This window comes from Notothenia rossii (genome assembly GCF_949606895.1).
Source record: "Notothenia rossii genome assembly, chromosome: 2".
Taxonomy (NCBI): domain Eukaryota; kingdom Metazoa; phylum Chordata; class Actinopteri; order Perciformes; family Nototheniidae; genus Notothenia; species Notothenia rossii.
The window spans coordinates 48,482,586-48,554,290 of NC_136904.1; the positions used below are offsets into that span (position 1 = coordinate 48,482,586).

Here is a 71,705-nt window from a genome sequence, read left to right on the forward strand (position 1 = left end):
TGGTTCTGTGTTTCTGTGTTTTTTAGTGTTTCAGTGTTTTTGTGGGTCTGTGTCTCCGTGTTTCTGTATTTCTGTGTTTTTCAGTGTTTCAGTGTTTTTGTGTTTCTGTGTTTCTGTGTTTCTGTGTTTCAGTGTTTCTGTGTTTTTCAGTGTTTCAGTGTTTTTGTGTTTCTGTGTTTCTGTGTTTCTGTGTTTTTGTGTTTCTGTGTTTCTGTGGTTCTGTGTCTCGGTGTGTCGGTGTTTCAGTGTTTTTGAGTTTTTGTGTTTTTGTGTTTTTCAGTGTTTCTGTGTTGTTTCAGTGTTTCAGTGTTTTTCTGTGTTTCTGTGTTTCAGTGTTTTTGTGTTTTTGTCTTTCTGTGTTTCTATGTTTTCTGTGTTTCTGTGTTTTTGTGTTTCTGTGTTTCTGTGGTTCTTTGTTTCTGTGTTTTTCAGTATTTCAGTGTTTTTGTGTTTCTGTGTTTCCGTGTTTCTGTATTTCTGTGTTTTTCAGTGTTTCAGTGTTTTTGTATTTCTGTGTTTCTGTGTTTCAGTGTTTCTGTGTTTTTCAGTGTTTCACTGTTTTTGTGTCTCTGTGTTTCTTTATTTCTGTGTTTCTGTGTTTCTGTGGTTCTGTGTATCTGTGTTTCTGTGTTTCTGTGTGTCTGTGATTCAATGTTTCTGTGTTTTTCAGTGTTTCTGTGTTCTTTCAGTGTTTCAGTGTTTTTCAGTGTTTCTGTGTTGTTTCAGTGTTTCAGTGTTTTTCAGTGTTTTTGTGTTTCCTGTGTTTCAGTGTTATTGTGTTTTTGTGTTTCTGTGTTTCTGTGTTTTCTGTGTTTCTTTGTTTTTGTGTTTCTGTGGTTCTGTGTCTCGGTGTTACGGTGTTTCTGTGTGTCGGTGTTTCAGTGTTTCTGTGTTTTTCAGTGTTTCTGTGTTGTTTCAGTGTTTTTCTGTGTTTTTGTGTTTCTGTGTTTCAGTGTTTCTGTGTTTTCTATGTTTCTGTGGTTCTGTGTCTCGGTGTGTCGGTGTTTCAGATTTTTTTCGTGTTTTTGTGTTTCTGTGTTTTCTGTGTTTCTGTGCTTTTGTGTTTCTATGGTTCTGTTTTTCAGTGTTTTTGTGTTTCTGTGTTTTCTGTGTTTTCTGTGTTTCTGTGTTTTTGTGTTTCTGTGGTTCTGTGTCTCGGTGTTTCTGTGTGTCGGTGTTTCAGTGTTTCTGTGTTTTTCAGTGTTTCTGTGTTGTTTCAGTGTTTTTCTGTGTTTTTGTGTTTCTGTGTTTCAGTGTTTCTGTGTTTTCTATGTTTCTGTGGTTCTGTGTCTCGGTGTGTCGGTGTTTCAGATTTTTTTCGTGTTTTTGTGTTTCTGTGTTTTCTGTGTTTCTGTGCTTTTGTGTTTCTATGGTTCTGTTTTTCAGTGTTTTTGTGTTTCTGTGTTTTCTGTGTTTTCTGTGTTTCTGTGTTGTTTCAGTGTTTCTGTGTTTTTGTGTTGCAGTGTTTTTGTGTTTTTGGATTTCTGTGTTTCTGTGTTTTCTGTGTTTTCTGTGTTTCTGTGTCTTTGTGTTTCTGTGGTTCTGTGTCTCGGTGTGTCGGTGTTTCAGTGTTTTTGAGTTTTTGTGTTTTTCAGTGTTTCTGTGTTGTTTCAGTGTTTCAGTGTTTTTCAGTGTTTCTGTGTTGTTTCAGTGTTTCTGTGTTTTTGTGTTGCAGTGTTTTTGTGTTTTTGGATTTCTGTGTTTCTGTGTTTCTTTGTTTTTGTGTTTCTGTGGTTCTGTGTCTCGGTGTGTCGGTGTTTCAGTGTTTTTGAGTTTTTGTGTTTTTGTGTTTTTCAGTGTTTCTGTGTTGTTTCAGTGTTTCAGTGTTTTTCAGTGTTACTGTGTTGTTTCAGTGTTTCAGTGTTTTTCAGTGTTTTTTCGTGTTTCTGTGTTTCACTGTTTTTGTGTTTTTGTGTTTCTGTGTTTTCTGTGTTTTCTGTGTTTCTGTGTCTTTGTGTTTCTGTGGTTCTGTGTCTCGGTGTTTCAGTATTTCTGTGTGTCGGTGTTTCAGTGTTTCTTTGTGTTTCAGTGTTTCTGTGTTGTTTCAGTGTTTCAGTGTTTTTCTGTGTTTTTGTGTTTCTGTGTTTCAGTGTTTTTGTGTTTTTGTGTTTCTGTGTTTTCTGTGTTTCTGTGTTTCTGTGTTTTTGTGTTTCTTTGTTTCTGTGGTTCTGTGTTTTTGTGTTTCTGTGTTTCTGTGGTTCTGTGTTTCAGTGTTTTTGTGTTTTTGTGTTTCTGTGTTTTCTGTGTTTTCTGTGTTTCTGTGTTTTTGTGTTTCTGTGGTTCTGTGTCTCTGTGTTTCTGTGTGTCGGTGTTTCAGTGTTTCTGTGTTTTTCAGTGTTTCTGTGTTGTTTTAGTGTTTCAGTGTTTTTCTGTGTTTCAGTGTTTTTGTGTTTCTGTGGTTCTGTATTTCTGTGGTTCTGTCTCTCGGTGTTTCGGTGTTTCTGTGTGTCGGTTTTTCAGTTTTTCTGTGTTTTTCAGTGTTTCTGTGTTGTTTCAGTGTTTCAGTGTTTTTCTGTGTTTTTGTGTTTCTGTGTTTCAGTGTTTCTGTGTTGTTTCAGTGTTTCAGTGTTTTTCTGTGTTTCAGTGTTCTTGTGTTTCTGTGTTTCTGTGTTTCTGTGTTTTTGTGTTTCTGTGTTTCTGTGGTTCTGTGTCTCGGTGTGTCGGTGTTTCAGTTTTTTGAGTTTTTGTGTTTCTGTGTTTCTGTGTTTCTGTGTTTTTGTGTTTCTATGGTTCTGTGTTTCAGTATTTCAATGTTTCTGTGTTTTTCAGTGTTTCTGTGTTGTTTCAGTGTTTCAGTGTTTTTCAGTGTTTCTGTGTTGTTTCAGTGTTTCAGTGTTTTTCAGTGTTTTTGTGTTTCTGTGTTTCAGTGTTTTTGTGTTTTTGTGTTTCTGTGTTTCTGTGTTTCTGTGTTGTTTCAGTGTTTCAGTGTTTTTTTGTGTTTGTGTTTCAGTGTTTTTGTGTTTTTGTGTTTCTGTGTTTCTGTGTTTCTGTGTTGTTTCAGTGTTTCAGTGTTTTTCTGTGTTTCTGTGTTTCAGTGTTTTTGTGTTTTTGTCTGTCTGTGTTTCTATATTTTCTGTGTTTCTGTGTTTCTGTGTTTTTGTGTTTCTGTGTTTCTGTGTGTTTGTGTTTCAGTGTTTCTGTGTTGTTTCAGTGTTTCAGTGTTTTTCTGTGTTTCAGTGTTTTTGTGTTTCTGTGTTTCTGTGTTTCTGTGTTTTTGTGTTTCTGTGTTTCTGTGGTTCTGTGTCTCGGTGTGTCGGTGTTTCAGTTTTTTGAGTTTTTGTGTTTCTGTGTTTCTGTGTTTTTGTGTTTCTATGGTTCTGTGTTTCAGTATTTCAATGTTTCTGTGTTTTTCAGTGTTTCTGTGTTGTTTCAGTGTTTCAGTGTTTTTCAGTGTTTCTGTGTTGTTTCAGTGTTTCAGTGTTTTTCAGTGTTTTTGTGTTTCTGTGTTTCATTGTTTTTGTGTTTTTGTGTGTCGGTGTTTCAGTGTTTTTGTGTTTCTATGTTTCTGTGTTTCAGTGTTTCTGTGTTTTTCAGTGTTTCAGTGTTTTTGTGTGTTTTTGTGTTTCTGTGTTTCCGTGTTTCTGTATTTCTGTGTTTCTGTGGTTCTGTGTCTTGGTGTTTCGGTGTTTCTGTGTTTCTGTGTTTCTGTGTTTCTGTGTTTGTGTTGTTTCAGTGTTTCAGTGTTTTTCTGTGTTTCTGTGTTTCAGTGTTTTTGTGTTTTTGTGTTTGTGTTTCTGTGTTTCTGTGTTTCTGTGTTGTTTCAGTGTTTCAGTGTTTTTCTGTGTTTCTGTGTTTCAGTGTTTTTGTGTTTTTGTCTGTCTGTGTTTCTATATTTTCTATGTTTCTGTGTTTCTGTGTTTTTGTGTTTCTGTGGTTCTGTTTCTCGGTGTGTCGGTGTTTCTGTGTGTCGGTGTTTCAGTTTTTCTGTGTTTTTCAGTGTTTCTGTGTTGTTTCAGTGTTTCAGTGTTTTTCTGTGTTTTTGTGTTTCTGTGTTTCAGTGTTTTTGTGTTTTTGGGTTTCTGTGTTTCTCTGTTTTTGTGTTTCTGTATTTCTGTGGTTCTGTCTCTCGGTGTTTCGGTGTTTCTGTGTGTCGGTGTTTCAGTTTTTCTGTGTTTTTCAGTGTTTTTGTGTTGTTTCAGTGTTTCAGTGTTTTTCTGTGTTTTTGTGTTTCTGTGTTTCAGTGTTTTTGTGTTTTTGTGTTTCTGTGTTTCCGTGTTTCTGTATTTCTGGGTTTCTGTGTTTCTGTGGTTCTGTGTCTCGGTGTTTCGGTGTTTCTGTGTGTTTGTGTTTCAGTGTTTCTGTGTTGTTTCAGTGTTTCAGTGTTTTTCTGTGTTTCAGTGTTTTTGTGTTTCTGTGTTTCTGTGTTTCTGTGTTTTTGTGTTTCTGTGTTTCTGTGTTTTTGTGTTTCTGTGTTTCTGTGGTTCTGTGTCTCGGTGTGTCGGTGTTTCAGTTTTTTTAGTTTTTGTGTTTCTGTGTTTCTGTGTTTTTGTGTTTCTATGGTTCTGTGTTTCAGTATTTCAATGTTTCTGTGTTTTTCAGTGTTTCTGTGTTGTTTCAGTGTTTCAGTGTTTTTCAGTGTTTCTGTGTTGTTTCAGTGTTTCAGTGTTTTTCAGTGTTTTTGTGTTTCTGTGTTTCAGTGTTTTTGTGTTTTTGTGTGTCGGTGTTTCAGTGTTTTTGTGTTTCTATGTTTCTGTGTTTCAGTGTTTCTGTGTTTTTCAGTGTTTCAGTGTTTTTGTGTGTTTTTGTGTTTCTGTGTTTCCGTGTTTCTGTATTTCTGTGTTTCTGTGTTTCTGTGGTTCTGTGTCTTGGTGTTTCGGTGTTTCTGTGTGTCTGTGTTTCAGTGTTTCTGTGTTTCTGTGTGTCTGTGTTTCAGTGTTTCTGTGTTTTTCAGTGTTTCTGTGTTGTTTCAGTGTTTCAGTGTTTTTCTGTGTTTCTATGTTTCAGTGTTTTTGTGTTTTTGTGTTTCTGTGTTTCTGTGTTTCTGTGTTGTTTCAGTGTTTCAGTGTTTTTCTGTGTTTCTGTGTTTCAGTGTTTTTGTGTTTTTGTCTGTCTGTGTTTCTATATTTTCTGTGTTTCTGTTTTTTTGTGTTTCCGTGTTTCTGTGGTTCTGTGTCTCGGTGTGTCGGTGTTTCATTGTTTTTGTGTTTCTATGTTTCTGTGTTTCATTGTTTATGTGTTTTTCAGTGTTTCAGTGTTTTGTGTGTTTTTGTGTTTCTGTGTTTCCGTGTTTCTGTATTTCTGTATTTCTGTGTTTCTGTGGTTCTGTGTCTCGGTGTTTCGGTGTTTCTGTGTGTCTGTGTTTCAGTGTTTCTGTGTTTTTCAGTGTTTCTGTGTTGTTTCAGTGTTTCAGCGTTGTTCAGTGTTTGTGTTGTTTCAGTGTTTCATTGTTTTTCAGTGTTTTTGTGTTTCTGTGTTTCAGTGTTTTTGTGTTTCTGTGTTTCTGTGTTTTCTGTGTTTCTGTGTTTTTGTGGTTCTGTGTCTCGGTGTTTCGGTGTTTCTGTGTGTCGGTGTTTCAGTGTTTCTGTGTTTTTCAGTGTTTCTGTGTTGTTTCAGTGTTTCAGTGTATTTCTGTGTTTTTATGTTTCTTTGTTTCAGTGTTTTTGTGTTTTTGTGTTTCTGTGTTTTCTGTGTTTCTGTGTTTTTGTGTTTCTGTGTTTCTGTGTTTTCTGTGTTTCTGTGTTTTCTGTGTTTCTGTGTTTTTGTGTTTCTGTGTTTCTGTTTTTCAGTGTTTCTGTGTTGTTTCAGTGTTTCAGTGTTTTTCTGTGTTTCTGTTTTTCAGTGTTTTTCAGTGTTTTTGTGTTTCTGTGTTTCTGTGTTTTTGTGTTTCTGTGTTTCTGTGGTTCTGTGTCTCGGTGTGTCGGTGTTTCAGTGTTTCTGTATTTTTCAGTGTTTCTGTGTTTCTGTGGTTCTTTGTTTCTGTGTTTTTTAGTGTTTCAGTGTTTCTGTGTTTTTCAGTGTTTCTTTGTTGTTTCAGTGTTTCAGTGTTTTTCTGTGTTTCTGTGTTTCAGTGTTTTTGTGTTTTTGTGTTTCTGTGTTTCTGTGTTTCTGTGTTGTTTCAGTGTTTCAGTGTTTTTCTGTGTTTCTGTGTTTCAGTGTTTTTGTGTTTTTGTCTGTCTGTGTTTCTATGTTTTCTGTGTTTCTGTTTTTTTGTGTTTCCGTGTTTCTGTGGTTCTGTGTTTCTGTGTTTTATCGTTTATGTGTTTTTCAGTGTTTCAGTGTTTTGTGTGTTTTTGTGTTTCTGTGTTTCCGTGTTTCTGTATTTCTGTATTTCTGTGTTTCTGTGGTTCTGTGTCTCGGTGTTTCGGTGTTTCTGTGTGTCTGTGTTTCAGTGTTTCTGTGTTTTTCAGTGTTTCTGTGTTGTTTCAGTGTTTCAGCGTTGTTCAGTGTTTCTGTGTTGTTTCAGTGTTTCATTGTTTTTCATTGTTTTTGTGTTTCTGTGTTTTAGTGTTTTTGTGTTTCTGTGTTTCTGTGTTTTCTGTGTTTCTGTGTTTTTGTGTTTCTGTGGTTCTGTGTCTCGGTGTTTCGGTGTTTCTGTGTGTCGGTGTTTCAGTGTTTCTGTGTTTTTCAGTGTTTCTGTGTTGTTTCAGTGTTTCAGTGTATTTCTGTGTTTTTGTGTTTCTTTGTTTCAGTGTTTTTTATGTTTTTGTTCTTCTGTGTTTTCTGTGTTTCTGTGTTTTTGTGTTTCTGTGTTTCTGTGTTTTCTGTGTTTCTGTGTTTTCTGTGTTTCTGTGTTTTTGTGTTTCTGTGTTTCTGTTTTTCAGTGTTTCTGTGTTGTTTCAGTGTTTCAGTGTTTTTCTGTGTTTCTGTGTTTCAGTGTTTTTGTGTTTTTGTGTTTTTGTGTTTCTGTGTTTTTGTGTTTCTGTGTTTCTGTGTTTCTGTTGTTCTGTGTCTCGGTGTCTCGGTGTTTCAGTGTTTCTATGTTTTTCAGTGTTTCTGTGGTTCTTTGTTTGTGTTTTTTAGTGTTTCAGTGTTTTTGTGTGTCTTTGTCTCCGTGTTTCTGTATTTCTGTGTTTCTGTGTTTCAGTGTTTCAGTGTTTCTGTGTGTCTGTGTTTCAGTGATTCAGTGTTTTTCAGTGTTTGTGTTGTTTCAGTGTTTCAGTGTATTTCTGTGTTTTTGTGTTTCTGTGTTTCAGTGTTTTTGTGTTTTTGTGTTTCTGTGTTTTCTGTGTTTCTGTGTTTTCTGTGTTGTTTCAGTGTTTTTCTGTGTTTTTGTGTTTCTGTGTTTCAGTGTTTCTGTGTTTTCTGTGTTTCTGTGGTTCTGTGTCTCGGTGTGTCGGTGTTTCAGTGTTTTTTCGTGTTTTTGTGTGTCTGTGTTTTCTGTGTTTCTGTGTTTTTGTGTTTCTGTGGTTCTGTGTTTCAGTGTTTTTGTGTTTCTGTGTTTTCTGTGTTTTCTGTGTTTCTGTGTTTTTGTGTGTCTGTGGTTCTGTGTCTCGGTGTTTCTGTGTGTCGGTGTTTCAGTGTTTCTGTGTTTTTCAGTGTTACTGTGTTGTTTCAGTGTTTCAGTGTTTTTCTGTGTTTCTGTGTTTCAGTGTTTTTGTGTTTTTGTGTTTCTGTGTGTTTGTGTTTCTGTGTTTCTGTGGTTCTGTGTCTCGGTGTGTCGGTGTTTCAGTGTTTTTGAGTTTTTGTGTTTTTGTGTTTTTCAGTGTTTCTGTGTTGTTTCAGTGTTTCAGTGTTTTTTCAGTGTTTCTGTGTTGTTTAAGTGTTTCAGTGTTTTTCAGTGTTTTTGTGTTTCTGTGTTTCAGTGTTTTTTTGTTTCTGTGTTTCTGTGTTTCCGTGTTTCTGTATTTCTGTGTTTCTGTGTTTCTGTGGTTCTGTGTCTCGGTGTTTCGGTGTTTCTGTGTGTTTGTGTTTCAGTGTTTCTGTGTTGTTTCAGTGTTTCAGTGTGTTTCAGTGTTTTTGTGTTTCTGTGTTTCTGTGTTTCTGTGTTTTTGTGTTTCTGTGTTTCTGTGGTTCTGTGTTTTTGTGTTTCTGTGTTTCCGTGTTTCTGTATTTCTGTGTTTTTGTGTTTCTGTGTTTCTGTGGTTCTGTGTCTCGGTGTGTTGGTGTTTCAGTTTTTCTGTGGTTCTGTCTCTCGGTGTTTTGGTGTTTCTGTGTGTCGGTGTTTCAGTTTTTCTGTGTTTTTCAGTGTTTCTGTGTTGTTTCAGTCTTTCAGTGTTTTTCTGTGTTTTTGTGTTTCAGTGTTTTTGTGTTTTTGTGTTTCTGTGTTTCCGTGTTTTTGTATTTCTGTGTTTCTGTGTTTCTGTGTTTCGGTGTTTCGGTGTTTCTGTGTGTTTGTGTTTCAGTGTTTCTGTGTTTTTCAGTGTTTCTGTGTTGTTTCAGTGTTTCAGTGTTTTTCATTGTTTCTGTGTTTCAGTGTTTTTCAGTGTTTCTGTGTTTCAGTGTTTTTGTGTTTCTGTGTTTCTGTGTTTTCTGTGTTTCTGTGTTTTTGTGTTTCTGTGGTTCTGTGTCTCGGTGTTTCTGTGTTTCTGTGTGTCGGTGTTTCAGTGTTTCTGTGTTTTTCAGTGTTTCTTTGTTGTTTCAGTGTTTCAGTGTTTTTCTGTGTTTTTGTGTTTCTGTGTTTCAGTGTTTTTGTGTTTTCGTGTTTCTGTGTTTTCTGTGTTTTTGTGTTTCTGTGTTTCTGTGGTTCTGTGTCTCGGTGTGTCGGTGTTTCAGTGTTTTTGTGTTTTTGTGTTTTCGTGTTTCTGTGTTTCTGTGTTTTCTGTGTTTTTGTGTTTCTGTGTTTCTGTGTTTCTGTGGTTCTGTGTCTCGGTGTGTCGGTGTTTCAGTGTTTTTGTGTTTTTGTGTTTTTATGTTTTTGTGTTTTCTGTGTTTCTGTGTTTTTGTGTTTCTGTTTTTCTGTGTCTCTGTGTTTCTGTGTTTCTCTGTTTCTGTGTTTCAGTGTTTCTGTACATTTTACCAAGTTAATGTCGTAGTGCATACAAGGTAATAGACTTAACGATTTGCACTGCTGCTTCTCTCCGCGTTTCATTTACAGTGATCGGTTTATCGTTCAATTCACATTGCCCAAGTAGATGTTTAGGGGTCTCTTGGAAGTAAACAAATGCATTTTTTGTATCAGACAAATGCATTAACATCATTTGCAAATTCTCTATCCTTTCACCCGCAACGATTATAATCTGCTTTGCTTCTTCTTCGGTTTCACCATTATTAGCTCTGAATGTAATCCTTTCTGGGGCTTCTTGTGCTTCTTGTGGTCTGTTGAATACCTGGCATATGATTTGTTTAGCTGTAAGGACAGGTACCATATCATTGTCTTCAAAGGCTTTGTCTATGTCGTCACACGTTTTGGCATATCCTTCGATGTAATGGCAACCGATACTAGAATAGAGATCCTCCAACAGTCTTTTAATACATGCTCTGGCACTGTCGCCAATTGGGGCAATTCCGTAGTATCGTGCTTTTTCTCTCATTATATTGAAGCAAAGCTCTGCCATTGCTTTTTGTATTTGTTCAACACATTCGCAGCAGTCGGTTAGTGGTAGATGATCTATAAGATTATTATGATCCGGTAATGGGTCTACAACACCATCCTCTATAGTTAGTTGACATTTCTTCACTTTGTTCCTTTTTCTTTTCACCTTCCTTCTTTTTGTCTTTTTCGTTTTCCGTCCTAGGGTCCCTTTTCTTTTCATTCGCATTCTGCGTTTGCTTTTCATTTTTCTTCTCCTTTTCATTTTGCTTTTTCTTTTTCTTCGGTTTTCTTTACTTTTGATTTTCTTATCTGCTAAATGTCGTTTGCGATCTTGGCGAGTGGTATGAGATATATTGTTTCTATAGAGGTTATATATAATACCATCTTTTAAAGAAAATATATTCTTCATATGTCATGTTATCATAGTCCTCTTTTGTCCTAAAGACCTTACATGGATATGATATAGAGGAGAGCTCTTCTTCGGGAACATCCTCTCCCCAACTTTGTAACATCCATTCATTAACCCCATATCCGTTATCCTGGTGATAATAAGGGTAGGTTAAATCAGACTTGTTTTTTCTCAGATCCATGGCTAGTTTTCAACGGTCGTCTTAGTGGGGTCCTTCGTTTTAGATGATTTGCTGAGTGGGGTGGGACTTATTGCGTTGAGTGGGGGGAGTCATCTGTAGAATTGAGAGTTTTTTCACCAGTATAATGTCCCTTTCTGTTTGACTCTTTTTAAAAAGTTATTTTTCATCTATCATTTTCAACCAAGCAGCAAGAGGTCAAATTTAAGAATAAGTAATCAGTGTTTCCCCTAGGATGGAGTCATAGCAGTGGTGCTAAGGCACGTGGGCCCAGCATAATGTGAGCGCGGAGCGCGTGGAATCTTTTAGTGTGTGCGTGTGCGAAGTGCGCCCCGCCAATTTGTTTCTATGTACGAGAAAGGCTCTTGAGGCCTAGCACCAGGGCCGGTTCTAGACAATTTGCTGCCCTAGGTGAGACTTTAGGCGAGATTTTATGTGTAAAGAATAAATGAAAAATCTTTACAAAAGACAAATACACTGCAAAAACAGAAACTTATTGACATAGGTAATAGACGTCAAAATGGCTTCAAATGTATTCAGTATTGTATGAACATGTTTGAATTGGGGGGTGGACGTCACATCCTCTAGGGGGGTCCGGGGGTATGCCCGTAAAATGCTTCAATCTGGTGCACTTTGAGCACACAATTACTAGAAACTTGTTCTAAAAAAAGATCGGTTTACATTTTACTAATCAAATAAGTATGTGAACGTAACCAATAATCTACCATAGCCAATAACAAATAAATGTAGCTTATTTTATTTGTGTTGTTCATTCATATCTTATTTTAGCTAGTTAACATTTATTTATTTATGCATATTTTTGTATCACTCCAACTTTAAACAATATCTTTGGTTAACTGTCCTACAGTATACATTGGAATGATTTCAAACCTGTTTTTATTTATCCTAATAATTATAAAGGAGTGCCTTTGAAATATGTGTTTACATAATTTGTGGTCAAAACGTTTGAGACCCACTGAGATAACTTAGACTAAAATTAATTATCTAAATACTCAGAGAGTCGTTAACCTCACTGAGCCTCTCAGTCTGACAGGAGAGCTCTCCTCCACCCTGGTTGTAGAAACATCTACTTCTTATATCCATTAGCGCAGCTAGCACCAGATTCTAATAACAACAGCGCCGGTACCGGTGCCCCCTCTCCCTTGCTCGCTCTCTCGCTACCACGCTCGCACTTTGGCTGTGAGCTGCGGGCGCCTGATAAGCCAACATCCCCCACTTTCATCACTTACAGCGCCCACCAAATTAAGGGCAAATTAAACGTGTAACCGGGGTGAAAATTGTGTTACATTTACTTAATTATGAATGTTGTTACATCAAGGCCGAACATTTGGATGAGCGCCAACGGTCAAAAATGTTTTTGCCCTCCCAGAGCTACCAGCACAGCGCCCCCCAGATCTGGTGCCCTAGGCGACCGCCTGTGTCGCCTATGCCAGTAACACAAATACTACAAATCCACGTAACAAACAATCAAAAATGAAAAAGGGTCGCCACTTATTATTTTAAGAAAAGAAAAAAAGTAAAGAAACTTCTTTTTTTTCTTTTTTTTTGGGTACCTGGCTGGCGCCCCCTAGCAGCGGCGCTCATATTTCAGCAGCGGCGGTGCGCCGCCACTATTTGTATATAGGGGAAACACTGAGTAATAGTTTGTCACGAATTTACGGGGAATAGTCAGAGCGCGATGTCACATCTTAAAGGCAGCTTGAACTTGTTTGTAAAACGGACAGCACGTCAGTTTCAAGAAAAGATGACACCGTGTTTATGCATGACATGCAAAATATATTGAAGCCCTACAACCACAACAAAAAAAAAAGGTACAAGTATATTGTGTTAAAAATATGGCAAAAAGTCGTAATATTGTATAATGTATTGTTTCATCGAAACAGTGTTAAAATCACAAACTTGCCATTTAGAGTCGCAGTCTTTTAAAAAAATTCTGTTTTGTTAAGAGCCACCAAAACATAGTAAACATTGCAATTATTCCCAAAACAAACTGGGAATGGGGACATCGATTACATATTTTAATGTTTAATTTTCTTCAGGGCCACCGTAGTGCACATTGATGAACACTTTAAAACAAAAATAATGCTTACAAGTGTAAATGAGTCGGATTTTAGCTTTGAGCTAATTTCCATCTGTAGTCCCGTCACATACAGCATATAAGAACATGACATTTATATATATTTAGACAGCAAAAATAAATACATGATATGCAGAAAGAGCATGAGCAGCATACAAGCATTTACCACATGGCAGTACAATGTAGCAGCTATGATATATAAAGTGCAAGATAAGATAAAAAGCGCTACATAAAAGTGCAAGAGGAGATACCCCTGTCTTAAAGTGCATTTATTCAGTCTGTTTGTTGCTCAACCATTCTTTAAGTTGACCTTTAAAACTATTGAGAGTCGGACAATCCCGTATCTCAGTTGGGGGGCTATTCCACAATGAGCTGCCTTTAATGGAGAGGACATTTTGTCCAAAGGTGGTCCGTCTGTGGTGGACTTCACAGTCTCCTCTGGTTTCTGACCTAGTGCTGCGTCCAGTGTGTTTTCTGTGGATAAATTCCCCCAAGGGGAGGGGGTCCAGCCCATGTAAATATTATAAAAAAAAAACACATACTTTTAAAAGACTTAAAATTGTCAAAAACTCAAGAAATTGTGATTTTCAAGGATGGTACAGTGGTGGTATGACTGTGGCTTTCTGTCAAACACCTGGATAGCTCTCTTGAACAGCTGTCCTATGGGTTTCAGGTGTGTGGCACAAGCAAACGACCAGTTTGTAAAAGAGTATTCAATGTGGGATAGAATCATACAGTGGAGGTATGACTTTGCAGCATTGACAGTTAAGAAAAGGTCTGTTTTTGTTTAAAATGTTGCAAGTTGAATTTAATGGTATTGTATACTTTCTGGATATGTTTCTTAAAAGTCAAGTGCGAGTCCAATATGACACTCCCTGTTCAAGATACTTGAACTGGGAGATAGTTCTATTTCTGCTCCATTTAAAAATACATTGGATCCTTCGATTTTGATTGATCGTTTACTGAACATCGTCGTTTGCATCAACATGCATACTGTTTTTGTTGTACTCATACTGTCAATATGCAGATTGTGTTATAAATAGCCAATTTAAATGCTAATGTCGTCTTTATTCTACATCCATTACAAATTTGTGCAATCAACTACTTCATTATGATAAGTTGTCTACAGCCACTTTAAATGCAATCAAATGTATATTTCTAAGTGCTTACAACTTAAAAAATCTTTACGTACAAATGACTTTATATTGAATATATTTCTGTACCCAGTGTTGAACAGGACCCAAACCTTTGAGAGATGAAAAAGGACAAATCTGCTTAATCAACTGCCAAGTAGTCAAGTCTGAATTTGTGTCTGTTCATTTGTAAAACGTAGAATTTGGTTTCTTTTTAATGGCCTAGGTGGATTTTGGCTTTTTTCTCTTGCCAAGATACTTTTAGACACACTTTGAGGTATGCAAAACCTTAAAACTAGAACACTGATGGCTGGCTTACGCTGCAAACTTCATCAGCTTTTAGCAAGAGAGTAAGTATATAAAACGTTATTTTGTATATTTTACACATCAGCAGAAACAGAGAGAGATGGCAGGAAGGGGGGGAGACAGTCTCCCCCACCTTTACAGACACTGTGTTTTAGAGAGAACAAATACAAGTGTAAGGTAAGTGTTTTTAAATTACATCCCCCCTCTGTCTAGTGATAAGATGGCAGGAAGGGGGAGGAGGGGGCAGGGCCAGGCTCACACAGTCATCCCGCTGTCTGTTGAAGAAGGAAAGTGGTAACATACATCAATACTATTTTTAATTATTATGTTTATGGTGGGCTTTTCTTTAGGGGCTAAAATAAGATTTGATGTAGCCCCGGTCCACAGCAGGAGTTAGGGAAGACCGTCACACACACACACACACACACACACACACACACACACACACACACACACACACACACACACACACACACACACACACACACACACACACACACACACACACACACACACAACACACACATACACACACACACACACACACACACACACACACACACACACACACACACTGTTGGGGCAGAACGTCTGCTCCGCGCCGTTCCTATATGAGCGGGTTCTCAAAAGAAGGAAAAATTCAAAGCAGCCAGGATAAGGGTTAAACAATAATCTGCTTTAATGGCGAAAACATACAATACATCACCCAATCACCTAATCACCTAATCACGAAGCACTCTGCAGAGTACTCCGGGCTCAGGTTCTACCACCGTGTGAGACACGTCTCAGGAACGGCCAGTCAAAAACAAGAGCGCAGAGCAACAAAATGATCACAACATTTATACACAGGTGGGGAGGAGTTTTGTCGCTTGATCTTCCCTAGCTATTTGTTATTGGCGAGTTCACTTCTGAGCGAGCTAGCCAGTGAGTTGGCAGTGTTCCATTCGTCGGTTTCCCTTCTGGGCGGGATTCCATCTGTTGCTTCTGTGCGCGTGTGTGTGTGTGTGTGTTTGTCCCTCTGCCCTTAGGAAGATCCCCCAATCAATGATTTGGAGTCATGACAGAGGACTCTTTGACAGGACACATACTCATTCCCCCTAAACATCTTCAACACACAAAAACATCCTATCATGTATCTTTAACAGAAGTTAATTGTTCTTGTCGCTTAATGGCTTCTGTGAACTTCCTTTCACCTTGAAGTCAACTTACTAGGAATGAATACATTTTATTGATAAGCTCAAAAGGACCTTTATCTCGTTTACTGCTGGGTGACCCAAGTCTCAAGGCCTCTTTTGGGGTCTTTAGGAGATAAATCATTAATTCTACAAGACTTTAACTACCTTATATCAGAAAATGTATCTGGGAATTCCCCTGTTAATTGCAAGGACTATTGATAATTAACAGAAAGACCCTAGGGGCCTCTTCTTGGTATCTGCTAGGCAGAAGTCACTCAATGCAGAAATCACAAATTTAACACACATTCTATATAAGGTGACATTAAAATGAATATACCAGATTGAACTTTCCTGCCATAACACGTTACTTTAATACTTCAAATAATTCAAATAATACTTCAATTCACACACACACACACACACACACACACACACACACACACACACACACACACACACACACACACACACACACACACACACACACACACACACACACACACACACACACACACACACAAACACACACACACACACACACACACACACACACACACACAAACACACACACACACACACACACACACACACACACACACACTTGGGGGTGGGCCCACCTGTCAGTTTTTATGCATACTAATGTGATTGAAACAGCATTTTTTATTTATTTTTTTATTATACACCATAAGGCGCAACAGTGGGGGCTTTTCACACCTGTGAATACACATCACCCCCCTCCTATCGACGGATCTCACACCTACTTGGGATATCACACCTACTTGAGATCTCACACCTCGATGAAAGGGGAGGCGGGACTTAGCTCATTTGCACAATTGGGGGAGGTGTGAACTGTCACTTTTTTATGCATACTAATGAGACGAAAGCGGGATGAATATAACTACTCACATGAAATGTGTTCTTTTGATGCGGCATGCCTTATCAGTCCTTTATCAGTCTGTAATGCGTGTTTCCAGTCACAAAGACCTTTGACAGTAAAAGCCACATCAGATGAAGACGTATTTACTTTAAACTGTCTACAGGGGAAACAAAAGGCTGCGTCTGCTTTTAACGAATATTCAAGCCATGGCCTGTTGTAGTACCATGCAGTGGCAAAAGTGCGCTTCTTTCCAGAAAACAATCTTCCTGGATAACGATCCAGTTTCACCTGGTTGGGTTTATTAACCCCAAGATCATCTGGGGCGGTTGGTCTTTGAGCGGTTGCTGAACCAAAAGTAGCCTACCTGTTGATGTGCTGCAAGGTAGCGTCTGTAGTGGAGCCACCGGCACGGAGGAGGAGGATGCTGGCGGGTGTGGTACAGGGTGTGTGGCAACGCAGGTGGTGATGGTAGGGGCACAAGGAGCTGTGCCTTGGAGGACAGCGTTGGTGGCGGGCGCATTGATGAGTCAAGGATTGGGCTCGCTAACTCAGCTCCGGGGTTTGCCGAGGTCAAGCTTGTGACATTAAGGCGTGCTGCTTCAACGGCAGGTGCAGGGTCGCCAGCAGCACCATCGGCTGCACTTCTTTCATCGCTATTTCTTTTAATAAATCCTTAGACCTTTTAAGACAATTTCTGATGTCCATTTTGTCATTCAAACAGAGATGGGAGTCTACAGAATGCACAATAAACAAATCCAGGATAGGCGGCAGAGTGTGACGCTGTGATTGGTCTAAATGTGGACGAATCACAAAACACAACACATTAATTTTTTTTAATTTTTTTTACTATCTGACATCACATACATCGTAGCATAAAAGTTCACCGTTTATTTATAATTAAAACAATTAAATAAATAAAAAATATAAATGTTATAAATAATATAAAACGTGTTTATTGGGGGAGGGCAGGAATGTCAAATGGGAGGGCCTTCCCTGGCCCTCCCACGGCGCCGGGCATGTGAGGGTGGAAAGTTGCATTGGGGTAACAGGGGAAAACCGGGATAGGGGCTGTGAGGTGAAGGGGGGGGGAGCCAGGAGGGGAGATGGGGAGTGCTGCTGAGGAGGTCAGGTTTCTATAAATGCTGTCGATTTTGGATTGAAAGAATGAGAGTAAAAAATTGCACTGTGCGGTTGTGAAGGATGGGGTGGTGTTGTCACAGGGTTTAAAGAGTGTGCTGATGGTGGAGAACAAAGCCTTGGGGTTGCTGGAGCCGGAGTGTATCAGTTGTGAGTAGTGGTTGGACCGGGCTGCTTTGAGTGCGTTATTGTACTGTTGTAGGTAGGCATGGTGATGAACTGTTACAGTGGTTTTCTTGTGAAGGCTTTCCAGTTGGCGTTTTTATTTTATTTTGCCGGAGTTCGGGGGTGTACCAGGGAGCTGAATGTGTGTTTTTTTGGGGGGCCAGTTCATTAAGACAGGAGGAGAGGGTGGTGTTGTAGTAGTCCACCAGTTGACACGGATTGTCAGGCGGGAGGGAAGGCAGACATCTTGCAGGTAATGCAGGCTGAGAGTGCTGAGGAAGACAGGGATTTGAGGTTTGTGAAGGTTATTGTGCGCTTGTGTTTTTGGATAGGGATGGGGATATTAATGTCCATGGTGATGGCCAGGTGATCGGAGATGTGAAGGTTGAGGCTGGATAGGTGATGGGTGGTGAGACGAGTAGACTAGGTCCAGGATGTGTCCACAGCTGTGTGTGGGGAAGTTGATGTGTTGTGTAAAGTTGAAGCATTGTAGAGTTTCCAGAAATTCAGTGGCATATTTACTGGTCGGGTCATCAATGTGGATATTGAAATCCCCTACGAGGATGTTACGTCCCAACTAGGGGAAGAGGAATGCAACAAACACCAGTATGTAATTGGTAATAATTATAAATGGCTTTATTACAGAACCGGGTAAAACAAAATGGAAGGCACACAGCCTGAACAAACAAAAGGGCCAAAAGGGCACAGGTTGATAACCAAACAAAAGGAGGACTCTAAAAAAGGAGTCTAATGGCATACAGGGAAAATAAATACTAATATAAAGAACGAAACAAAACCTCACTTTAAAAGTGGTACAACTAACCAAAGAATCTGTACAAAACACAGCTAAACTAAAGGCAACAGTCACACAATACTTACCACTCTAAACACTATCTAAACACAGACCACACAAGTTAACCACAGAACAAAGAGCAAGTAGCGAGAGGCGTCTGTTCACTCAACAGATCCTCCAGAGTGGTGATAGTCCGCGGCCCTTGTACTCCTCCCCAGCAGGTGTGTGCCGGCTGTGCGCTGCGATTGGATGACGTCAATCCAATCACCATCTTCAGAGGCGGACCAGAGGATGGGCAGCCAATGACGTCAGGGCTACTGCGCAGCTTATTTACATATTACACGCACAGCTGAAAACACTCACAGGCAGATTACTGAGCAGGCAGAAACAGCGACCGTAACACCCCCCCCCCCCTTAAGACACAAACCCACAGCTTTGTGAACCAAACACACTAACAAACTCCAAATAACACACATTAAGATCACACACTCAACCTGGACAAAGCATCGGCCAACGAATTCTCTGCGCCCTTTAATGACGGGTGTCTAATATCGTAGTCCCGCACAATCAGAGCCCATTGCATGAGACGCTGCTTGTGCTTGGACACGCTGGGGCAGAATATCAAGGGATCATAACAGCACACCACAATTGGCCAAAGGCTGCGTCCAACATCAATCTTAAGATGTTGTATAGCTAACACCAACACCAGGTTTCGATAAACTAGCTGACGCTCTTGGGTTACCGGGAGTGTCGAGAAGTCTAGAGGCTTGTCTGAGCCGGCGTGTTGTGCTGGTCTCATGACATCCTCACGAGGGGGAGCCACCATTTCTGGCTTCTCCTCAGACACAGCCTTATCTGGAAGCACCGACACAATCACAGGATCAGACAATGGGACATCAGAAACACTTTTACTCGCCTGTGCATGTGTATGGGTGATCAGGCCAATACCGTTTGGCGGGGACATATTCTGCCGCTGTTCTTTACGCTTCAGAGCTGCGCAGTTGGCGATGACATGTCCAGGTTTGTGACAGTAAAAGCACTCTCTCTCCTCTCTGGTTACATTATACACATTCAACGGTTCAGTAGGTGGTGCGACTAAAACACGGCGGGATCTGTCAGTAAAGACAGGGGAAAACACAGATTTATGCGTTAACACATACTCATCGGCTAACACAGCAGCAGCAGAGAGGGTATTTACTTTTTGCTCATTTAAGTAAACAACTATGTGCTCAGGTACACTTTTTTTAAACTCCTCCAACATGATCAATTCCCTCAGAGAAGAATAATCGGTAGCATTACATGAAGCAATCCACTTAGCAAAACACATTCCCTTTTTCCTAGCGAACTCTACGTGCGTTTGATCCAACCTGATCTCACCAGAATGCGTGACTCCTCCACGACTCCTTAACACCACGCAAACAACCCCAATGTAAAGTGAATGAGGCTCGTTTGTCGTGGTGCACACACGCATTTCTACAACGTCCTGCAGTGAGCTTTTTATTCTATAAAATGTTTTAAAAATCTACTTTATAGCTTGTAGTAACTCACGGGAGGCTTCTTTTATTTTATTTGTATTCATAATAATTTGTATTTCTCGTCAGAATGTATTATGGTGCATTATTTACCAATGTTTGTTCTCAAAAAACGGTGCATTTTTATTACATTTGTTATTTTTTAAGGAAGACCAGAGCTTCAGCTGTGTCAAATAGATTGTTCCCTTTAGTTTACGTTATTTAAAAGACAATTACATTCATATTTGATCATTAATAGTAATAATAATCATTTTTTTTATAACAACGATAAACCAGAAGAAGATGCCGTCGTTACCATGGCAACGTTATGTCGCGCTTGACTGCAGTGACGTAGCCACGTGACGTTGCCCACGATCACGTCACTTTTCATTCATTTAATCTCACAACGGACTACAGTAAGTATCTAAAATCAAGGGGAGTTTATTTCTTTAAAGAGCAACTTCCAGGTTAAAGAAACCTGTGAATAAATGTGTAGGAAAATGATGAATACACTAGATTTTCAAAAAGATATACAGAAATATACACTACAGTGACATCTGGCGTAGTTTTTGTAAGAAAGGTTCACTTCCGCATAAAAAAGCCTCGGCACGTGGTCTCCTGCGTGTGACGTAACACGGGGGACACAAGGGGGAGAGCGGCCGGTGTAACGTGTTAATAAACATGGATCCCAATGCTAGTTTCGACACAGAAGACACAGAAGAAGTTGAACATGAATATTCGAATGCATATGACGGACCACAACCTTATAATTATGAGCCTGCTAGGCGTCCAAGAGACCAGGAGCAGCCAAGGATTAGAACAAATAACGGCCATCGGAGAGAAATGGAGCTGTGGTGTGAGGAGAACCAGTGGAGAACTGGGCAGCTATCTTGGTGAGTGACCGGCGTTAGCTACAGAATGTTAGCTAACGTCACATCACAACATTGTAAAGCTAACTATCATATATCAGGCTATAACTAACGTAGCATTGATAATATAGTAACGTTACTGGCAGGACTGTTGATACTGATCCATAACAGAAACTAATGCGCAAGTATCAGCCGTATCTTGCGTTACCTAATGCAACTCCACACTACGGTGCTGTGTACCGGAGGAGAGACGCGAGATACGGCTGATACTTGACGATCTGGCGGAGAAAGGTTGTGGAGCCTCCGTTGATATGTTGTTGTAAATGGCTTGATGGAAAGCAGGTGTGTAGTCGGGGAGGGTGCACAGCTGATTGCAGCAGGTGAGTGGAGGTTGAGCCGGGAGCCAGGAGTGACCGCCACCACGCACACACAAACAACACAGACAGGGCGAAACAAACAAACACAAAGGAGAAGGCTGGAGCAGTACAGCCACCACAGCGTTACCTAATGCAACTCCACACTATGTCTTACGGTGCCGTGTACCGGAGGGGAGAGAGAGAGAGCAGCGAAGGGGGGGGGGAGAGAGAAGTAATACGGTTTCCTGATAAAGCTGTGGAGAGTATGTGCTGCAGGGAGGTCGATGCACAACGCACCCAGGAACGAACGCTAGCTCCGGTCCTTTTTACTGTGGACTCGATGTCCTGACAGGCTGGTATTTGTGCAACCTTTCCATCTGAATTCCTGCCCTTATGTCTCGTAAAACATATCAATTCCTGCATTCACTTTTTTAATTGTAATTTTCAAGCAAGTTTAAGCATAAATGTAGAAAAGATAAAAATCTGCAAGATGCTCTTTAAAACACGAAATGATATTGCTTTTATTTATTCCACTGTAGCACAGTCTCTATAGCGTTTCATTCCTGGATATTATGTTGAGTTTTGTAGTGTGTTTAGCTTTTACGATAGGTTACGCGCAAGCTAGCGGCCACGTTCAGCTAGCCTCCGGCTTTCCGGTCAAAGTTTGTAGCTGGATAGCATTTATAGTTTATACAGCTAAATTACATTCGCTTTCCCCGGCACAGTTGGATAGTGGATGTACCTGATAGAAAAATATGTTGAAATGCTTGTATTTGTCCATGTGTTGTAAAGACAGCTTTCAACACAGAGTTGTAATAGTGGAATCGGCGATGGAGTGGAGCAAAAATGTGGACCTGGAGTTTTTCCAGAGGATTTGACTGGCCAGTGGGGACATTGGGATTGTTACATTGTAGAATTAAAATATATAGTAGAAGATATAAGATATATAAATTATACTAAATTATTATAGAGTAATGCACAGATTAATTATTATTGCACTCTCTTCATTTTGTGTATTGTTTGTATATTGTGTCTGTATTGTTTGTATGCCATGTCCCTCATAATATAAGAATATGCACAGTATAAATTATACTAAATTATTATTGCATAATATAGTAATGCACAGATGTTACTGTTATTCTAAATAATCCTAATCATGTTTTTATTTTTCCTGTTTTACAGCTTCTTTACAACTCTATATCACCAACACACACATATCCACACACACACACATATAAAACCAACGGCACTTTTAAGAGCCATTCTCTCTCTCACTGTCTCTCTTTTTATCACTCTTTCACTTTCTCTTTCAATCACTCTCTCACCTTCTCTTTTTCAATCACTCTCTCTCACTTTCTCTTTTAATCACTCACTTTCTCACTCCTACAAATGGCTGGAGGGTCCCAAAAAAAGAACTGCCCAAGCTGTAGGCAAAGTATTTACTGCGGTAATAAAATCTGCCCAGTATGTAACCATACACAGCCTAAAAATGTGAGACTGAAAAAGAAAATAGAACAATTCCAAAGCCAGCAACAGCAGTGGTTGTCATCAATGACAAAAAACCGAATCAAGTCCCACGTTATTGATGACGCCGCCATTCTGGAATGTAGTTTACAGAATTATCTCATTCACCAAAAGTGTGGAAAGTAGTTTTATTACTTTGTCAGAGGATTATAAATTCACATCCACAGTATTAATTGTATCATTAAAGGTAGGGTATGTAAGTTTGAGAAACCAGCTCGAGTGCGCTAGAATTTGAAAATACACAGCCGTAAAAAATCTGCCACTTCCTTACAGAGCTCCTCCTCCAACACACACGAACGCGCACATGACCAATGAGGGCACGAGATAAGTTTGTGCTCAGATGGAAGGCTGACAGGCAGGTAGGCCATCCAGTTATTTTAGCCGGGCCGGCTAAAATGATTGGTCGTGCTCTTTACAGTACTACGGCTTCCACAGATGAATTTTTTTTAATGGACTTTTTGTCAAAACACTTCGGATATTCATAGCTATCGGGATGTTAAGAGCATTCCATGGAATATAACAAAAAGTGTATCTCGAGCCGGTTTCTCAAACTTACATACCCTACCTTTAATGAGAATATAATTCATGATTAATGATTTTCAAACTGAATTAACTATGTGTAGGAAGTTTAGGAAATCCCAAATGTATTCAACAAAACATTATGAACAAATCATTGTTTTTATTATGATGCCAGGATATTAGTGTAGATGATTTATTTGGATGCTACTTCAGGGCAAGCTTGCAGATAAATTCAAATGTAAACAACAGTTTTGTGTATTTATCTAATTGATCTCTCTACCTCTCAACAATTACTTTCCCAGCTGGAGAAGTTGCATGCCCTTGGCTTGAAGCCCCTGCTGCTGTTGGCGTATCCCCCTACTAAGAGGGTGGCATCTAAAACAAAGGTGTTGATGCCCACGCATGCCCAGCTGACCACATACGCCAAGACATGCCTCGAAAATGTGGAGGTCATCTACAATCTGATGGTTGCAGGTGAGATTGCATTTATTTAATAACCATCTGCACGAGTCACTCATGCATATATTGACTATCTGTTATACAATGCGTGGTGTTGATTTGTCCTGTTTATTTCAAAGCAACAAAGAGAGTCATTTTAAAGATCTGGGGTCTCATTTATAACTGTTATGTATGCACAAAACAGGGCTTGAAAGAGGTGTATGCCACTTCCCATGCAAAAGTTGTAATCTATATATATTTTTTAATTGACAGAAAATTATGGTGACAGGGGAAATTGTCTATGCAGATGGTGAGGTGGTGAATTGAAGCCAGATTGTATAAATACATGTTATAAGCATCATTATACATATAATAAAGCCTCTCACATATTTAATTTCAGTAACTATCACACGTTTCTTAAAGATCCTACATTCAAACCATCAGTGTTATTTGTGCATATGCTTGTAAGCCATAACTAATTCCATGAGCATCTTTCAATTGTAAAAGAAGTAAGCCAACTCAAATCTCAAATCAAATTCCACTTAGTATTTCATCGGCACTGTCTCGCCATCACATTCCCCACCGTCGGAGCGCAGAGGAGATGGTTGAAACAGTATAGTACTGACACTCGTGGTCAGTTGTGGAGCTGATGAAAAAAATCCAAGATAACATGAAATAGCAGTAAACAATAGCAGAACAGATGCAAGTACCAGACTGTGTCTCCAATGCGTTCTGTGGTGCACAAAGAGCGCACTGAAGACACTTCGGCCCCCACACACGTCTTCTCAAGTGACCTGACCCAGCACATCTTTCCCACCTACACATATGGATAGAAAAGTCTAGAAATAAAGCCAGTGACAGCTTTCGCACAATCTCACATATGAGTTTTAATTATATTGCAGGCCAAAACTTAAATAAATACATTTAGTTCACTTGTCAAACTTCCATTTTCCAATGATAACCCAGTGTGGGGGATACCATTGACTTTTGCAAATATTGAAGCGATCAGTTTGATTGCTGTAAACATTTATAAACATTTATAAACATACTCAATCAATTTGACTTTTTTTTACAGTTTAGGTAGATTAGGGTTGCCTTTTTTTGCATGTTTTGCACATTGGCCGAATTTCATATTTTATAATGTATGTGTGTGTATTCCATGTTCCTGTTTTCAAACATTCAATATCCAAAGGTGTTATTGTCATATGCACAGCTACAGCGTAGTTGTTGCCAATGACAATCTTAACCCCCAGGCTCCTCCAACAATGCAGCATACAAACAGTGCAAGAAGAAACTAGTCCAACAACGTAGGTACAAAACTAACATGCAGGAATAAGTCAAATATATACATCTAAAATAGAATAAGATGAAACAGAAAGTAAAATGAAATACTAATATGGGGAGTAGGGATGTGCATCTCGATCACTGAGGCCGATGCGATGCGCATCTCGATACGTTGCCAACGATACGATACATTTGAAACACCAAGCGATGCGATACGATACGATTCACCCCTGTTGCGATACAGTTCGATACGATTTGATTCAACATTATGCGATACGGGGCGATACGGGGCGATACGATGCGATTCAACACGATGCAAAATAATGATACTTCATTATGGTATGACAGAGGATTTTAGTTTTATTCTTTATATTAAGCAAATCATACATTAACAAAAAAGTGCTTTACATATTTGGTTCTCTCTACTAGCACTGCACATCCCATCATGCTGTTTATTTTTTACCTTTTTTACCTTAAAAAACTCTCCAGAGTACAATTCTATAACACCTCACAGTTAAACAATTTAAGGATGCATTGCCTATGATTAACAATGTGCTAATAACAACTACCATAGTGCAATGCCCATACAGCTGCCAGCCTGATGTGCTTAACACTCATCCAAAGGCTAACTCACCAGTGAGCAGAAAGCAGTGGTTTCTATAGGAACAATAAAGAATACAAATAACCTTTCACAAACAGCTCTTTCTTAACTGCTTACAGTACGGAAGACATTTAAACTATTATTGGCCGTCACAGGCTGCTGTAAACTAAACACCACTCTCTCTGCCAGAACACCTCACTGAGTGATTTCACTCATATGTCTAACTTTCAGGTTTCTCTTTTCAGCCGCAGCCATGTCGCCTCATGTGCGTCGCTAAATTCCTCGTACTACTAAAGCGGCACGGCATCGTTTACAATTTGCGAGCGATTTTTCAAGTTGACCGTCTTTCTTGAAAAATCCGAAGTGTTGCCAAACGTTTGATTTGTAATTATTTTTCGGTACACTGTGTTTCTCTTTCTCTTCGACTTCCGTGTGTGTTGATAACTGAGACTCTCGGCCTCCATACTGCGAAGCAATAATCAGAGATCATCTCTACTGAGTGCTGACAGGATGAGGGGATATTCATTCCAGAATTGGAGGACATTTCATGTCCCCCATATAAAAAATCTAATAATCCATGCCCAAAATGCTAAAACATGCACTTGTTGTGTTAAACATACTTGTCTTGAGACAAAATGTGTATAAAATTGTAGAAAAAGTGGTTTCAAAATATTATTTAAATTATCAAATAGCTCTCGAACATCCCCTAAAATGGCATTTTTCTCTTGTCCCCGCTTCTTGGTGACCAACTTGCATGTCAAATATAACATTTAAAATAGGGATTTTATTTACTTTTTTTGGTATTATTCTATTGATATATGTCTCTTGTAATGGTAAAAATCTATTTGTTAAATCATAAACATATTTTAAATAACAGTAATTTTGCACAGAAGGTGTGTCCCTCAACATGCGTTCAACCCTGTTACCCAAACCTTTTTAGATTGGCACAGGAAGTGAAAAAACTGTAACTCAGATGACATAGTGGAAGTGACATCAGCAAGCCCTGTGCTAGTGCCATGGGTAGACCAAAACTAAGTCCTCTCTTTTATTTTTCATATTTTTACAATCTTTTCAGTCGTAAAAGAGTGTGGCACTCTGACCCACTCAACCCTGTTACTGATATTATCAGAATAAAGCATATTAATTTCAAAGTTATCTTTCTTGCATTAGATATCAAAGTTTGTCATTGCCTTGGAAAGTAGCATTACATGCTACATCTAGCAATAATTCCTGAGGTTAAAGCTCAAATTAGCATTGATTTTCAACCCTGTTACTTTCAACGCTGTTACTATAATTAGAGTAACAGGGGTAATTCTTCATTGGAAAATATACATTTGATGCCAAGCTGGGCAAATCACTTTTTTTGATGATTTATTATCTGTTTTTCCTAAATACAAAAAAATTATAAAATAAAAGGTTCATTTTTCAAAAATGTTGGTGTCTAAATTGTCCTCCAATTCTGGAATGACCCGGATGAATCGTTTTTTTACCAAGGCAAAGACGCTACAATCGATGCATCGCGAGTTCAACCCAAACTGTAGCCGATGTACAGTCTTTCAACCGGTGCACTCGCATCTTGAACGTTTATGCCTGTGCACCGATGCGAATCGGTGAATCTTAACATCCCTAATGGGGAGGCATGAATGAAATGGTTGTATAAACAGATGTGGATATGTATAAATATATATGAACAGATAACTAACCAATGCAACATTTTGGTATTATATATAATAAATAAATAAATATGTTGGCTTTTAAACAGATTTGTACTGCAAACCCTTTGTAGGTTGGACAACACTCAACCCAGATCAAGAAGAGACCCCTGACACACCAACACCACCCCAAGACCCACCCAACCCAACCGATAGCTATATGTTACATTTGGTGCCATGTGATCAGCAAACAGGGGAAACAGCAGACCCACCACCACACCAGGCTCCCATCACCCACCCACCATCACACCAGGCGCCCATCACCCACCCACCATCACACCAGGCTCCCATCACCCACCCACCATCACACCAGGTGCCCATCACCCACCCACCACCACACCAGGCTCCCATCACCCACCCACCACCACACCAGGCTCCCATCACCCACCCACCATCACACCAGGAACCATCCCCACCAAAGCGGCAGCAACGTAAAAGAACCATCAAAATGAAAGGTATGTTTAGCTTGTATTCTACTCATTTAGATGCCACATAAGCATCAGTAAGTTAATGTTGCGATTTTTGTAGACGTTCCAAACATTGATTTATTAAAGGCCGGACTCATATTTGCCTTCAAATGTTATGCATGGATGCTATATTAATGTTTAGCACACATGCACATTTTGGAGTTAAAACAAAGACACAACAGAGTAACCTGTATGTATGTTGTCTGATAAGCTGAAGTCTCATTCATTAAAACCTTTCTATACTTTATAATTGAATGGAAAGCTTGCACATCCTTGCTTAATGTAATATAGTGCTACAGAGCCCAAGTCCCAGTGTAATGAATATAAGACTAAAACATATCCACTCAGTAGCAAGCAATGTAAGATGTAATCAGTCCATTAGCAGACACAGCAACATCCCGAAGGAATGGCAGAGAAGCTAAGATTTTGAATAAAACCATGTGTAGACTCTGAAACTTCTGTGATTTCTCAGTCGGAAACACTAAATGTGCTTATGTCACGCAGTGGAAATGTTTGTGCATTCTGAGTTGAGCCCAATACAAAACGTACTTTACCTGTTCTGCACATTTGTGCAAATGTATTCCATACAATTACAGATTGCGCTCACAACCAACTCGAGGTCTTCCCTGTCCGCAAAATACTAAGGACAAGGAACCGGAAGGTAGGATAATGATTACCTGGATGACAGTGTTTGCTGTTGGAGAACTTTTCTGAATGTGTATAGTAATTACTTTATCTTACCTTGAAGGAATGCTGTTGTCCAATTCACAATATTAAGCTATTTGTGTAAACATCCTGTAAATCCCTCTAGTCTGTCAGATGTCTTTTTTCATGACTATTTTTTTAAATATATGCAAACTATTTGAACAATACATATATTATAAGTACTTGTGAAAGTACAACGTTCAAATAACATACAGATGTACAATGTCTTTGTCTGCCTGCCACAGGGGGGACGGAGCACCTTTACCAGTGGGAGCCCTGCACCATTTGGTATGTTAATTTGCTTTTGTACAATTACATCTATGTGTGCTGTTAACATTTGTGGTAATTGTTGGCACGCCATTATCTTAGGTGGCATTTGTTTAAAAAAAATGCAAAAAGTTCTGCTGTCTGTACCACCAGCTATACACAAGTTCATTAATCTACAGATGTGCAAATTAACAACAGTGACAATCAAGTGGTGAAATCGTAAACTACAACAAAGGGTAATATATCAGTACCCTATTATTGGGCAGATCAAATTGTAACGTAACAAACGCATCATGATATAATTTCCCCAAGGGGATCTATAGACTGTTTGTTATCTATCAAATGCTATTTGATCCCTTATCTTGGAATACAATGTGCCTGTTGGAGTAGTTATTATTCACTTGAAAGGTTCTGCTGTAAGGCTCTAGGGATGCAATGATTTTACATTTTATGTGTACTTATAATTTGAGGTTTTATAGGATTTTTCCACAACATTTTGGCATTTTCAGCCGCTGTGCCTATTTACCTTTATTAACCCGATTAACCAGTTTTCCATATTTGTCAAGGAGCAACAGTTGCTGTAAGGAACCTTAACGTACCATAATGTAGTTGTTTAGAGAGTGAGAACAAAAACACTCAGTGTAGCTGAACTGTTAAAAGTGACATTGGTTAAAGGTGGAGTAGGTAAGTTTGAGAAACCGGCTTGAGATACACTTTTTTTATATTCCATGGAATGCTCTTAACATCCCGATAGCAATGAATATCTGAAGTGCTTTGACAAAAAATCCATACAAAAATATAATCTCTGGAAGCCGTAGTACTGTAAAAAGCACGACCAATCATCTGAGCCGGCCCGGCTAAAGTAACTGGAGGGCCTACCTGCCTGTCAGCCTTCCATCTGTGCACAAGCTTATCTCGTGCCCTCATTGGTCATGTGCGCGTTCGTGTGTGTTGGAGGAGGGGCTCTGTAAGGAAGTGGCAGATTTTTTCCTGCTGTGTGTTTTCAAATCCTAGCGCACTCAAGCCGGTTTCTCAAACTTACATACCCTACCTTTAATCGCTGCATCCATACACTGGAATACCAAATACTTCATACAACACTGCACTTGTCTTCCAAAGTTTATAAAAATGTTACAGTAGCCTAATGAAAATCGATTGAATGTGTATTACTGCTCACTAATTCTTCTTCACCCTCCCTTTATTTTATTTTTTTCTCAGTGGTATGTCCTGGCCTCCATCCTGGCAAGCAGCCTGATTCCCACCCCATGCAAATCCCAATGCAATGCACATAAAAATGATTTAGTGTTTGTATGTAATTAAAGTGCAACAGTTTAACAACTGCAACAGACTTACATTTTTTTTAATTGAAGGATCCCTGAATGCATTGTTTTATGGCCACTGGCAATTAATTTCACGGGTGAATTGCATATTGATGTAAAATGAAGCTCAGCGCAAGTTCTTTCAGGAAGACTGGGTATATATATATATATATATATATATATATATATATATATATACATTCACTACGCAGCTGCATATAATCAGCTCATCACAGTCATTCTCTTTAACATATTACATTTCACCTCATTCTCCAGCAGCCAATCACCGTGCTAGAGCCAAACTTTAAAATGGCAGTCAGCTGTTATTGCAGGTGTTCATGCTGCCGCCCGCCTCCTCCCCATCCACCTCCTTTCATTGCATCCAGTGCCAGGAGAGCTAATCCAAAGACCTCATCACACCTCCTCTTCATCCCATCTCCTCATCAAATCCAGATCTTCAGCATCATCACCAGTGTCTAGACCCCGGGGGGTTCCCTATACAGTATGCTCACGGCTGCATTTCCCCCTTTAGATGTACCATTTCAGGATCGGGGTCTAATCGCCAAAGACTTAACATTTATCGTATGGCATGTGTCAATAAATGTTCTTTAAACAAAATGAAGTCTCTCCTGATTGAAATACACAGAAGCAGCCCACAAGGGGTCCTTGAGATGATAGTACATTATTGAAAACATTAATAACAGAATGCTTAATGCACAAAACATCAAGAAATAAGTAGCCAATGCTTCAATCCTTTGAGAATACACTGTTTGTAGTCTATTTTAATTTAATAATAGATTACATTTATAAAGCGCTTTTCCTGGTGCTCAAAGCGCTTATAAGCAAGTAAAACAAAATAACAACAAAAGTAGAAAGTGCTAAGCTAGGTGGAATAAAGGCAAGGGGTTAGTTGATTAGGAGTTGAAGGCAAGAGTGAAAAGGTGAGTTTTGAGGGAATGTGTGTAATCGGATCTATGGGAGTCCGGCTGTTTCCGCACGGACATTGTAGTTAGCCGGACTCCCTGTTTCCTGTGAAATCTGGAAAAGTTTTTTAAAAATAAAAGAATACTTTATTCCGAGTTTGCTTGCTTTTCTCTTTGGAGGTCATGACATAATGGCATTATAATACACGGTTCGGCTGCATTAAATATTACACATCTGCCGTACTTCTGTATTTATAGAGCCCTGATGAGAAGGTTTCTGGACAAACAGTAAGAACTGCCCCCAAAACTGAAAAGGTGACGTGAATCATAAATATGTCAGCAATTAAACAACATCTTAGATTTTATTTTCAAGCAATACGTCTCCTTTCAGTATCAACACTAATTCGGCTGACTTTTATATTTGATCCAATTGGTAGATAGGCGATATTTACACCATAACGGTGCACAGCTGATAGAAAGCAAGCCTAGTGGTTGAAGCACGTTATTGAATTTTAATATTTGTATTATTAGATATTAATAGGAGAGACAGACAGACAAACTAATAAGTGAGAATGTGTTGGTTTGTTACAATCAGAGGCACATTTAGCAAATATGGCAGTAGCCATCGATCATCGTAAGATAAGATATACTTTATTGATCCCAAGTTGGACATTTTTTCGTTACAGCAGCATGTGTAACAGTTGTAAATATGCAGTGGTGTTTATTTGTAAATCATTTAGTATAATCACACAAATTCTGTGTTTTATATTTAATAATTTTGTTCTTTATTTATTGAATGTTCAATACCTGACAGTATAAAACATATGTATAATATCAGTTAAAATAAGTGCTTAAACATAGCCTACAGTAGTTAACATTGCAGGAAAGCAATATATCAATACTTTGTCAGGCTTAGATATTAATAGGAGACACAGACAGATAAACCAATGGTCTAAAGGCCTCTTTTGAATAAGAAAAAAGCTATCTGCTATACTACTATCATATATCAAAAGAATCAAAGGAACAGTTCAGCGCCCCACAACTTCATTGCAAACAGTTACAACCTTGACTTTACATCAGAAAGAACAAACATTAAAGAAGTGACTAACTGCATCAATTAGGGTTAAACGTGTATTCAGCTAAAACATATACATCGCTGCAGTTATTATCCAGTGGAAAGCCCTTACCTACTGGCCTAGTTGAATGAAAGTGGTTACTTTTCTTACTTTTTTGTGGCAGACAAAGCTATTATAGTAGGAACCTGCGACCCAAGTTTTTAATCTCCGACCTTTTTCATCTCTGACCTTGTTAAACATTGAACATTCAATAAATGAGGAACAGAGAATTATTAAATATAAAACACAGAATTTGTGTGAATATACTAAATTATTTATAAATAAACACCACCGCATATTTCCAACTGTTACACATGCTGCTGTACTAAAAAAATGTCCAACTGGGGATCAATAAAGTATATCTTATCTTAAGATGATCGATGGCTACTGCCATATTTGCTAAATGTGCCTCTGAACCTTGACAATTGCATATTTCAAGCTTATCAATTAATAGGGGGGGTCACATACATAAGACCAGCTGTTAAATAAAGCTCTTCTGACCTTAGCTGGCATGTGGGTATATATTAATGATGCCCATTATGGGCACAAGCAATTTTCACCCATTTATTAATTATATGTTTTAAATTTGAGTGTTTCCTATCCCCTAAACCTCCAGGGATGTACACAGTTTAATACTGGCAACTTCTAATTATGGGAAATACGAAAACGTCTGATAAAACTACAATTCCCAGTAGAGACGTGCCATAGAACATGTTGCAAAACACACAATAGCCAGCATGTGTAGTTCTGGGGAGGGGGGGGGGGTGGTGGACCCGTCCGAGTCCAGTTTTGGATAGTCTGCCGTGGTTCCATCCCATTTCAAAGTGCTGTTTGACACTCAGCGTAACGGGCGTAACCCTCGGCACATTCCAACATCCAATCACAGCTTGAGGACTAATCACGGGGGTTCTCAAACATAGCGGAGAGAATACTTACTTCCGGGTGTAAAATTCTCTAGAGCAACTTCTCTGAGCTGCTCCGACTCTCGGTCCTGACGGCTCCAAATGTCCGACATTATACAATCAAACAAATAAATAAACACAAGGATAATTTTGTCTTATTGTTGAGTAAATAACACTGTGTGGTTTAGAAAATAATACAACATGAGAAGTACGAGTTGGGAGTGAGAATGTGTTGATATTTACCCTGCATTATGCACATGTTACTAATAAAGGATTATGTTATTGTATAAACTCTATTTACAATGTATTCACATTAACAGTTCATAATCAACGAATTACAAAATGCAGTGACAAGAAAACAACCATTGTATAGCATTTGTTTGAGTAATAAGAGGCAGTTAAATATAAAGGCAAGGCAATTTATGTTCATACACATCAGCAAGTAAAAGCGCTTTAAATAAACGGAAGTACCAAATATAAACACATTTTCACATTACTATGAACTCAGTCGGGCGAAACAAGTGCATAGTTTCATATCGTTCTCATATATAGTGTTTTATAATGTTACATTAAATTACATTGCATTTAGCTGACGCTTTTATCCAAAGCGACTTACAATAAGTGCATTCGACCAGGAAGATACAAACTTGAAGAAAGCAGAATCATATAAGTACATCAGGTTTCTTAGAGCCAAAACATTTAAAGTGCTACTCAACTGGCTTTAGATAAGCCAGTCCTTTGTTAGTATATAAGTGCTTTGTTAGTACTTCTTTGTTAATAATTCTATCGCTCGAAGTGGAGTCTAAAGAGATGAGTTTTCAGTCTGCGCCGGTCGATGTGTAAGCTTTCTGCTGTCCTGATTTCAATGGGGAGCTCATTCCACCATTTTGGAGCCAGGATAGCAAACCCACGTGTTTTTGCTGATGGGAACTTTGGTCCCCCTCGCAGTGCGGGTGCAGCGAGCTGTTTGGCCGATGCAGAGCGGAGTGCACGTGCTGGGGTGTACGGTTTAACCATGTCCTGGATGTAGGAAGGGCCAGATCCATTCACAGCATGGTACGCAAGTACCAGTGTCTTGAAGTGGATTTTAGCAGTTACTGGAAGCCAGTGAAGGGAGCGGAGGAGCGGCGTGGTGTGGGAACATTTAGGAAGGTTGAAGACCAGACGAGCCGCTGCATTCTGTCTTTATTTTGTATGGCTCCAAGTGTGTTTTAAATGTGTTTTGTCATTATTATGGCGTGTGGACGTGACACGTCGCTTGTGAAAGAGCTCTCCAGTGCCTCTGTGTTGCTTGGTAGAAACCTTTACAGGTCTTCTTTCTCAGACTCAGGGCTAGTGTAGTCATTGTCATCCGACTCCTCAATGTCCTGCTGTAATTGAAGATCATGGCATTAGCGGCTACACCACAGTACGCATGTACAGCCTGTTTGTGTTGGCTTTTGAGGAAGTGCCACCTCCGACTGAGGACACTCTTGAGCCCATGTGCAGCATCCTCTGTCAGGTCACCGAAATCTGTAGAGGAATAATCACACAGCAAAAGGGCTCAATGTAAACAAACCATGACAATTGCAAATCTCTTCGCATTGTACAATGCTGCATATGTAAAAACACTACAAAATAGGTAAATCCATCTTAAACTGAAGGATGTTACTATATATTGGGTGCCAAATGGGACATGTTGATTAATGTTTATATAGTGCTTAACAAATCGTCAATAGACAGAAAATAATCGATTATGATCTTGATAATGAATAGTTTCAGTAATTTACTATTTCACTTCGGCCTGACACAGTGACAGATGTGTTCTACTTATGTAAGACATGTAATGTGTTGAAGAGCTGATGAAAATATTCAAATGTTAAGATCTCAGACATACTGCTGGTTTTGATGCCCTCCAAAGTCTGTCCTCTGAGTGCTTCCACTTCTTGCACTTCCTTCAGAAGCAACATGATGTGTTGTGACATCTCTTTCACCAGGATGCTCTGCTCCTCCTCCAAACGTCTGACCAGCATTACCTGGTCAAACACAGACCTCTTCAACCTGAAGGTGTTGCCTTTAGGTTGAGGAAAGGAATGGAGTAGTGGACAAGGAATATGTATTCATATATTATATTATTACAGAAGGATTTTCATTTCTGAGACACAAATCTTTGTAGCGATAGCATTGGTTCTTTCATATTTTGGTATAGACTAAAAAAACAACAAGCCAAACTAGCAATTATCTTACCATTTGCATGCCTCTCCCATGGTAAGATGTAGCCCTCTGTCAGATTGCAAGCCAACTCCTCGTCGATCTGTTCTTCCTGCACTCCGGTGTTGTATTGCACAACTTTTTCGCAAAGCTTCTTCTTCAGCTCTCTCATTCTCTTCCTCTTCCTTTGCCTTGCCTGGTTGCTGTCTGCAAAGTGAAACGGAAACAAAACTGTGTCATGGTGCCAGAATGTTTTTGTTGTTTTTGAAAGGTAATTTCAATAACTACGTTTGACAACAAACCATGCTGACGATACAGATCTTGCTTCCTGCGCAAAAGAGTGACGGTGATGTTCTCAATATCCACCCTCAGTCCTTCAGTACACCCTGGGGCGTAGACTCTCTCTAAATAGTTGCAAAAAAACAATTGGAGAAGAGATACAATCAGTGACAGTCTCAGTTTCAACATATGGCCAACTTATATTGTGTGTCTAAACTTACAGTAATTAACAGATGTATATATGGAAAACCTGTGTTATGTCTTACCTGTGACTGCCCATTGCCTGGCATCATACACCCACTGCTGTATGGTCTCCTGATCAAGGTTGTGCTCCTTTTTGAAGTCGCTGAAGCTGGCAGCTTCCACCTTTTCCTTCTCTGTGATCTTTACAAAAAAAGAGAAAATGTCAGCGAAAAGCACCATGCAACACCATAATGCAAAGAACACCAGTTTTCAGTACAAGACCTTCAGAAGAACAGTTGAAACATTCCATGACACCATCTGACTTGCAAGAGGAAGTGTGGATAAGGGAGAACATAATGTATACTGTATAGCTATGAGGTTACATTGCAGAAATCCTTCATAAATATGTAATGTCAGATGAGAAGACAATTGTAATTTGCCCTTACTTTGACATATCTGTGGGCTAAAACTTGATGAAGGTTGTCCCTCTTCCTTCTGTTCCAACCCATGGCCTGTTGAGTGAGCATGTTCACTCTTCCTAAAAAATACAAAAATATATCCACAAACAAAAAAGTAAGTACCGTAATTTTCGGACTATAAGGCGCACCTGAATATAAGCCGCAGCAGCTAAATTGAATGATGTGTACATATATAAGCCGCACTGGACTATAAGCCGCAGGTGTTTTAATGTTTAATTACCATATGTAAGGGTTCGTGCACAGAGGGGATTGTCGGGAAAGAGATGGCTGTTTGAGGAAGCTCCCATTTATTAACATTTCAACAAACAAGTTGCATATTTGCACAACGTATTCAAGTGTTACCATTTAGTGCAATAGTAGCTACAGAACATGTACTGTGCTGTGTAAACTCTACTGTATCACATAGCGTTTCAGACACACAAACCTTTCAACTTTCAAACTTAAACGGTGCGCTCCCAGCGCACGTACCGGCAGTGATCTACAGCAGCAGTTTTCAACCAGTGGTACGGGGACAAACTGTCTCGCTCTCGTAATGTCTGTCTGTCTTGCTCTCGTTCTGTCTCTCGTACCACTCTCGGTTCCACTTTTACTTTTGCGCGCTACCTGTCTCACTCTTTTCCGGCCTCCTGCTTTTCCTGCTGGAACCCGCCGCTTAAAGGTGGGGGTCCGCGGACCGGCCATAGAGCCCATATAGTTAAAGGTGGTGGACTGTAACCTGTAAAATCCATAGATTTAGGAGGTCCCCTAGTGGCCGTTAGCTGTAAAAATCCATAGATTAGCCGCACCGTTATATAAGCCGCAGCGTCGAAAATGGGAAAAAAAGGTGCGGCTTATAGTCCGAAAATTACGGTATTCACATCAAAAAGGCAATACTGAGTGAGAAACCTGATAGACATGACTAAACCCAATCGTTGAAAGGTTGTTGAACTGGTAATTACAGTACAGTAATACCCCAATAACGTTTTTAAGGAGGGAACTCTCTGTAAAATACTTATCAGGGCTGCCTTATCACAGTGTGTAGTGTTAATACCAACCTGCTTTTGTCATGTATTTTGTGACCAGAGCTGCCCTGGAGAGAAAGCTGTTCACCTGAAATGAATGTTACAATTAATGTTCGGTCACCATTACATAACAATATCACCTACACATCATAGATCTTGAACTGGATGGTTTAAGAGAAAACTTGTGTACTGACTTCCTACAATATGCATGCATTTAGTGTTGCTGAACATATGAGCTGTCTATCTTTCATTTGAACTCAGACATAAAGGATATGCTTTAAACTAATCAACAGGCTTGTCACTGAGATGACACATACATATTTGTACTGCTTTATATTAAGACTTCTTGTATCCATACAGTTACAATAATGCCATTCATAACATACCTGCTCTACTTCCTCTCCCACTGTGTTTCCTGCTCCGTCCTGACTTCGGTCACCCCATCTCACCTGCAACACAGTGCAAGTAGTGTTATGTAGCATTTCTTTAGAAGTTTTTGATATCCAATAAGGCATGCCATGCACAACATTTAAAAATCCTTTGCATTAAAGGTGTTATGAACCTCGCATTTTGCTGTATGGGCTTTAGCATGCATCGCGCTAAGAAATGGCCTCATTTCTGTCAACGGCAGAAGCTCTGGTAATCCCCCGGCTATTTTGTTAAGGTATGGCCAGTACCTAAGAAGCAGGAGCAGCATTTTGTGACAATATCAATATCATCTAAAATGACTGCTGAGGCATAGGCCATTTTAAACATTGTTGTGGATGTGCAATATGACAGTGAGGATTACCTGCATGTTACATCCATACAGAAGAAGTCAACATTTGCCTTCTTCGACATCTCTTTTTGGAGAAACATTGGGTAAGCGTATATTTCTCCACGGAAGTGGTTCAGTCCTCGTAAGAGAAACCCATGTCTGATTAATCAGAAGAAAATCTAGTTGTTAATAATAAACTGACACAGCAAAGCCTGGCTTAAGCACTCATCTCTGTCATCTAGGTGGCTATAACAACAAATAACACTTGGATGTTACAAATGATGGATCAATTCCGCTTCAACATCAAAAGTGTTTAATGCTTCCAATTCTTACAAAGACTTAGACTTGGATTGCTATTAAAACTGAAATAATGAGACCAGACTCAAGAACCAAACACATATACACAAACAGACACACTTACAAATACATAACTGCAAACTGCCACTTGAATGCCCTCCTCGTCTATCTGGGCACCAGACTTTTTGGACATCTCTCTGCCAGCGGTGAATTTGGCAGTACCACAGACGGCACTGTCATTTCCCTATAAAGTCAGTTTATTACACACAAGTTTTGACATATATAAAAAAGAACACCACAGCTGTAACTGCAACTATCATAATAAGAAAAAAAAAGTACACTTTTCATGTTGCCTCTGACAAGGTCAACAAATGTTGCGACTTCCTCGTACTTGGCCAGGAACAAGCCCTCATAGATTGGTGACTCCTCAGTCCTGTCCATGATAAGTTAACATACAAGTCAATAATACAAATCACAAAGCACTACATTACTATGACTTGTTTTAATGTCTGTTATTGCTACTCAAAGACAACCCCAAGGGCTACTATTTCTATTAGCGGTGTGTTCTTTATCATTTTCATTAATACCTATACCTACCCTTTTGACTTGGAAAAGCAGTAATGCTTGCGGTTTCCATCACAGCAGACAGCCAACATGTCTGGAGAACATGCTGGACAAACAAAGTGATGGACCTGACACATATCCTCTTGTTTGTACTGACAGAAGCAAAACTCGAAGAAGCTTTGCTGAAATGTATCAGCACAGATAATACCTGTCTGTATATTGATTTAAAAAAAGTGGATTAGTAATTGTTCTGAAAGCAATGCCAACAATTAATGATATGGTATACAGTAATACGATATTGTTTTTTGTATGTTTCCATGTGATTCAGGCAGATTTAACCGTCCAGCTTGAACAGATCTGTGCTCCAACATTTTCAGAAATGCCTACCATGGCTGGTGCTGTCACCCTTCATGTGCTCGAATGAGGTGAACACATCATATTTGTAAAGCGTCTGGCAGCTGGTGCTAGCTGGCCAGTACCGATACAAAAGCAGGTCTTTAACCTCAGGAGTCCATTCTGCAGAGCAGGATGGACAGGATTTCCGAGGCAAGCAGACATTGTATCGTCCTGTGAACAAATGGACAAAGTAAAGGTATTTCAGTAATCAAACTGTGAGTTTGCTTTGACATATTGTATTTTATACATAGATGTGCAAATATGATGTATTAGCTATTTGACATGACATGGGTGTTGTCTGAAAATGACCAGGTGATAAAAATATTTGCGTTGCACAAAGTGGTAAAACTCTGCCGTACAATAGTACTTGTACAAAAAGAAGGGCTTTCAGAACAACATACCGTTGATGGTGACCACAGAAATATGCTTCCAAGGAGTAACTGTGACGTCATCAGAGCATTCACAGATTGACCTTGGAGTAGGAACAGGCAGTTGACATACTGCAATATAGAAAATATGTTAGGAAGGGTGTATTTACAGTTTTTCCTTAATTCTCCAGATTATCAGGATATTCAATAACATTTTGCATAATTTCCACATATCTTGCAGCCCTAGTCAAAACCAATCATATTTTTTTCAATCAGCTATGTACACTTCCCATTCACACTTAATTTTGGGAACTACACTATAATGGGACATTGTAATGTAATGTTAATCTTTACATACTTTGTTCACAAAACTGAGGCTGGCCATTTTCATCCACCACCACAGCAGTTGTAGGGGGAATGGGCTCCAAAAATCCATTGAACACAGTCTCTCTGTCATGGAAGATATTCCTCTTGTGGGCCTCCATGTCACAGGTTGCACAGAGGAACTCCATGTCCAGTGGAACACAGTCCAGGCACCTAATAGCCGCTTCTTCTGCACAGCATCTGTGGCACTTCTGAATGGCTATTCTCTCAGCTGAGAGATTTGCATTAAAAAGCATTGGCCTAGCAGTTTTCATTCTCACATCTGTGAGAAGCTGCCTTTGTGCCCAGGCAGAAACCGTTCCGTCTGTTGCACCCAGAACCTGGACTGCAGTTAGAGTGTCTCTTAACTCTTGGAGATGTGTTTCCAAAATTAAAACAGCTGTTAAGACACCCTAAAACTGGTATGATGGATATTAAGGTAGTATACTGAAACACTTTTGATTTGGAAAAATATATGCGGACTAATAATAGCAACATGCTATGAATCAGCAAAGCAATGTTAGCAAGTGATACTTATACCAAATATGCATTCACTTGTCATGAAAAATTCAACACTCAATACTTTATTATGATTAACTAGATGAGTATACAAATTGAAAAATTGGGAAAAACTTTAGTGCCAGTCAACTGCTGTTATAATCAATATACTCACCAAGACTACCAAACTCTTGATGTGCTAGCTGAAGGACTTCCTCATGCACAGGATCGTCTCTTCTGGCTTGTGAAGCTGCAGAGACAGTCATTTTTGCTTAACCCTTCAATCAATCTAAAATTACACCAATTAATTGTAATTTGAAAATGCTCTGTAAGGACTGCAGGTAATGAAACAAAGAACATATTACCACAGCATCACAATGACAATTTACATTTGCCATACTTTTATCCAAATCGAGGTACACATGTTCAAAAATACAACACAAGCAAGGATTATCAGTCACAGGCTCTTAAAATATCTTGATTTAATTTGAAAAAATTTTAAACATTGCAACAGATTTGTCAAGAGGTATCTTTACATTACATAATTTCTTATTGTGTACACCAAAATAACTTTGTTATGAATTATCTTTATTCTTAGATTTAGAAATCATGATATAGTAAAGAACAAACCTGATGCGGAGCGTTGAGTTTCCCGTTGTCTCTCACGTCTGCGTGTGACCACTGGATTAGAAAGGGGTCTATTCCTGCTTTTTCTTTTCTTTTTCGGAGGGATGGCAGGGGTTTCAGTAGCCTATATTTTTTCAGAGGTTGAGATCAACAACAAAGTTGTAATACAACATAAGACAGCAGCACTTATATTTGAGCAATTATTTAACGGTTGCATAAAAAGGTCTAACGGACCCTTTACATTACATCAATAAAAAGCAATAGCAATGATTATATTACAGACTTGGGTATTTGCTTATCATGAAAAGCCTCACCCTGGCCTCATGGACAAGAGCCTCGCTAATCAATGCTGCCATGTGCATCCTGGCCTCATTGGGATCCTCAAAGACCCTCACTTCACGGTTGAGGGACATGGCATACAAAGAGAGAGTGAATGATTAAAAGAGAACGTGAGAGAGACTGATTGAAAAAGAGAAGGTGAGAGAGTGATTGAAAGAGAAAGTGAGAGAGTGATAAAAAGAGAGACAGTGAGAGAGAGAATGGCTCTTAAAAGTGCCGTTAGTTTTATGTGTGTGTGTGTGTGGATATGTGTGTGTTGGTGATATAGAGTTGTAAAGAAGCTGTAAAACAGGAAAAATAAAAACATGATTAGGATTATTTAGAATAACAGTAACATCTGTGCATTACTCTATTATGCAATAATAATTTAGTATAATTTATACTGTGCATATTCTTATATTATGAGGGACATGGTATACAAACAATACAGACACAATATACAAACAATACACAAAATGAAGAGAGTGCAATAATAATTAATCTGTGCATTACTCTATAATAATTTAGTATAATTTATATATCTTATATCTTCTACTATATATTTTAATTCTACAATGTAACAATCCTAATGTCCCCACTGGCCAGTCAAATCCTCTGGAAAAACTCCAGGTCCACATTTTTGCTCCACTCCATCGCCGATTCCACTATTACAACTCTGTGTTGAAAGCTGTCTTTACAACACATGGGCAAATACAAGCATTGAAACATATTTTTCTAGCAGGCACCTCCACTATCCAACTATCCTGTATAAACTATAAATGCTATCCAGCTACAAACTTTGACCGGAAAGCCGGAGGCTAGCTGAACGTGGCCGCTAGCTTGCGCGTAGCCTATTGTAAAAGCTAAACACACTACAAAACTCAACATAATATCCAGGAATGAAACGCTATAGAGACTGTGCTACAGTGGAATAAATAAAAGCAATATCATTTTGTGTTTTAAAGAAATAAACTCCCCTTTATTTTAGATACTTACTGTAGTCCGTTGTGAGATGAAATGAATGAAAGTGACGTGATCGTGGGCAACGTCACGTGGCTACGTCACTGCAGTCAAGCGCGACATAACGTTGCCGTGGTAACGACGGCATCTTCTTCTGGTTTATCGTTGTTATAAAATAAATCATTATTATTACTATTAATGATCAAATATGAATGTAATTGTCTTTTAAATAATGTAAACTAAAGGGAACAATCTATTTGACACAGCTGAAGCTCTGGTCTTCCTTAAAAAATAACTAATTTAATAAAAATGCACCGTTTTTTGAGAACAAACATTGGTAAATAATGCACCATAGTACATTTTGACGAAAGATTATTATGAATACAAATAAAAGAAGCCTCCCGTAAGTTGCTACAAGCTATAAAGTAGATTTTTAAAACGTTTTATAGAATAAAAAGCTCACTGCAGGACGTTTAGAAATGCTTGTGTGCACCACGACAAAGGAGCCTCATTCACTTTACATTGGGGTTGTTTGCGTGGTGCCGACACGCACATATAAAAGATTCCGTGACTCCACCACGCAATGCGTTGTTAAGGAGTCGTGGAGGAGTCACGCATTCTGGTGAGATCAGGTTGGTTTGATCAGGACTCTTCCTATAGTGTCTAAACTTTTGCCGGTAAGCTTCAGGAACTAATTCGTACACTCTGAGGATGGCAACCTTTACTGAGTCATACTGCAGGCTGTCCTCTAACGTGAGAGCCGCAACTGCTTCCTGAGCTTTTCCATATAATTTGCACGTTACCATCAGAGCCCAAACTTCAACCGGCCACCGCAATGCTGTAGCAATGCGCTCGAAGGCACCAAAATAGGCATCCACCTCATTCTCACAGAAGTCTGGCACTAGTGAAATATTGTTACTCACGTCAAAGGCAGGTTGAGGAGGTTGAAATGGCAAGTTTCTTCCGGCAGAGTCAAAAGCACCGGATGCGCGCAGTTGAGAGTCTAGCTCCAGCTGACGTATCCGGATCCGGACTTCCTTATCTGCCTCAATTTCTAGTTTCCGCACCTCTAGCTGTGCCTGCCTGCTCCGCTCTTTATCCGCCGCCTCCAGCTGGAGACGTGCGAGACGGACCTTTAGTTTACACCCTTCCCGAGAGTCTGAGCTGCCAGGAGACGGTGGATTGTAACGAGGCGGCGTGGACGGTGCTTCAAACTGCCCACCGCCCTCGCCATCACCACCTTCTCCTTTAGCCAGGACATTAGGCACAGTGAGCTCAGCTTGTGCAGGCAGCACCAGAAAACCCCTTTCCACCAACTCAACCACCACCAGAGCCTTTAACTCTGTTTTTAATAATTGTTTTGCCACTGGGAGACCGAAATGTTGCGCTATCTCATATAAGTCGTCTCTACGAACTACCTGCTCATGCGAAGGACAGATCAAAAAACGACTCCAAATCAAAAGTTGCCATACTCAGCTAAACTGCACACAACCTTACCAAATTGTTTTTATCTATAAAAAAAAAACACTTATAACCCCAGGAATTAGTTATTTATCCCGGACGTGCCCCCACGTATGTTACGTCCCAACTAGGGGAAGAGGAATGCAACAAACACCAGTATGTAATTGGTAATAATTATAAATGGCTTTATTACAGAACCGGGTAAAACAAAATGGAAGGCACACAGCCTGAACTAACAAAAGGGCCAAAAGGGCACAGGTTGATAACCAAACAAAAGGAGGACTCTAAAAAAGAAGTCTAATGGCATACAGGAAAAATAAATACTAATATTTTCTTCTTCTTCTTCTTTCTTGTTTATTGGCGGTTGGCAAACCAACTTGTAGGTGCATTACCGCCGCCAACTGGACTGGAGTGTGGACAAGAGACTAAGCAGAAAACAATAAACAAAAGAAACAAAACAAAGAACCAAAACTCTAGATTATTTTCAATTTATCAATTTATCTTAGAAACGTAATAATCTCACAATATATATTGCCTGATGTTTTCCCTAACAGTCCTGATAGCGACAAGTCATGGAATTTTGCTTTCTTCAGTGTCTGGAAAAACACATTTCTCTGAGTACTATATTTCCTGCAAAGCAGTAAAACATGCTCACCAGTTTCTGGCTGGCTACAGTGTATACACTTTCCGGTTGGATGCTTTCCTATTATACTTAATGTATGATTGAGACCTGTATGACCTATTCTTATCCGAGAAATGACATTTTCCTCCCTTCTTTTAAACCCCACCTTCCTTCCATCACCCACATACCTTTGAATTTTATAAAGATGTCTTCCTGTGTCACTAAGGTCTCAATGATCTTGCCATGTTGTTTGTGCATATTTCTGTATGAATGTTTTAACCTCCGCTTTACTGAGTGGAACTTCTATGTCTATGTTCATACTTCTGAGTGTTTGTTTGGCCAGAATATCCACCTGTTCATTACCCTCCACACCAACATGAGCAGGAACCCAGATGAAACGAGTTGCTATGCCTTTGATTTGCATTTTATATAAAATTAGATATATTTCATTTATTATGTCCATTCTAGATGAAAATCTACCTGATCGTATACTCGATAAAGCTGAAAAGCTGTCAGATGCAATTACACTATTATTTATTTATTTCTCCTCTATCCATTTCAATGACAGTACCAATGCCAACAACTCTGTGGTGTATACTGACACATGGTCTGTTACCCTTTTCTTGATATGTGTATTACTCACTGCGATGTATACTGCTGCCACTGCACGCCCTATCTCTGGATCTTTGGAACCATCTGTAAATATGATTGTTGAGTCTGAGTGATATCTTGCAAAAATAATTCTGGACTATGCGCCATACTGGTAGTTCTTTCTTTTCCTTTAACTCCCTTTGTATATTGAGGTCTACACTTGGCAATGGGAATAACCAGGGTGGAATGGACGAGATTGGAACTGTGGGGCAATACTGTATTTGATTCAAACCTATACTTGCTGCTTTAACATCGCCAATCCATCCAAAACGTATTAAATGTGACTCATTGTGCTCCCAGCAGTCTTCCAAAAATACTTTTCGTAGGATGACTATCACTGTGCCCCTGAACGTTTACCCAGTATGCCAACATTAACTCCACTCTTCTTATCCTTAAAGGCATTTCTCCCATTTCCACCTGTATTGCTGATACTGGAGATGTTTTAAAAGCTCCACTACAAATTCTAAGGGCCTGAGCTTTTAGGACATCCAGTTTTTTAAGGTTTGATTCTGCTCCTGCCATGAACGCTATACACCCATAATCGAATACAGGTCTCATGAGTGCCCAACATATATTCCTAATATAAAGAACGAAACAAAACCTCACTTTAAAAGTGGTGAAACTAACCAAAGAATCTATACAAAACGCAGCTAAACTAAAGGCAACAGTCACACAATACTAACCACTAGTGATGGCAGTTTGACACTGAAGCTTCGAACGGAGCTTCAACCCTGGACTTCCAATTCCATAGAAGCAGCGCTTCGAAGCTTGCTTCCAATCACGTGACATGTGACGTCCGAAACAGCAACTGCTTTAAATCACGTGACATGTGACGTCCGAGCCAGCAACTGCTTCATTTCCTGAATGAATCAACTCACTGGTTCGCCGTCCAATCAGGTGATTCAATGCACTGCCTCGTCTCGATTCAGACTGGTTGAAACTGTTTGAATTTGACCGTCACTTAGTAAGTGACACTTTATAACCGCTCAAAAAAATGCACAATTTGGCAATCTGTGGGATTGTCGTCGTAGTTTGCCTTGCTGCTGTTGAGCTGTTAGTATTGCGTTTGGATCATTATGGAGCCAGCCAGGAAGAGAGGTCGTTCTGAGATGTGGGATCACTTCAATCTGATTGCGCATGATAAGGTTGGACAACTACAGTATTATAGCTATGGTTTATCTCAAATCTATATTAAGTAGCATTAAAGTACAATTATGTATATGATCAATGTAGCCATGAGGCTATAGCTTTATAGACTGAAATTGCATTTTTATTTACAAATGCCTTTCTCTACAGGTTCAGTGCTTGGTGTGTTCAACTGAACTGAAGTATCATGGGAATACTTCCTCCATGATTAGGCACTTCAGTGCCAAACATGGAGCTGCTGTGAACCAGGGGAACATACATGGTATGTATTATATTATTATTAACTAATAACACTAACACAATATGCTATGACTGTATTCCATGACTCACAAGCATAGACTGCTCACAAGTCTGCTTCCTTTGAGTGCAATTTCACATAAATTCTTATTTGCTTTTTTTGGTTTTGTTTTTATTCTCTATGTCTTTATTTCTTTGTTTTATTGGACCGGAAGTGAGAGCTGGATGGGGCTCTTGTGAATATGGTGGTGAAAGACTCGCAGCCTTTTTCCATCGTGGATGACTGTGGCTTCAAGGAGCTTGTGGCCTTGCTTGATCCTAGATACACTCTTCCATCCAGAAGGTTCTAAAGGAGAAGGTGGTCAAGCGCTATGAGGAGGAGAAGACGAAGGCCAAGGCTGTCATGCAGAGGGTAGAGGCTGTGAGCCTGACTGCTGATATGTGGACCTCCATTAATATGGACGCATATCTAGCAGTGACCTGCCATTATGTAGATGACTCAGCGAAGCTGGCCACAGTGCTTTTGGGAGTGCTGCCTTTCCCTGAAGCTCATACAGCGGTTAACATCACTGCTGCAATGAGGTCTCTCATGGAGGAATGGGGCACTGAAGGCAAAGTGACCTCAATTGTGACGGATGCAGGAGCACATATGGTTGCCTCTGTCAGAAGTTTAAATCTAAGACATGCACTTTGCTTTGCTCATTCACTAAATTTAGTGGTGAAGAAATCTCTGGATGCAACTCCTGGCCTACAAGACCTACGCACAAGGGCTAGAAAAGTAGTCACGTTCTTTAAAACCAGCACAACAGCAAAAGAGAAGCTCAGAGAAGTGCAGGAGCAGATGAATCGCCCTGTGCTGAAGCTTATTCAGGAAGTGGACACCCGCTGGAAGAGCACCTACCTAATGCTACAACGCCTTTTCAAAGAGAGGCAGTCAGTGGGACTAGCTCTTGCGACGCTGAAAACAGATGTGAGACCTCTGTCCTCTGAGGACTATGAAACAGCAGATGCATGCCTGCAATTGCTCTCCCCCTTTTTCCAGGCAACAGTGGAACTCTCCGAGGAGAAGAGAGTCTCAGGGTCCAAGATCATCCCAATGACGAAAATGTTAATGCTATACTTGTACGACACAATTGGAAAAACAAGCCACGACACAGCAAAACTACTGGGACAGAACATGGTGTCAAATATGCAAAACAAGTTTGACACCACGGAGAGTCAAACTGCATTGACCCTGTCAACACTGCTGGATCCTAGTTTCAAAACTATTGGATTCTATAATCAAGTACATGCAGCGGCATCAGATAAACGACTGACAGCATTTTGCACACAACTGGGGAAAAACGCACAACCTGACACACCTACAGAAGAACAGCCCTCCACATCAGCTCAACCGGCACCAGCAAATGTTGACAATCCATCATCCACAGGTAATGTTATAAATAGTTAATTGATAAAATGCAGGACAAAATAAGTAAAAGTAAAAAGGGATACACATTGAAACCTTTCAGTACTGATGATTACAGTCATGTTTGTCTTTCAGGTCTTAACCTTTGGGAAACTCTGGACAGAGATGCTTCTGAAGCGAGGACGGCAAGGAATGCCACAGCAGATGCTACAGTGGAGGTGCAGCGGTACATGACTGATCCACCGCTGGAAAGATCAGAAGAACCACTGGCATACTCATGGGTGGACCATCAAAATGTGTATCCCAATCCGTTCAAACTGGCGAAAAAATTGTTATGCATGCCAGCATCATCGGTTCCATCTGAGCGAGTGTTTTCAAAATGCGGGGAAATTGTAAGCAAGAAAAGAAATCCAAAAACTGTTGAAAAAATAATGTTCCTGAATAAAATCTTTGAGTGTTCCCCATCCCACATGAACACCCCCTGCCAAAGTTACACAAGCGCACCATAACCTATGCCTTATTTTGCCAGAACCCTCTCCTCAATAACACAATACACGCATTCATCCATCTTTATTTGTAAATGATATTCATGATACATACAGTTTATATATATATATATATATATATATACATATTTATATTTATTTATAGTTCTATATACACATATTTATATTTATTTATAGTTATATATAACTATATATTAGGGCCGGGACTTTAACGCGTTAATTAAGATTAATTAATTACACAAACATTAACGCGTTAAAAAAATTAACGCATTTTAATCGCACCTATTTTTGCCCTGCGGAACGTTTCTCACTGGATGAGTTTCAGGCGTACCGATTATACTTGAGCACCAACTAACGTTCATGACTTCAGACAACAACAAACCACAGTGAACAATAGTCAAATATGAACGAAGAAGCTGATGAGACCGCTTTGGTTGGCCCCGTGGATGGGACATTTTGTTTTAAAAAACGGACGGATGGAAGCGTCGATAAGAGCACGGTTGTATGCAAATTATGCAAAAAGCAATTCGCATATCACCGCAGCACATCAAGCGTCAAGTATCACCTCAATGCAAAACATATAGCAGCTAGCGTGGACGTTAGCCCGACTCCGAGTACAAGGACCCACACCATACTTGCCCTCAGAAATCGGGACCATTTCAAAATGCAAAAATTGGAGGGGGAGGGGTGCTAGTGGATCGTCGGAGCTGTTAGATTAACATTAACATGCTTAATGTAATTGTAAGTGCAGCATGTAGCACCATCCCGCGCTACTAAAGAGACGTGTTACCATGGAAACCAAACAATGGTGTAGCTGTATTAAAGTCTGAGTGGAAACAGTCGTGTGTAACTCTAATTTTGTCAGAAATCGGGAGAAATATGACCCCGGGAGGAAACCGGGAGAGGGCAATGAAATCGCGAGTCTCCCGCGAAAATCGGGAGGGTTGACAAGTATGACCCACACCCAACCAGATGACTGGTTTCAGGGCCAGGATAACTAAGTCGACGTCTGAAAAAATAACCAGCTCACTGGATGCACTCGACTGTAGACCACTTGGATTGGTAGAAGATAAGCGGCTGCAAAAGGTACTACAGATTACATCGTCTGACACAACATATGAGCTGCCATGCAGAAAGACAGTGACAAAAAGAATCCAGCAGCTTTATGACAATGAAAAGGAAGATAAAGAGAATTTATTGGAGAAAGCCGAATGTGTTGCCCTGACTGGGGATCATTGGACCTCGGTAAGCAATTCAAATTACCTCTGTGTGACGGCACACTTTATTGACATCTTCTCACTGTTCTCAGGTCAAATATTTATATTTGATTAAAAATGCGATTCATTTCGATTAATTAATTACAAAACCTCTAATTAATTAGATTAATTTTTTTAATCGAGTCCCGGCCCTAATATATATATATATATATATATATATATATATACATATTTATATTTATTTATAGTTCTATATATATATATACACATTTATATTTATTTATAGTTCTATATATATATACATATTTATATTTATTTATAGTTCTATATATATATATATACACATTTATATTTATGTATAGTTCTACATATATATATATATATATATATACATATTTATATTTCTTTATAGTTCTACATATATATACACATATTTATATTTATTTATAGTTCTATATATATACATATTTATTTATACCTATTTCCGACACAATTGTCCAAGTGGTTCGACTGCTTCAAATCACGTGATATGTGACGGTCGAAACAGCAATTGCTTCATTTCCTGAATGAATCACTTGACTGGTTCGCGGTCCAATCTCGCGATTCAATGCACTGCCTCGTCTCGATTCTGACAGGTGACAGGTTGAAACAGTTTCAAATTTGAGCGCTTCAACACTTTATAACCGCTCTAAGCAATGTGTGGGTTGTTGTCGTAGTTTGCGCTGTTGCTGTTGAATTGTTGTTGTTGGCATTGCATTTGAATTGGATAATTATAGAGCAAGCCAGGAAGAAAAAATAGGTCGTCCTGGCTCGTGAAACACTTCGAAATGTGGAGAAGTTGTGAACAAAAAGAAAATCAGCAATATAAAAGCACTGCAATGGTCTAAGGAATAGATAGTCCAATGGATAGAGCTGGCGGCCAGGATGCAGTGATGTCCTCCGCGCAGCTGGTTCAAAGCCTGAAAGAGTTAAACTTTTAATCATTGCTTTTCAACTTTAATACTTTAATGACTGATTAAAGGCCCTCTCCACCCAAAAAAATGTCTAGCACTCTCTAGTCTCTTCTCAATAACCCAATACACACAATTATCAATCTTTAATTGCAAATAGAACATGATATTCATATGTGCTGCGTGCATCGAATATTTTTCAAGGCAGAGATACGTTAAACCCACTGCAGCCTTGCACTTCGCCAGGAGAGGTCGCTGTAACTGAAGCTTTGAGAAATGAACCTATTTCCGACACAATTGTCCAAGTGGTTCGAAGCTTCATTTTGGCATCACTACTAACCACTCTAACCACTATCTAAACATAGACCAAACAAGTTAAACACAGAACAAAGAGCAAGTAGCTAGAGGCGTCTGTTCACTCAACAGAGCCTCCAGAGTGGTGATAGTCCGCGGCCTTTGTACTCCTCCCCAGCAGGTGTGCGCCGGCTGTGTGCTGCGATTGGATGACGTCAATCCAATCACCATCTTCAGAGGCGGACCAGAGGATAGGCAGCCAATGACGTCAGGGCTACTGCGCAGCTTATTTACATATTACACGCACAGCTGAAAACACTCACAGGCAGATTACTGAGCAGACAGAAACAGCAACCGTAACAGAGGAGCACAGATGGAGATATTGCGAATAGCTGGGTTAGAAGGTCGGAGAAAAAGGTAGGATTTTGTTTTGGAGGGCTGAACACTCTCCACATCTTTTTTTCCCTTTATTTATCCAGGTGTATCCCATTGAGATCATTGATCTATTGTTCAAGGGAGACCTGCTCAATTATATTAATATTATATTATAATAATATTAGTGCCACCCTGTGATTTGTGAAGTTTAAATGCAATGGGCAGAAGTAAAAAGCAAACGCTAAGCTATAAAAGGAATTACATGAGCTTGTGTTCACCACTGACCATATTTCAGTCTTCTAAGAAAAAACAACAACAAAAGCTGACTTCGAGACAAGGGAACTGGAAGTTGTAAAGTGATAACTCCATTCCGAGTTTTAGGACTCGTTCCTGCTCCACTATATTGGAGCTACTGTCCAAGGTGTTTTTGTTTAGTTCTGATGGTTATCTCTCAACCTTTCTCACGGCTAGTCTCCCTCGCTGCTTAGCCTTTTAAAATAGAGCTGAGTGACTCAAAACAATACTGCTGCCATACACTGGTCCTGTGCCAAAGCCTCCTGAGGTGTTAATGCAGGCCTGATGAAGCTATGCAATCTAATTTGTCTCTGTAGTGCAGTTTTATTTGTTGTTCAGGTGTTTACTGCATGTAGACGGAGGTCCCGACTTTAGTAACACCTGGAAACACTGATGTGGTGCAAGTTGTTCTTAACTCTATTCATTTTAAAGCTAACATTAATTGGTTAAAATGGAAGTCACATTGTCAAAGTCTTCCAGCATTCAGCCAAGCAGAAGTCATTGCTGTCACAAAAAATGCTTTCAAGGACCACATTCCAAAATCCATTTACCCTTTTCTTATTCAAACATCTGCAAAACAATGAATATGTGCGGCTCCTTTTTTAAATGCCAACTGTCTGTTTTCAAAACTGTTAATGAACACATTCAAAACACAATATTTACATTGTTATTTAAATAACAATTCCAAACATAGCTGATTGTAGCTTTAACCCATGTGTTTTAAGTCTTTTTACCAAACCAACCAAAGGGTACAGTTTCAACATGATTAGATTCAACTGTAGATGTCACTGATGGGTTGTCCTTCGTATTTAATTTTTTCGTGTCAATTTTACTTCATATAATGGTCAAAAGTATTTTTTCTTTTTGTATGAATAGTTGTTGTGGTGTGAATAAGACTTGGAGGTGAAATGAACAGTTTGGACAAGATGTTTGTTGGTAATGCAGACTTTATAAAAGAGTTATTGGATCAATGTTGAACAATGAATCAGCTCAGGGACTGATTGTTGTCTGGCTGACACTTGGGACCCCTCATTAGCCTCAGGACTAACTTCCACACCTCAAAGGCAGACAAACAACGACAGTGTTGTTGGAAACAAAAGGAGAGACTTGTGTTAGTGCAGACCTGACACAACAGGCAGACAAGTTAGAGATAGGTATGTGTCGGCCATGTATTCGGGGTGTGTCCCGCACCATAGGCACTTTTTGGCGCTGCTGACCTGCATTACACATTACTAGTTACTTTAACCAATGCCTTACTTTAATAAATTACTCACAATGTCCTCCACGATGTTTGCTGCGCGCGTTTATCTCTGCTTTGCAACTCTGCCATTTCTGCTCCGTCTCCTCGGCAAGTATAGCGCAAGCGAAAAGGGACGTCTGATTTATTTTCCCTCCTCCCGTAATGCAGATGGTTGGAGACCTTCAAGTAATGAAAGTAACAAGGTAATTTTGTGCTTAGACTCTGTCATGTAATTATTACTGTTTACAGTAACGCGTTTCTGCATTACAGTAAAATGTAATCTGATTACACTAATGGGTTACTTTGGAGCCTGTTAACCCCAACACTGCTGTCGACATCATACCACTTCTGATTCAGCATGTTCAATCAGATTAGGAGTGTTAGAAATTAAAATCAATGTTTTGATGGTATAATGTAGCTTAAACATACCGTCAGTTTAAATGCTGTTTTATACTGAAAAAAACAGAAATTCTCGTGCACAACCAGTTGTTAAGCTTTTATTCTGAAAATCCTTCATCTCCGGTTAGCATTTAGCATGTGGCTAACATACTATTTCCTAAAGAGGTGAATTTAGTAGCGAAATGACCTGGAGTGATGCACACCAAAACCTACTGATTTAACACTACAACTATAGATGTCGAGATACTACCATGTTGAATATTAAATGAAGGTACAGTTTATTTGAATACATTATTGTTTACAAACGTGGGTAGCATGTGACAACATCCGGAACTCCACCGGAAACCAAAAGGCCGTGAAGTATTTCCAGTATTTTTAAAGTATGAATTACAGCGTTTAGAATGTGTTGAATGAAAAGTGATGAAAGAGAATACGAGGAGAAAAGGCATGTGGAAGTAAGCAATGAATGTAAAATGTCAGAATCCTCCGTATAACGCAATATCGGACTCAGAAGAATGAGGGGGGAGTCCCCTTCGTCACTACAGCTCCCAGAGAGGAGGAGCGAACAGCCAGCAAGCGGGAAGTACGAAGACTTGTGTGGTCTCTTCTTCACTGCCGCCATTGCGAGAGGGAGCTGCAGCTTTTCTCTCCTCACCTGAACAATATTCTGCTTGTAACACTACCGCGCCATTTTAATTAAAGTACCCATTTGAACCTTAAGCCAGAGACTCCATTAGTCTCAATTTTAAAGCTTCTCTCCTGGACGCGAGAATAACGAACATAGTTAACAATTGGTGACCCTGACCTGATCTCGTCCCACCGGGAGAGCAGTTGCAGTTTTCAAAGGAGCTTGAACAATGCTGGCAGACATACACTCGGGCCCATACAGAAAGGTAAAGAAGTACCTGTTTATTCAAAATCTGCAATAGATTACATAGTGAACAATAGGAGTGTGTGTCTGTCTGCTAAGTTGGACTCCTGAGAAAGACTGCCTAAATTAATGTTAAAACAAGCCTAAATTGATAAACATTGGTATCCTATAACACGTGGCATTGCTTTGTCCCAGGGAGGGTGAGTTCACTTTCTTTTTGTTCTTACATTTAACCCTGCATGCTATTTGTTTGTCTATTATTACATGTCGGCCAGAGGCCAATCACTTCAATAAGTGTCTCTTGTTACGTTTTAAGTTAACGTGAATGGTTTTAGGCCATTAAGCAGTTGGGACTGCTTGAGTCAAAGACAAAGCCACAGTTGGAAGCTGAGGCTGTTTTAAAAAAAAGTCCTTTTTCGAGGAAAAGGCCTGAGGAGTTTGAAGCTTTCAGTGGTTACTTTTTTCGGTTTTCCACCAGACATTGCGTGTGGATTACGACGAGAAGTGCGACATTTGTGCGTTAGATAGACGATATTCTTCTGATTGTGTTTGGATAGCGTCCCATTTTGTCCCATAATAGCGTGCTTAAATAGAAGAGATAACCATACTGGCTCTTAAAGTAAAAAAATGTACGTACATGGGTTGAGGGCTATGACGTAAGGGTATGAGGCCCATTTATCATTGTAAACTAAATAGAAATGTTATTTTAAAACTACAGTGTTGTTGTGTGTTGAATTTTCTAGACTAAAGATCACCCCACCATTATTTCAACTCCGCTGTGAGAGCCACGAGGTGTGTTTTGAAATCCCTTTGTTCTTCAGGTTAAAGGTTGGAAAATCAGTTGCCATCTTGTCTTGTCCTCATGTTCACAATGAACCACACGGCAGTCGCCATTTCGTGAAATGCTAATTGAAAGTTCTCAGTTTGTTTTATCAAAACCCAATCTGATTTTGGAATTTTGCTTGCTAGTGTTTATTGGCGGTTTTTTGAAATATTCCTGTATGCAAATGTGTTTTGGCGGCTATGCGCTGTGTTGTTTTACCATAGCGTAATTCTCTTCCCATTTTTAAGAAGGAAAATCAACTTTTTCTTGTTGAATTGAGGTCAGTTTTGCAACAGTTGTCCCTAGTGGATTGAACTGAAAATGACAATAGCGCACTCTGATGGTAGTACAGAATTATTACACGGATGGAATCTTAGGAAAACTTCAATAGCATTTTGAAGTTTAATTTTAAGTGTTAAAAATAAACACATGCTTGATCGCCAAGATAGAATCGCAAGTGGTTTCTAATTATAAGATAAGAAACTTTAAATAATACTCTTTAAAATAAGACTATAGAATATTTAAAAAGCTAACACAAGTTATGACATTTATATAATTCCATACACTTCGGTATGTACTGTACACAGTAGATTTTCACCAGATTTCTAATTTTCAAAGTCAAAACCATACACTGTACAATTTTTTTTTTTTTTACATTTCATATTTAAACATTTGCATAATTTGTATATTTTAATTTACGTTATTAATATTTTACAAAAAACTTTAAAAAAAAAATCTATAATTAAAAAAAATAATAATAATAAAAAAATAAAAAAAACCTTGAGCAACTAAAAAAATAAAAAAACTGATTTAAAGTTAAGTTCGGATGACATAGGATATTATTTATCAGGAACGAAGGTGCTAGTCGGAGAATTAGTACTTCGATCTTTGATAACTTAATAACTTCATTCGAATAGGAAGAGAGCATGTCACCGAAAGAAACTAAGTTGAGACCAGACGCAGAGCCAGGCTCAACAGCAGATATCAAGGAAAGGGTAAAAATCAGATCAGATTCTTTGACTTTTCCAAGTAAAAGACGGAAGAGATGGAACCAAATAGAGAAACTGTTGGAACAGTGGCAAACAAGAGGACTGATTCCAGCAGATGATCAACCTGGACCAACAAAAGCCCATAGAAGAACAGTACTCGACTATGAGCACGAACAATGCCTCCAACAGCTAACTATATGGAGGGAAGCTGAAGAAAGATGTATACGAGTTACAAGTCTGATACTCCACCTGGAATATGCCAGCCTATTGGCAGACAGCATAAATGTGGTCCAAGTAGCAGAACTGGCAGTGAGGGAAGACATAGCAGAAAAAAACAAAGAGGCTCCAGTTATCCAAACACCGAAGCTGTATCTAAGCTTGGCCGAAAGTCCCTCCTTCCTCCCCGAATGTTGGTTTTATAGGAGAAGTCTTGCAGTTGAATGGAGTCTCCACGGACAAACATCTCAAATAATTGGAGTATGAAGTAAGAATGCTAACCAGTAAATCAAAACAACTGATGGAAGAGAACATACGATTAGAAGAAATCACAGAAGAAAGACGACGACAAAGAGAAACACAAAAGACAGAAATGGTAGCATTACAACGGAGACTCTTGAAGATACAAATAGCTGAGAAAGATACCGAAGCTAATAAAAACAAGAAAGCGGCAAGGCGGCAGCTACATCAAAGATGGCCAAAGAACCAGAGAAGGCAGGGCAGACACCTCAAACAGTTCAACCTCGAGTAGTGCCAGAGATTCAGATGCAGAACCGACAAAAAGGAGGAAGAGGTTTCCGGTTTGAGAGATGTTACCATTGCAGCCAAATGGGACATTAGTCCAGAGAGTGTCAGCAGAACAATGCACCAAACAACGGCCCTCCATGCATTTACCCCATGGAGGTTTCCATGATGACGACAGAAGCAGGGGGTCCCAGGGATGTCAAAGACGAACAGCATCGCCAAACATGAACCAAATACCACTGACAGTCTGGTATCAACCACAACAATGAGGAAGTTCAGAGGGCCAGACCGCCAGGTGATGCATCTTCAGCACAAGGGTATTTAGAAAACCAGCTACATCGAGCCACATATGTCACCACAGGAGGGAGAGGTTGAATGTTATTTAAAAGATAGTGAGTAGAATATTGCATTTACATAAAGAGCATCCACAGATTAGAAGTAGCAGAGTAGACAGCAGACTATTTTTGTAATTATGAGAAGGATACAGATTACAAGTGATGTTGTTCCCCCACACAGAAAACTATTGTATCGACACAGCTAGTGAGGTCAAGACGATGGGCTTCCACCCAAAATATGCAAAGGGCGGCGATACACCTGACGTGAAGCTGTCCAGACCTGAAAACAGAAACTCGATTCTGCTGTGGTGAAGTCTGGCTACAAAGGGAGGTGTTCCAATAGGGTCGCTTGTCTCAAACCAGTGAAGAAGTCAACAAGAACCCAGCTGAACTAGAGAGTGACTGTTAGCGAGAGAACTGTGACGGCGCGACAGAGACTGGCCCAACATTTTCCAGCCAGTATATAGATAGACCCCGTCAGAAGACCGGGGCTGTGTTTAAAGGGAAACTTCCTTTATTCTTAGTAGAAGTGTAGTTTTTAATCAAACAATTATGTGATTTATGGAGTCATATTACATTTTTCTCATAAACACAATTTTATAATCGGTCTGAAGTATCTATTTTAAGGCATGAGCTGCAGATTAAATAACATAACACTGATTGAGAGCTTGGATGAAGAAGTTGTAGGGTTTTTACAACAGTTTCAAGAATCAGTCTTTATTTATTTATTCTAGAGTAACTTTACTGATTTATAGTGTAGTGCGTAAGGAAATATCTCATTTTGAGTGAGGGGCACCAGCCCTTCATGCATGTCACTCTCTGAGAGAATAGTTCATATTTTCCCTCCAGTTTGGAGAAATATTATTTTATCATATGTTAGTTCAGCAGTGTCAACCAATCCTCTAATCCTAGAATTATTGAGACGCATTAGCGACACCAGGGGTATTGTTTTTCGCAGCAACGATGATGCATAATATCACGACAAAAGCCATTATTGAAACAAGTAAACTATTAGAAGTGATAATGGCAGATTTTTAGTGAATATGCATTTATGCCATCAGAAAGCCATACATCTTACAATATGTTTGTACACCTTGTGGGTACACGGAGAAGTTATATTTATTTAATGCAACGTTATGGGTTTTGCATGTCCTGTTCATAATAGGGTAATCATTGCAATATTAATTGAGCATTTTATGCTCAAAGGAGAGAGTGTCATGATTATACAGATATGTTGATTTCAACGACGTTGTAGTTAATAAATAATAACAAGTAGTCAACAATAGGTCTCATAACATCAAAAGGTATGCCGAAGTTAGGGCCTTCTCAAAGGAGGGAGTGGTTCAGTTTTAGATATTAGACAAATAGAAGTGGATGAACATGTCAGAACCCTGAGTAATATTATCCAAGTTTTGTCTACACAGGCTAGGAAAACTACAGAGATACCAGACGAGACACCAGAAGAGACTCCTCGGCCAGGTGAATGGGTGAGGGTGAAAGTTCACAAAAGACGGTGGGCTGATCCCCGGTGGATGGAAGCGTGAAAAGTTGTAACGAACTTCACACGCACTCTGGTTTAAAGGTAAAGAAAAAGAAGCAAATTGACACCACCTCACACATTGTTACCCTTCACTGGCAACTTCCAGAAAAATTATTGGGAGTTAGGACTGATTTGGCAGAGCTGGAACAAAATGATAAATAGAAATAAGATAAAGATAGAAACAGCTCAAAAGACAAATTGTCTATAGATTTGTATAGATTTTACATTAATGTGAAAACCTATTTTTTTTGTTTTACATCTGAAAAAGAGTCCAATTTTTGTATACGTTATTTTTTTACTCATTATTTAAATTCTGTAACTGACACAACCAGGGATAAAATAGAGATGACGTCAAGAACAAAGCCAAACCAATTGTGGGGTCCCCTAGGGATATGAGTCAGAATAGAATTGTTGATTGTGCTCATTACACTTGGCACCTTGTTGGTTGGATGGGGAGTACAATATCAAGTAAAACATGGAACCATTAGTTCCCTCATAGAGAAATGCCGACATCACTAACAAGACTCCAGCTGTGTTTCAGAGACTTTCACTTATCCCCAAAGCCAAAAGATCAGCTGAGCAACAAGAGGAGGAGTTAAAAATACTCGGTCCCAAACCAGAGGCGGTTATAATCAAGATGATTCACCCCCCCATATATGCAGTTCTTGTATCAAATGATGAGATGGGTTTAACACTTGAACCGCCAACGGTTAAATTTGACCCGCAGCTGTTTTTTGATTGTATGTAACTTTTGTTCAACAACATATTAAAGTCTCCCAGTCCGTGACTTTTCCTGAAAGTGTGTTATGTAGCACCCTCTGTTGTTAACAATTGTCAATATGAAGTCAGATTGAAAAAATCGCCAAAGAAAATGCCATTTATACCTATATCCGCCAGCGGGTAATATTTACCTCATAGAAAATGCAGCGTAAACATGACGTTTTGCTATAGCAACACCTTTTGTCTACTGCGGTTCCTTATAGATAGAGAGATATATTGAGAGAGATAGATAGATATATTGATAGATTGGATAAAGAGAGAGAGAGAGACAGATAGTTATAGATAGTGTAACATCTTGGAGAATACAAGATCTTGGATGACTGAGCTCACGTTGAGGACGTAATGCATGTGTGCAGGTTACGTGCCGGTTGAAGAAAGATGGACACTCGGAATGAGAGAAGTAGTCCGCGTCGTCTATTTATTTAGACAATTATATGTTCATAGAACATAACATTACAGATATATCGATAGAGAGAGATAGAGACATTTGTACCTAAACAAAACACGAGTCTAACACCAAGCGTTTAAATCAGCACTCTTAGCGATATTTTAAACTTCATGCTATCAGCACAACCTATATCATATGAAAAGCTGAGAGTCCACAGATTCTATTGGTATAAGTTTCATCCTTGTGCGATCAAAACTCACTATTCTGTATGATAAATAAAATAACATTGTACCTTGAAAATCTATAGCGGGTACATTTTACCCGTTGGCGGTTTTAGGTATACAGCGACCTCTGGCGGTTCTAGTGTTAAGTGATCAGGATATGTAAGTGATGGGGATTAGCAGATTAGGGAAATCTCTAAATACACTGGATCCATGTTTTAGTCTGTACCAGAAACACCCCTGTTAAGTTTATGAACAACCGACCGGTGACCTGTCTGAGCACAATTATTGAAAATGATTACAGTAGAAACAGGCTACTAACCCACAAGTACAGCAGTACGTACAAACTCTATGAACAAGATTCCCAAGCAGATAGTGGCGACATTGCAGATATGTCCAGTCACAAAAGTTACTAAGGTTCTAAATAACAGCGAGATTAAAATGATGGAGAAAATATGGGGACTTTCTTTTATAGTGTGTGAAATATGTGGGGCTTGAAACATGTAGGTATTTAAATTTATAGAAGAAAGTGGTTTCCTGAAAGAGTTAATTGGGGTAAACATGTTACAGTGGGTGAAAACAATGTTTAGGGATATGGTGAAATTATTAGTAGACATGAATTGTGTCACAAGACCTCATGAAAGACGACACGCGAAGTGAGGAGGAAGCCCGGGGTCCCCTTCTGGAGCCAGGCCCAGAAGGAGGACTCGTCGGCGAGCGTCTGGTGGCCGGGCTTGCCACGGAGCCCGGCCGGGCACAGCCCGAAAAGGCGACGTGGGCAACACCTCCGCTTCTCCGTCCCGCGGGCCCACCACCTACGGGAAACAGCGATGGGGTCGGGTGCGCTGCCAGAAGGGTGGCAGTGAAGGCAGAGGGTCTCGACGGACCAGACCCGGGCGACAGAAGCTGGCTTTGGGGACGTGGAACGTCACCTCTCTGCGGGGGAAGGAGTCGGAGCTTGTGCGGGAGGTGGAGCGTTACCAGTTTGATCTGGTTGGGCTCACCTCTACGCACAGCGTCGGCTCTGGAACCTTACTTCTGTGAGGAGGAACAATGCGGATTCCGTCCTGGTCGTGGAACGACGGATCAGCTTTTTACTCTCGCAAGGATCCTGGAGGGGGCCTGGGAGTACGCTTATCCAGTCTACATGTGTTTTGTAGACTTGGAGAAGGCGTATGACAGGGTTCCCAGGGAGTCACTGTGGGAGGTGCTGCGGGAGTATGGGGTGAGGGGGTCTCTACTCAGGGCCATCCAATCTCTGTACTCCCAAAGCGAGAGCTGTGTCCGGGTCCTCGGCAGTAAGTCGGACCCATTTCAGGTGAGGGTTGGCCTCCGCCAGGGCTGCGCTTTGTCACCAATCCTGTTTGTAATATACATGGGTCGGATTTCGAGGCGTAGTCGTGGGGGAGGGGGTCTGCAGTTCGGTGGACTAAGGATTGCACCACTGCTTTTTGCAGATGATGTGGTTCTGATGGCTTCATCGGTCTGCGACCTTCAGCACTCACTGGATCGGTTTGCAACCGAGTGTGAAGCGGCTGGGATGAGGATCAGCACCTCCAAATCTGAGGCCATGGTTCTCAGCAGGAAACCGATGGACTCCAAGTAGGGAATGAGTCCTTACTCCAAGTGAAGGAGTTCAAGTATCTCGGGGTCTTGTTCTCGAGTGAGGGAACAATGGAGCGTGAGATGGGTCGGAGAATCGGAGCAGCAGGAGCGGTACTGCAGTCTCTTTACCGCACCGTTGTGACGAAAAGGGAGCTGAGCCAGAAGGCAAAGCTCTCTGTCTACCGCGCCATTTTCGTTCCTACCCTCACCTATGTTCATGAAGGATGGGTCATGACCGAAAGAACGAGATCGCGGGTACAAGCGGCCGAGATGGGTTTTCTCCGCAGGGTGGCTGGTGTATCCCTTAGGGATAAGGTGAGAAGTTCGGTCATCCGGGAGGGACTCAGAGTTGAACCGCTCCTCCTTCGCGTCGAAAGGAGCCAGTTGAGGTGGTTCGGGCACCTAGTTAGGATGCCACCTGGGCGCCTCCCTAGGGAGGTGTTCCAGGCACGTCCAGCTGGGAAGAGACCAAGGTGTACACCTAGAACCAGATGGAGGGATTATATCTCTTCTCTGGCCTGGGAGCGCCTTGGGATCCCCCGGTCAGAGCTGGTTGATGTGGCCAGGGAAAAGAAAGTTTGGGGCTCTCTGCTGGAACTGCTACCTCCGCGACCCGACCACGGATAAGCGGGAGAAGATGGATGGATGGATGGATGGATGAATTGTGTTTAGATGACATTTAACAACTAAGATAGATGGTAAGATTAGGAAAATAGAGTGGGAAAGGTTGGATTTATTTTACCTCAGTGTGTTAGAATTAACTATAGGTAAGCCATCCCGAGATCTCTCTCTCTCTCTCACTCTCTCTCCGCCTGTCAGACCGCTACGACCCCATCTTCCAAGCAGACAAAAGACCTCACCACGGAAGACTCCTCCTCCTCCTCCTCCATCGAACAGACAGAGAAGCAGAGCTGAACCCACAACTCCAACACTGCATCCAGAACCATCTCCACCTGAGGCATCCAGAACCAAAACCAGGTGACATAAAAAGGCACATTTTCATCGGTCCCCCACAGGAAGTTCCAAGTTGAGCCACGAGATTGGGCACATGAGCAGAGTGTGGGACATGAGAGCAGAATACGCCTTCCATGCAACAAAGTAGAGACTGTAGAGGAGGAGATGAAATGCAAAGCAGTTGGGCCACTCAAAGGAGTTACAGCGGAAGGATCCAAGAGCGGATGGACTGAGGAGAAGGTGGACTGAGGAGGAGGTGGACTGAGAAGAGGACAGGACGGAGGAGTTGGCATGGTCCGGCAGAACGTGAGGGGGTCGTGGCTTGACAACCAGAGGGGGAGAGAAGGAAAACGGGAGTGAGTGAGTTTACACATAAACACACTTATTCACCAACGAGAAATACGTAAAGAAAAAGATGTGTTAGCCATGAATTAATCAATTGGTACATTTATAAAGAAAGAAAGAGGAAACTATTAAATAATCCTAAAAACACACTTAGGGTAGAACAAATTATTCAATCTTCTTTTAGTAACCACTCTATAAAAGCAGACAAATCTTTATTTGTATGGAAAATGTTAAAGGTAGCGCCAGTACCAAGCCAAAGATAGTATTCCAATCTAAAGTATTGACTTCACCAAGGTGGAAATGACATTTGTTTGTCGTCCAATATGTAGTGTTTAAAAAGACACTGGGCAAAGAGCAATAGCACATTTTAATAATTTGTTTTTATATAATTGGGAGTAATACATGCGGGGCCTTCGATCACTCATTCTAATGGTGCATATTTTTGACAACAAATATCGTTCCGGGAGAAGGGGTCGCTCAACCCACCTTGCAGATGTTTTAAATCTTACTTGCAGCTTCAGGGGATGCGAACGGCACCAGAGTATGAGTTTTAAAAGACAAGCGCCACCAGCTCCTTATGGTCATCCATTCACCAGATGACCTGAAATTTAGAGATGTTATTTAAAGGAGAAACATATCTACCATAAGTGTAAATTCCTGAATTGAACTACAAACCATTAAATGAAATGACTACTGTATTTAAAATCCTTGTTAAAGAAGGAAGTAATTATCACATGCTCGGCACCCAAGGTTCCACACACTGTTAAAGGGGTTAGCATAGTTCATCAAGTAGACCAGAATTGAAGATAAATTAGTATAATGAGTTATTGATATTCCACAGGTTTTCACACCATTTCAGGGATGTTATCACTGCATTAGAACAGACCACCCAAAGGTACTTAGTAGGAACTTTTAAGTGATGAAATTCTACAACTGTTGTAACTGACCAAAATCTTCTCCCAGAAATGACTGTCTAGAATGCCGTACCCCAGAGTAGAACGTACCGATTGATCACGACGGCCCCTTCTAGAGAACATATTACTTTCATACCTTAAATGGTATGAAAGGAGGGAGGGTACATTTCTCATGAGGAGACGGTTACAAATGCTAGCAGAACAAGACGACCCACCCCCGTATACAGATGTTGATGAAAATGATGAGTTAGTTTGAATGATATGGATGTTCGGAGATGAGATTGATCAATGAATGTCAAGCCGATGTGATTCTTTAAATGATGAAATCATGTGAAGAAGTCAACAAACTAAAATGCTAAAATGGAGTGAATCCATTTCAATTTACTTTACACCATCCAAGGTATTTTATTTTATTCTTTATTATTATATATATGGTGGATCTCATGTTTTATAAATCATTGCTATTCTAAAATGGTTTGTTTCTTTTCACTTTGTAAAAACAAGTGCCTTAACACTGAGCGTGGTATGAGAACGGTTTCTGTGAAAGGACGGAGGAAGAAATGTTCTGATACCAAGCCATGCTGCTATTTTGAAAAATGATATTGAATGTAAAGACTAGAAGCTATGCACAAGGTAAAACTTTTATGTTTGAGCAGTAAAAGTTTTTTTGTATTATTGTAAAGTTAAGGCTATTGAACCATTCCATTTTGATTGTATGTTTGTAATATGAGTTATGTACTATGCAAAGTTCAGATGAAGAACTCATTGATTTCGGTATAAGACACACACCTTTTAGGTGTGTAAGGAGGGACTGTTAGAAATTAAAATCAATGTTTTGATGGTATAATGTAGCTTAAACATACCGTCAGTTTAAATGCTGTTTTATACTGAAAAAAACAGAAATTCTCGTGCACAACCAGTTGTTAAGCTTGTATTCTGAAAATCCTTCATCTCCGGTTAGCATTTAGCATGTGGCTAACATACTATTTCCTAAAGAGGTGAATTTAGTAGCGAAACGACATGGAGTGATGCACACCGAAACCTACTGATTTAACACTACAACTATAGATGTCGAGATACTACCATACTGAATATTAAATGAAGGTACAGTTTATTTGAATACATTATTGTTTACAGACGAGAGTAGCATGTGACAACATCCGGAACTCCACCGGAAACCAAAATGCCGTGAAGTATTTCCAGTATTTTTAAAGTATGAATTAAAGCGTTTAGAATGTGTTAAATGAAAAGTGATGAAAGAGAATATGAGGAGAAAATGCATGTGGAAGTAAGCAATGAATGTAAAATGTCGGAATCCTCCGTATAACGCAATATCGGACTCAGAAGAACGATGGGGGAGTCCCCTACGTAACTACAGCTCCCAGAGAGGAGGAGCAAACAGCCAGCAAGCGGGAAGTACGAAGACTTGTGTGCTCTCTTCTTCACGGCCGCCATTGCGAGAGGGAGCTGCAGCTTTTCTCTCCTCACCTGAACAATATTCTGCTTGTAACACTACCGCACCATTTTAATTAAAGTACCTATTTGAACCTTAAGCCAGAGACTCCATTAGTCTCAATTTTAAAGCTTCTATCCTGGACGCGAGAATAACGAACATAGTTAACAGGAGCTGTCTGAAAATTAAACCACACTGACCCGCTGTTCAGCTTAAGTGAATCAGTGCAAGAGAAGAGGAAAGGACACAAGGAAAAAAGAAAAAACTACTTAAGTCATAATTCATCTTCATCTTATCTGATCAATCTAATACATGGATATTTTCACCAAATATGACAACCCAAGAGGTACATTCTAAGTTGTATTTATGTAGCATAACAGACTTTCATATTCTGTTTTTCCTCTTTGAATGACAAAGAAAATGGAGGGCTGTGGTCTCTGGGGTGTGTTCCAAAGTGAATTTTTGTTGGTCAAGATGAGGCAACAAACAGACAGCTCCATAGGTTCTTTATTTTATGTTAGATTGGTTTGTTAGGGCTATAAGTTAACCAGAGCAGGTGTCAGTAAATAACACTCTACAATACACAGCCATAACACTTTAACACCTTCTACCACAGTCCTCCTTTGTGTGTTTGTTTGTTTGTGTTTGCTGCTGTCTGGAGTAATCAGTGGGCTCAGGCACCGTCCACACGGAGACGAAACGGGTGTTATCCGCTATAGTTCTTTACCATATGGACGTTTCGTCCACACGAGGCCGTAACGGAACTGTGGAAATGGAGCCCTCAAACGATAACGCATCCCAAAGTGGGAAGGTCTGGTAACGTAACGCTTGCGGCACCGTGTGTACGCCGTAAACGATCATAGCCCCGCCTCTCCCCACCTCACCTGCTCCCCCCCGCTTCATTGCTGATGTGTTTCGCCAACAACAACAACTACAATGGCGGATTGCAGGGTTGCGTTCATGCTCCAGACGCTACTGACCATGCTACAGTTGTTAGTGCAAAATCTACAGCTCCTCTACCACAACCATCAGCAACAAGTGGACATGGAGAACAACATGAACTACATTTTGCTAAAATGTAGTTCTCCACGGTGGATTTAGCGGCTGCAATATGATTGGCTAAGGCACTTCTGTGTTGGAAACTCTGTGTGACAATTGGCTAAGGAACTCCTGTACCGTTAACCCTTTGTGAACTGGGTAACATGTGGGCAAAAAACAATATATTATAAATTACTTTTGAAAAAGGGCAGGTGATCAAGCCCCTTTTGGGGTCTACCTGCACAGGGCAGATTAGCACTGCACTTTATCATACATTACTAAATACACTGAAACTACAAGAACATTTAATATAATTGGTTTTGAAAAAACAAAAATGTTGGTCTCTATATATCATGTTTTTAAATACAGTAAACATCCTAGCCTCCCACAGCCAGGGGACAGGGGCTAAACACAACTTCTGCACCAGAAGGTAAGGGTACAAACTAAACTAAACAAAAGCACTGTACCCAACTGCCTGCGAGTTTGTGTAACAGCTGACTGCATGGATGCTGCTTGCAGGAATTTGATAGCGTGTTTCCTACACAAGCTCCAACACAAGGCACTGTCCCTGTCTCATTTATCTGCTGAGAAATAAATCAGGCTGCCTTCAAGTGCAGTTGGAAATGTTGAGATCTTTAAAAAACGCTCTGGTGGAAAACTGTTAAATTGAAATATAATGTCTCCTTGTGCTACATCGGGGTATTAAATATAGTCACGTTTATTGTTATAAATGCCTGACTTAATTCCTCAGAATCAAAGATTGCTGACCATGATGACAGCAGAGGTAGATTCACTTCTATTCTCCTGAGTCATTGATCTGAGAGGATCAGCAATTTTCTTTCTTTGCAAAGACGTGTATTTCTGTTAGGCTTCATTGAATTGCAGAAATGTAAGGGATCTGGGGAATCAGGACTAATGGATACGGGCAGTTGTGAATTATCCTCACTATCATGGTGTTTTATTTAGTTTTTCTGTATCAAATGTGCGAGTGGGAGCATGTAGTGATTAAATCGAAGAGGTCCAAGAATCCAACCTTGGGGCACTCCACACCTACACCAACTCAGAGTTGAGGGTCTTTTAGGTGTTTGCATCATTTTGGAACTGGGCCAGATGGACCAACCCATTAGCTGACCTCTCCAGTAGAACCAACCGTGGCAAAAAAAAAAAAAGACTGTATTTATATGCAGCACTGCTCCGTGCTGTGTCTATGCTATGATGAGATTGAAAACATGATTGATAACAATCAGGATGTTTGATGTTAAATGGTATATTGGAGACAGTCCTATAGTTAGCAAACACTGTTGCATGATTTTCTGAAAGAGCTTCTCGCTCTGGCCCAGATGTCTTGCTGGTAACCTCAAGTGGCAAAAAACAAGCTCTGATCATACAATAAAATAATATTTTAGTCATATGATTAATCAAAGGCTAGTTGGCTAGTTTTCTCACCAGAAAACATACTTTTTGGGGGGGATTGTATTGTTGTATTTTTATATTTCTGTTGTGCAAACTTTGTTTGTACATCTCCTGGTCTATTTAGATTAATGTTGTCTTTAAATGTCTGTGTTTTGAGAAATGTAGATTAAAAAGATCCTAACCTTACAAAACAATATGAATCACACTCCTGTTGGTTAACGAACTTTGGCACCTGGTCTAATGTGTTATGAACACACGTACAAACAATACTCTACAGCAGGGGTGTCCAAAGTACGGCCCGCGGGCCAACTGCGGCCCGGGATCCATTTTTTATTGGCCCGCAGCAAATTATAAAAATAGAATAGAATGTGGCCCACACATGAAACTTGCACTTGACTGTATTGTAGTTCTTAGTTTGACCAGTAGGTGGAGCAACTCACTAGCTGCAGTCCTAATGCAGCTTCTCCACAAAAAAAAGTTTCAAATAAAAAAAATCCGCGACGACAAAATGGCAGAACCAAAGAAACGCAAGATAGCAAGTGAATGCAGAAAATTTCAAACACAGTGGGAAAATGAATATTTCTTCAAAGAAGTCAGGGGGAAATGTGTCTGTTTGATTTGCAATGAAACGGTTGCAGTGATGAAAGAGTACAATGTACGACGACACTACGAAACCAAGCATCCGACCTTCACGTCCTACACTGCTGCTGAGCGAGAGGAGAAAGTCAAGCAAATGGTAGCTAACCTGCAGGCTCAACAACAGTACTTTTACCGTGCTAACAAAACACAAGAAAATGCTACAATAGCTAGCTATGAGGTAGCTCAACTCATAGCGCACCACGGGAAAGCTTTCTCAGACGGTGACTTCGTTAAACAGTGCCTCATTAAAGTCGCTGGAATAATGTGCCCGGAAAAGATGCAGGAATTCAACAACGTGAGCATGTCCAGAAACACAATTGTGCGGCGAATCGAAGACTTGTCAGCTAACATACAAAATCAAGTGTCACATAAAGCTTGTGCTTTTGATTTTTACTCGATTGCATGTGATGAAAGCACAGATGCCACAGACACCACACAACTGTTAATTTTTTTGCGGGGAGTTGACGATAACTTTTGCATTACGGAGGAGCTGCTTGATCTTCGGAGTCTAAAGGGCACAACAACGGGTAAGGACATTTTTGAAGCCGTGTCAGGTGCAATTAACAAGATGCAACTTAAATGGGACAAGCTGTGTGGAGTTGCAACGGACGGGGCTCCCGCTATGACAGGCGAGCGCAAAGGAATGGCATCTATGGTGTGCGCCAAGGTGCGAGAGAGTGGAGGCGAGGCTGTAAAATTGCACTGTATCATCCACCAAGAAGCTCTCTGTGCCAAGACAGTCCAGCTTGGCGATGTGATGACCACAGTTGTGAAAACTGTCAACATAATTCGAGCACGAGGGCTCTACCACAGAGAATTTCAAGCTTTCCTATCTGATGTCGATGCTGAATACGGGGACGTACTCTATCATTGTGATGTGCGCTGGCTTAGTCGAGGCTCCGTGCTGAAGCGGTTTTATTCCCTGAGATCAGAAATTGACCAGTTTTTGAAAGAGAAGGACCGACCTCTTCATGAACTGAGTGATCCTCTATGGTTGGCAGACCTGGCCTTTCTAGTTGATCTTACTGGTCATCTTAACTCACTGAACAAGAGCCTACAAGGCAAAGACCAGCTTGTACCACAACTTTATGCACACATGAAAGCATTCTGTGCGAAGCTTCGTCTTTTTGAGACACAACTACGCAACTTCAACCTTGCGCACTTCCCTACGCTGTCCGAAATCAAATGTGCTCATCCAAAGGCCGACCTCTCTGCTAAAAAGGGGAAATATGTGTCTGTGATCACAACTCTTATGACAGAATTCAATCAGCGCTTCCAAGATTTTTCTGTCATTGAGAAAGAAATCAAGCTGTTCTCAACTCCCTTCCTGATGGATGCAGAAGAAGTGGAAGAGAGTCTGCAATTAGAACTCATCGAAATGCAGTGTGATGATTCTCTGAAGAATCAACATCAGCTCCTCTCCCTACCCGACTTCTACCAGAGCTTGGAAAAGGCCAAGTTTCCTCTGATGCGACGCCACACAAAAAGAATGACGAGTCTGTTTGGCACAACATACATATGCGAGCAAACATTTTCTCTGTTAACTCTGAACAAAAGCAGATTGAGAACCAAAATGACCGACAGCCATCTCTGTGATGTCCTTCGCATCTCAACCACCAAACTTACTCCTGACCTGCCAGCCATCCTTCAGTCCAGAGCGCAGCATCACTGCTCCCATTAAGTGCAACGCTGTTCCCATTGTAGGTGAGTTAAAATATATTACACAGTATTCATGTGTTCAAAAGCCCAATTACTTAATAAATTCAGTCAATTAAAGTTGATAACATTTTTCTAAAAAACGTTAGCTGATGTGTTAACAACCGCAATAAATTATTTGCATAACTAGGTTAAATAAAGCCTACCCTTTCCCTTGTCCTGTTATTATTCCCTCTTTATACAGGGCTGTGAAGGGGGTCCCCATCCTGACAAAGAAGCAATCTGAGGCTGCAGTTTTGAGAATGAGCTGCCAACCCTTTTTGTAAAAAAAATTAAAACCCATACATAGAAAGATGTGATGTATAAAGTTTTTTCTTTAAGTATAATACATTATCAAGAATAATTTACCTACATTTGATTGATTTTATTTGAAAATAGATAAATGAATACCCATACATAGAAAGATGTGATGTATAAAGTTTTTTCTTTAAGTATAATAAATTATCAAGAATGATTTACCTACATTTGATTGATTGATTTTTATTACTGTTAATACACTAGAGGTGAGGCGATATACCTTAACTTTAGTGAGTGGCCCAACCTTTCGCATATTTTTCTGTATGTGGCCCTCAGTGAAAAAAGTTTGGACACCCCTGCTCTACAGTGTGAATTGTATAAGCGCCTTTATATTCTTATATATATAATGTATAACTTCACTGAAAAAGGTGCCAATGCAGTTTACACGTTAACTCTTGAGTGTATGGAGTGACTACCCAGCTAGAAATGTTTGGTTCTAAAATCATTCTGAGAATGTTACAGTCATTGTTCTTGGAAGGTTTTGAGCGGGAAGTTTTTTTTTGATTCCCAGAACGTTCTTCTGAAAGGTATGATAACGTTCTCTAAAAACATTCTTAAAATGTTTGGTGATAACATTGTTAGAACATTATGCCCTCCTATTCTTAAAACGTTTTCAGCGGGAAGTTTTTGTTTGGTTCCCAGAATGTTCTTCTGAAAGGTAGGATAACGCTATCTAAAAACATTCTTAAAATGTTTGGTGATAACCTTCTTAAAATGTTTTTGAAAACATTGTTAGAACATTATGCCGTACTATTCTTAAAACGTTTTCAGCAGAAGCTTTTATTTTGGTTCCCAGAATGTTCTTCTGAAAGGTAGGATAACGTTCTCTAAAAACATTCTTAAAATGTTTTTGATAACATTGTTAGAACATTATGCCCTACTGTTCTTAAAACATTTTCAGCTGCAAGTTAGATTTTTTATGTTGCCAGAATGTTATTATTTTAGAGAAGGATAACATGGTTTATGTTAAAGAAATTATGCAAATGTTCTATGGTAAGAATTTACTAAAATATGTTTACATTATTTGAACATAAAGACATAATATTCCTGTAATTGTTCAACTCAAAATTTCTGGGTAAGTGGACTGACCACTGTGGTCATTAGGATGATTATGATAGTTTACTTAACTATTGGAATTTGACTATTAACACTTGTAAAAGGATGACACGGAATCAGCTGGTGAATGTAACATTTGTTTATTAGAAAAGGGGAGCTGGGAGTGGAGGTTGGTTATGGCGGCAGTGGGAAACAGTTGTTCCAGGGTGAGTAGAGAGGCCTGGCTGGTCTTGGGAGTGTGGAAGGCCTTGGATCCCTCCTGGGAGAGACACAAAAATCAGTGTGAGGCAAAAGCAGGCAAAGTTCTCAAAGAATATGCTGGTAAAAAGCTAGAGCGGCACGCAACAATCCGTCAGGGAATGAGTGCAGGCTGCAGGTTTTCATAGTGTGGCTGACGAGCAGGTTGGAGGTGTGGTTGATTGGAGATTGCTCCCAGCCGTGTAGAGCAGACCAGCAGGCAGAGAGAGAGACACACAGTAGAAAGAAACACATTCAAACACTAACAAGGGTTTCAGGGACGGGCAGTGATAGTCGGTCCGTTCTTCTATATATCTCTATTTGGTTTTCTAAGTGTTATTCGATCCATATGACAATAGAGATATGTGCATAAACAACAAAAACACATGGGGTATAATGTTCGAATAATGTTATCACCAAACATTTTAAGAATGTTTTTAGAGAATGTTATCCTACCTTTCAGAAGTACATTCTAGGAACCAAAATAAAACTTCTCAATGAAACCATTCATAGAACAATGAATGGTAACATTCTCAAAATGTTTTTAGAACCAACTCAGACATGCCTACGCGAACATGCAATATCATGAATTACGTGCTTGTTTTTTTCTAAAACGGAAAATGTGTTGACATCAAAACAATTTTAAACATCCTTTTCAAACAAATACAACAAGTTTGTATTTTTAAAGCGCTCTAGAAATAAATCTGACGTTGACCATGACCGTGTTAATATTTGCCATAACAGCAACGTTTTATAAAAAAAGAATAACATCCTGAAAACATTTTCAGAATGTTTCTTGGAGAATGTTCTTCAATTGTTATCATGTAACATTGAGGGAACATTTTATACAACCCTTTCTCTCATCTCAGGCCTCAATAAAATCCTGAAAACATTTTCAGAATGTTGCTGTGAAAATGTTCTTCATTTGTTATCATGTAACATTGAGGGAACGTTTTATAAAGAACATCTTTAATGTGTTACCCAACAACGTCCGAAACACGTCCTTAGAATGTTGCAGGCAAAACGTTCCACCTTTGTTAACATATCACATTAAAGGAACGTTTTATAAAAAAAC

The 71,705-nt window shown here is 39.8% G+C and overlaps 4 protein-coding genes and 1 long non-coding RNA gene across 7 annotated transcripts; 3 read left to right on the forward strand and 2 right to left on the reverse strand.

Moving 5' to 3' along the window:
- Window positions 1–22,756: 22,756 nt before the first annotated feature.
- LOC307029625 (uncharacterized protein) lies at window positions 22,757–27,495 on the forward strand (the record flags this gene model as incomplete). The annotated part of the gene is made up of 3 exons (XM_079665706.1): window positions 22,757–22,936; window positions 26,572–26,952; window positions 27,437–27,495. Exons 1-3 carry the CDS (start codon window positions 22,855–22,857, stop codon window positions 27,493–27,495), a joined length of 522 nt encoding a protein of 173 aa, XP_079521832.1. The 5' UTR covers window positions 22,757–22,854.
- Window positions 27,496–27,544: 49 nt separating this feature from the next.
- Window positions 27,545–29,258, forward strand: LOC307029561. The gene is made up of 3 exons (XR_013805402.1): window positions 27,545–27,625; window positions 27,915–27,957; window positions 29,155–29,258. It is a non-coding gene; the product is annotated as an uncharacterized lncRNA (long non-coding RNA).
- Window positions 29,259–32,572: 3,314 nt separating this feature from the next.
- Window positions 32,573–37,822, reverse strand: LOC307029626 (uncharacterized protein; the record flags this gene model as incomplete). Its single annotated transcript, XM_079665707.1, has 10 exons — window positions 32,573–33,707; window positions 34,072–34,248; window positions 34,422–34,592; window positions 34,688–34,789; window positions 34,931–35,048; window positions 35,294–35,385; window positions 36,361–36,415; window positions 36,714–36,776; window positions 37,524–37,625; window positions 37,742–37,822. The coding sequence occupies 10 exons, from the start codon at window positions 37,820–37,822 to the stop codon at window positions 33,427–33,429; spliced, it is 1,242 nt and encodes a 413-aa protein (XP_079521833.1). The 3' UTR covers window positions 32,573–33,426.
- LOC307030841 (uncharacterized protein) lies at window positions 36,888–39,452 on the reverse strand. 2 transcript variants are annotated; one of them, XM_079667505.1, is made up of 8 exons: window positions 39,068–39,452; window positions 38,743–38,841; window positions 38,333–38,512; window positions 37,979–38,157; window positions 37,721–37,814; window positions 37,517–37,625; window positions 37,118–37,243; window positions 36,888–37,004 (listed from the first exon to the last, which is right to left on the reverse strand). In XM_079667505.1, the coding sequence occupies exons 1-4, from the start codon at window positions 39,345–39,347 to the stop codon at window positions 38,138–38,140; spliced, it is 579 nt and encodes a 192-aa protein (XP_079523631.1). In that variant the 5' UTR covers window positions 39,348–39,452; the 3' UTR covers window positions 36,888–37,004; window positions 37,118–37,243; window positions 37,517–37,625; window positions 37,721–37,814; window positions 37,979–38,137. The 2 variants fall into 2 exon arrangements, with proteins under 2 accessions (XP_079523631.1, XP_079523630.1); XM_079667504.1 differs by having other exon boundaries at window positions 37,506–37,625.
- Window positions 39,453–67,531: 28,079 nt separating this feature from the next.
- On the forward strand, window positions 67,532–69,370 carry LOC307030799 (general transcription factor II-I repeat domain-containing protein 2-like). 2 transcript variants are annotated; one of them, XM_079667452.1, is made up of 2 exons: window positions 67,532–69,028; window positions 69,225–69,370. In XM_079667452.1, the coding sequence occupies exon 1, from the start codon at window positions 67,587–67,589 to the stop codon at window positions 69,003–69,005; it is 1,419 nt and encodes a 472-aa protein (XP_079523578.1). In that variant the 5' UTR covers window positions 67,532–67,586; the 3' UTR covers window positions 69,006–69,028; window positions 69,225–69,370. The 2 variants fall into 2 exon arrangements, with proteins under 2 accessions (XP_079523578.1, XP_079523579.1); XM_079667453.1 differs by having other exon boundaries at window positions 67,532–69,024; window positions 69,225–69,361.
- Window positions 69,371–71,705: the final 2,335 nt, after the last annotated feature.

Coding starts and splice junctions, on each gene's coding strand:
- LOC307030799 (XM_079667452.1), top strand. CDS start 67,587: ATGTGCCCGGAAAAGATGCAGGAATTCAACAACGTGAGCATGTCCAGA.
- LOC307030841 (XM_079667505.1), bottom strand. CDS start 39,347: ATGAAAACTGCTAGGCCAATGCTTTTTAATGCAAATCTCTCAGCTGAG. Junction 38,513..38,742: donor TTCTGTGGTCACCATCAACG/GTATGTTGTTCT, acceptor ATTTGTTCACAG/GACGATACAATGTCTGCTTG. Junction 38,158..38,332: donor GGGTGACAGCACCAGCCATG/GTAGGCATTTCT, acceptor ATCAATATACAG/ACAGGTATTATCTGTGCTGA.